Consider the following 62,741-nt stretch of genomic DNA (forward strand, 5'->3'; position numbering starts at 1 on the left):
GTTCAGTGATACTTGATTACTCTTTTGTACAAGTTTCATGAATCAGATCCATAAACTTTCAAAGTTATGATGGTAATTCAACAGATAACCCAATTCGGCCAAAGTTCATTGACCTTTGACCTAGGTCATGTGACCTGAAACACGCACAGGATGTTCAGTGATACTTGATTACTTTAATGTCCAAGTTTAATGAACTAGATCAATAAACTTTCAAAGTTATGATGGTAATTCAACAGATACCGACAATTCGGCCAAAGTTCATTGACCCTAAATGACCTTTGACCTTAGTCATGAGACCTGAAACTTGCACAAAATGTTCAGTGATGCTTGGTTACTATTATGTCCAAGTTTCATGAATCAGATCCATAAACTTTCAAAGTTATGATGGGAATTCAACAGATATCCCCAATTCGGCCAAAGTTCATTGACCCTAAATGACCTTTGACCTTGGTCATGTGACGTGAAACTCATGCAGGATGTTCAGTGATACTTGATTAACCTTATGTCCAAGTTTCATGAACTAGGTCCATATATTTTCTAAGTTATGATGACATTTCAAAAACTTAACCTCAGGTTAAGATTTCGATGTTGATTCCTCCAACATGGTCTAAGTTCATTGATCCTAAATGACCTTTGACCTTGGTCATGTGACATGAAACTCTAATAGGATGTTCAGTAATACTTGATTAACCTTATGGCCAAGTTTCATGAACTAGGTCCATATACTTTTTAAGTTATGATGTCATTTCAAAAACTTAACCTCAGGTTAAGATTTGATGTTGACGCCGCCGCCGCCGTCGCCGTCGGAAAAGCGGCGCCTATAGTCTCACTCTGCTATGCAGGTGAGACAAAAAACCGCGATTTTACAGAAAAAAGAAGATTTTGCAGTATGCAATAATTCAGAAAACAGGAATTTTAACAGAACAGGTCTGTTTAAAAAGGGGGAAAGGGTGTTTTATTTAAGGATGTTTGTAAGATTACATACACCAAACACCAATTTTCTGTAAGATTACGCAATCTGGTAAGATTTCAGGTGTTCTCGAGACTCTGCTGCAGGAACTTCTTTTATTTTAAGGATAAATTTTCTAACAGTGTACGAATTTTACCAACCACAACTTTTTATGGATGTCAAAGTTATTCAATGGTATTGCTAGTCTTTGCCCGGGGGATTCAAGTCCATCTGGGTCGATAGTTGTTGTTCTTATTTAAGCATGTCACTTAACAGTGAATTCAAATCAATAGTATTTTGTCCATTCGCAATTATTACATTTGCAATTATTGTGGAGTGTGTCAGTCATTCAAACCAACAAAATTGTGACAATGAAAATTAACATTTCCATTAATGTGTGCAAATCTATTTTTAAATGGGTTCAGGATCATTATATACATAGAGTCGATTTTTAGATGATTATTACGACCAATTATAGTAATCTCTTGTGTTATGCTATTTTTACTCTTACTGATTTGTTGTGATTGTGATGATAATGAAGATAAAGAAGAAGAAAATGATGATGATAATGATGATGATGATGATGATGATGATAATGATGATGATGATGATAATGATGATGATGACGATTATGATGATAATGATAATGATGCTGCTGATGATGGTGATGATGATGATGATAAAGATGAAGTTCATGATGATTATGATTGTGAAGAATAGATAGTGAAAGTGAATGAAGTGATGATGGTGGTGGTGGCGGTGGTGGTGGTGATGATGATGATTATGACTGATTAACCTAGACGTAAAATGTTTCATAGGTAATTGGTTATATACCAGCTTGGCGTTAACCAGCAAAATGCTGCATGTCCTGCCGAGTTCCTACGGGGGTTACCACAAACAGAACAGAACAGATGATGACAATAGTGCTGATGATGATGATGATGATGATGATGGTGATGGTGATGGTGCTGATGGTGATGATGATGATGATGATGATGATGATGATAATAGTGATGATGATGGTGGTGGTGGTGATGATGATGATGATGATGATGGTGGTGGTGATGATGATGATGATGATGATGGTGGTGGTGGTGGTGATGATGATGATGATGATGACTGCTGCTGTCAATGACGATGATAAGAGGGATAATGGGGATCAAGGAGGGGTATACAATTTATTCATTCTTCTTCTCATTATGATGATGGTGATGACAATGATGCTGCTGAAGACATTTGACATTAAGCTCCTCGTTATTAGCATATCCAGTCACACTTATGATTATTATACTACTACTGGTTACCAATACCAGAGCGCATATACCTTAAGACATGTAAGACAAAAATAAATCAGGGGTAATAACTATTTCCTAGGAGTCGAATTGTCAGCTGTTGGGTCCCCATCGCATGTCGTGATTAATGTAAACGAATGTAGGTTTTGCACGGAGCTGACAGAAAAACGACGTGTGTTTGCGCTTCGTATCAGTTGCCATGACAACCCATATCAGTTATTTTGTACTTGAACTCGCTTGACAGATTTCGGACGGATGTTCAGTGTCCAGCATTATACATTTCCGAAAACACATCGTTGAAAACAAATAGTTTGAATTTTCCGAAGATTAAAATAACCTTACATTTAATGAAATATATAGAAATAGAGCATGTACATACTTTGTGCATATACATATAGTGACCAATTTTGTGAATTACCACTCGCATTGCTCTGAAGTTCATGGCAACAAATTAATGTTTGTTGTTGTTGCTGTTGTTGTTGTTGTAAAAATGCTTGTAGGGGAGAATTTTAAGCTCCGGAATCCGATAAATTCGACTCCAAATTGTTGTTTTATAGATCGTTCCATGATCGTAAATAAATCAGCAGGAACGATAGCGCGCAACTGTATGTACTTTGCAATTTAAGGAAGGTCATTGTTCAACCCTATCCTCTGCACCATGTATCGTCAAGAGGGCGACATTCTTCAGGTCTAGCTGGAACCCAACTGAGGATAACATTGAAGGGGATAGAAAGTAATAAGAACATTTGAGAATACGGGGGTAAAGTTCAAAGTATTCGAGAGATAAATAAAGACAATTAAAGGAATTCTCCGGACTAAAAATATATATAATTATGTAAATAAATAGATTAAAATTCACAGAGCAAATGATGAAAGTTGAATTAAACTCTGAAGACAAAAAGCGAAGATATTGAATTTTAAAGTTTAGAGATGTATTGTGAAAACAGTTATATGCACGTCATCATGAATATTCATTAGATTGGCTAATGATGGCATATCCCCATTTTCCTTATTTTCTGTTTTTACATGAAATCATAATTGTTTCATTTTTCATACATGTGTGAATGACATGTCTCCCTTAAAATGAAATAAGTTGCAGTAATGAATATCTAATGCACTTAATCAGTTGTTCCAATATTTTTTGTTCTTGAAGGACAACAATTGAATAACCTAATTTCATATAATAAAATAATAAAGAACGAGTGGGGATATGACATCACCAACTTGCTCATTGAATATTCACGAAGACATGCCTAGAACTGTTTCACCAGAATAATGCAAATCATTAAGATGCCATTACTTTGTTATTCCTTGCTCGATTTTGATCAAATTTCTGGTGTTTTTATTTTGTCTGATCTGTCTTAAGCTGTTTAAATTATATTATTTTCAGCCTGGAGTACCCCTTTAAGATCTATAGGGATTTAAAATAAGTCCACATGGACTGTAGTTAGGGACCAATCGAATTCCGGATTTAGTTTGAATCCTTAAGATTCATTTTTAAATCTCGAAAGATTTAAATTTAAATCATTTGAGATTTAAATTTAAATTTTTTTGGATTAAAACTAAATCCAGAAATCGATTGGTCCCTAACTACAGTCCATCTTGACTTATTTTAAATCCCTGTAATTTAGAGTGTATAAGAAAGATAGACTATAGGGGGTTAATGGAGGTTTTGGGGGAAGAAGAGGTTGGGGTGGAGGTATTAAATAGGCCTGTACGAGGAAAGAGAGTAAAACGAAAGTAAGAGGAAGACCCGGGAGGGAAATCATGTCGGACCGTGTTGATAAACTTTTGAAAGAAACTTATCTTCTCTAGAAAAAGATATATAAAATTGCTCAAAAAACGAAGCCTTGATTTATAGGGATTAGGTCTTCTCAATAGTTGCATCAGCTAGCAGCAGACCTGATATAAGAATTTATGAAAACAGGAAAACAGATTATGAAGAAGATTGATTGATCAGGATACTTGTGTGAATATATTGCGTTCACCACGTTCATGGGAGACTGAGGCTTGTCCGCATACCGACCTCCCATTGGAGCGGAACGCTAAAAGGCTAGGACGGGGTCCCGCCGGCGAAGGATGTTGACTTTCCCGCTCAACCCTGGCCGTTCTACCTTTCTAAATGGACCGGTTTTTGGCTTGTTGTATTTTCTCCCCTGCGGCCCCGTGGCAGCACTAATATTGGTGAAATTGCATGACTGCTAAAAAGGTAGAGTCGAAGGTTCAATGGGGCTCGATCCCACCCCCTTCAGTTACTTGCACGACTGCTAAAAGGGTAGAGTAGAGGGACCAAGGGGTTCACCCGCACTCCTCTCAAACTTGCATGACTACTAAAAAGGTAGAGTACGGAGGGACCAAGGGGATTCACCCCCACCCCTCTCGAACTTGCATGAATAGAGTAGAGAGGGGATCACCCCCCCCCCCCTTCCAACCGGCATGACCGCGTAAATGGCCGGTACTGAAAGGTAGTCGTAGAGAGTTCACAAGGCCTCGCTGTCACCCCTTTTTATCTTGCCCGACTGCTAAAATGACTGCTAAGAATGCTCAAGGACCTAACCCCTACCCCTTTTGAACTTGCATGATTGCTAAAAAGGTAGAGTAGAGGGGCCAAGGGGACTCACCCCACCCCCTTCGAACTTGCATGCATGGCTGCTAAAAAGTTAGAGTATGGAGGAGCCAAGGGGCTCACCCCCACCCCTCTCGAACTTGCATGACTGCTAAAAAGGTAGAGTAAAGGCGCCAAGGGGACTCACCCCACCCCTTCGAACTTGCATGACTGCTAAAAGGTAGAGTAGAGGGGGTCAAGTGGCTCACCCGCACCCCTCTCGATTTTGCATGATTGCTATAAAAGGTAGAGTAGAGTGGCCAAAGAGACTCACCCCCACCCCTCTCGATCTTGCATGATTGCTATAAAAGGTAGAGTAGAGGGCCAAGGGGCTCACCCCCCCCCCCTCTCGAACTTGCATGACTGCTAAAAAGGTAGTCGTAGAGGGGCCAACGTGGCTCAACCCACCCCTCTCAAACTTGCATGACTGCTAAGAAAGTAGAGTAGAGACTTAATTAAGAGGGCTCGCTCTCACCCATTTCTAACTTTGACGACAGCGATTTCTAAAGGTTCATTTCAGTTCTAAAGGTATAATTTTGAGAACAATCCAACATGTTTGTGATTATAATCAATAAATTTTGAATTTGAATTTGAATTTGAATTTGACTGCTAAGAATGCTCAGGGGTCTCACCCCCCCCCCCCTCCGCTCTCTCGTAAAACAACATGATATAGGAAGAAAACAAATAATGCCCCCCCCCCTCTTCTCCTCATCTCTCTCGCTCTCTTTCTTTCTCTCTCTTCCACTCCCACTCACTCTTCTCTTTTTCACTCTCTCACATCTTACTCTATTTTTGTATATTCTCCATTCTCCAACCCTAAAATCTAAAAACATTATATACTGGCACATTGGTGTCCCTTGCAGACCACATGTTAAGGTGTTAGAATTGCATCCTAGAGATTGAACATACATCACAGAGTGTAAAAGTTACAACCAAGCAACACCCAAAGGTGTTGAAATAACACCGAAACTTTAACATCGGTCTAAAATGACTGACATTGTCTTCTGTGAGTATAGGCATGTACCAATTGACACAATGGTTTTTGCTGTATTGTGTACAGGCTTCCAATTCATAGAAGTTCCTCTATACGCGATCTATTCCATCTGTGTAGGTCCATGACTCAACTAACTTTTCTGTCTAATTCTGATATTCCAAGTAATGTATTTCTAGAATCATCATCAACATTATAATTAAAGAATTTCAAAGGTTTGGCATAATCTTAATCACGGTATAGCTTGAAAATGACGATTAAGTCATTTAATCAAAAGCCTTTCGATAATTTACAAACATGTATTATGTTGTGGTGGATGGAAATTGAACGATAAAGAACAAGAGGGGGAGGAGGCGGGAAATTTCAAAGAATAATTATAATAAATATAAAAGCAACAACAACATTGGCAAGGAAATACACATCTGATGGATGCTATCAAACTCTCATCCTCATCTCATTACACCTGTTAAATCAACTCATTACGATGTCTCTCTCAGTCTCATCCCTCTGCCTCTTCGTGCAATACCATCCCGAGATCGCATCAGTATAGCCTTCACGAGGAGAATGCCAGACCTATATATTGGCTCTAATTGATAATTTCTCGATCCTATAATGGTTTATACAGCCATGGTCGGGCACCGTCATAACGTCTCAATTTTCTCCAGATCAGTTTTTAAAGGGCGAAGTCTCTTCAACTGACTTTGGAGTGACAGTCGCCTGGAATGACGAACTATATACCTTTTCGTGACGCTCCTTCAGGGATTGTTGACTTTTCGAATTTCAGCCCCCCCAAAAAAAAAAATCAGAAAGGGCAGGTATAATAATTCAGATACCTGATTTCCTGCCATCAACGCTGCAGACCTATATACATTTTCTCTCCATAATTTGCAATTTCAGTGTTGTGCTTGTTGAATTTTTCTCTTTTTATTCAAATCAAGTTTTTGTTGGGGTGAACTTGTCCTTTAAGATGTCTGAATGACTCTGGGGAAGTGGGTAGGTAAAAGGGAATTTCAAAGAAGTTGGTGACGAAATCAGTGAAATTTTCAAAACATTTATCGTCGTATAAAATACAGCTTGTATTCTGAAAAGTTTCATTCAGTACGATTCTGATTTTGGGAATACAGAACAATCTATATAGATCCACCAAGGTACAAATGGAGGAAACTCACATCTCGCTGATACCAACACCCATAGGATAAATAGTTTTATACATTAGAGCATGCAACTTTAAAGATGTCTTGTAGAACACTCCTCATTGCCACGTCCAAGTCCAAGATTTATTAACCAAGACTAATCGGTCAGTATTTCTTTGGTCCGAGTTCCCCGGTTGAGTTTTCAAACGGATAAATCTTCCCATGTTTGAAAGAATCCGCGTAAATATTTACCAAAGTTATTCGATTATACATATTGGCTTGAAGAAAGAAAAAGAAATTTGGGCGTATACTACATCATACTACATCACGTGACCTAAATTGTCTTTGTGAGCTACATCGTTGTTGTGATACTTTATCTCCAAATAAATCTTTCTCCTTTCCTTTCTTCCTCTTTGCTTATCATAATTCAGTTTCTAAATGATGAAAGTGCCACATTTATTTCAGATTTATGAAGGATGGCGTACATCTTATCACAGAAAATATGCAATATTTTGTGCGAAAGCTGTGTGCAGTGCAAGATTGTAATCCGTATGTCCATAAGGTGTCACGTGGTGTAGTTTTTTAAAGAGCTCTACCGATTTATTTAGGGGGAGGGGGAAAGAGTCCATTTGTTCATAATGAAGAAAATCGAGGGAACAAGGCGATCGAAATGAATAAATAGAACATGTACCCTTCATCTCCCTTCTCTCTCTCCCCCACTCTCCCTCTTCTATTATCTTTCTCTCTCCATCCCTCTCCCCATCTATCAATCTCTCTTTCCCACTCTCTGTCTTTCTCTCCCTCTCTTATACGCTCTTCTCACCCCTCTCTTTCCCCTCTCCCCCTCTTTCCCTCTTCCACTCTCTGTCTGTATCTATCCTTTCCCCTTTTCTTACATTTCTCTTGATATTTTTTTTCCAATAGCGATTAAGTTTAATACACTGATTCATGCACAGGATGGAATACACAAGGTTAAAGTGAATCCAAATAGCTGTCACAAAGCAAATAATACGCAATAAAATAACAATAATGGAAAAGCCGTCTCTTTCACCATTCTTTTCAAGTTCACATCACATACCTAAGCGAACTGCCAGTCATCCATCCTACAATGGTTCATAAAAGAATAATTCAATTCTTGCAGACTTCTCATTAAATAGCATTGACAGGTGTAATAGCCATATCAGCACGTTGACTTTTTTCCCCTCGTTACAAACGGTCCAATTTCAAAGTGCTAAGAACGGCAATACCAATAAGAATAACTTTACAGCCATGTCACATCATTTTACACAGCCCCCCCCCCCCCCCCTCCTCGTAAAATCACAATCCTCTGTATTTCAGTTTTCAGACAAACATGTTAAAAGTCAACCAGATCCTTCGAAATCATGTTTTCAACCATCACTCAGCTCGGTTGCTTCGCTCCATCTCTCTTGTATGATTTTTTTTTAGTTTGCCGTATTCTTGCCCCCCCCCCCCCGAATAAAAAACGTTCTGCGTACAGCCATGATCATGGGCATGACAAATGGAAAAGTGTAAATTGTCTAACAATGTGTTACCTTGTATGAATTTAATTTCATATAATTTTTTTCTATCCGATAAGAAATAATCGAATTCGCGTGAAGAATTCTCTTTTGCATCAATGATACACGTACTTTGTTTTGTAGTTTAGTTTCCAACCATATCTCTTATCTGTTATTAAGAATATACACAAATTCTTCCTAATCAGTTCGCCCAAAGCTTCCTTGCCAGAGGATTCCCCGCACTGACATAGCACTCTTTATCACGTCATCTTCAAATGCTTACTGTTCGTCATGAATTGGAAGACAATAAAACAGTCATCCAATTTCGAGATTATTAAAGTATTACGTACCCTTGATGAGAAACCATGGTCAATTACAGAATGGATATACAGGAATGTCCATTGCGTATTCACTTTTATTGTTACAGTTGCATCCAATGTCATCCTCTGTTCATGGTGACAGCTGGCTTAGCAACGGAGATTTACATCATACCTCCTTAGAATGTGACGGATTATTCGACCTTTGACCTCGTCCCTGACCCGGGGTCATGCGCAGAATGCTCCAATGAAAGTTTGAATGCAAACTTGACATCGAATACCACCCGCATCTACATTGTTTGTTTTCGAATATTTTCGAATATGCTCGTCGCATCTTATGTCTGAATATATGAAAGATATTCACTTGAAAACTTATCAACATGTCCAATTGTTCCAATGTAATGTTATTAAGATTCATGCCTCTCTAGGGCCCTATAAAATAAAGCTTTAATGATCGAAGGACGATTGATTGTACATTGACCGCAATGCGCAATCTCTTGTAATTGCACTCGATCGCTAAGCCTTGTGTAATACCTTGGTCACATTTGCTCTACGGCGGCCGTACGGCGAGTCGAAAACAGACGTTTTATTCATTTTTATTCAAACCACCTATACATGCTATATGTAGCTGGTACAAAAAAAATGTTAAAACGGTTTTCGACTCGCCGTACGGCTGGCGTAGAACAAATGTGACTAAGGTATAAGGGACCCTGATTCGGAAAATATCTTCTAGTTGTCATCCCAAGATTTAAATTATTTTGTAATGATCATTTGTTTCCATCATTGCTCCGTACTCTCTTAAAATGTTACATACGGTCCACACAACAAAAATCATCCAAGTTTGGGTAGCTTTCAACCAAAACTGGAGTTTTCACCCAAAGCACACATTATTCGTTAAAACTACCCAGAATTGGATGAATTTTTAACCGATTGTTGTGTGGACAGTATGTTGCCCAACATTTTTAAGAGTGCAAGAAGTCATTATTTTGTTTTTATTTTTATGTAAAAAGGTAATTTTCATAATCCCTTTACATACACTGACCACAAACCTGTTTATAATTCTTTCATAAGAAGACATCGGGGATCGCATCCTTTCGGCTTCTTTTGATTTACTGACATTAATTCATACGATTGATTATAATCAAAATCCTCCAATTTCTCTCTGTAGTCTGGGGACTGCAGCCTTTTATGAAGACAGTCCGTCTCCTCCCATGAAACCAAAGACTTGATGAAGATGAAACCGTGTTTAATGAGCTCGTCTCGAGCTGGAAGGGAGTAGATAGTACTTGAAGAACCAATCTTTGTCGGTGATTTTGATTGAGGTCAAGATGTGGACATCTAAAGCAAGCATGGTAATTATGTAGAGATACCATTCTAGCTTTCCAATGCTAGATTTATGTCTGATTATTAATTGAAGAGACTTTTATTCATCTTGAAGGCCTGTACACAAAGAGTATAAAGCAAGCGATTGCAAAGTGCGAAAGAAAACAAAGAATTGAATATTTGCATGTTCAGTCAGCACGACTCTGGTTTGGGGCCTTTTCACACGTGAATCTTGAATTATCATTGTAATGATGAATGCTGTTGTAATCGTGACTGTGATTAGCGTTCGTGATTCCAATCATGTACTAGTTTGGTTTCACACGTGCTAAATATCCATCATTAGCCTCATCTTTCACTGGAATAATGGAAATCATCATTCAAATTACGATTTTTTTTACCGTGTGAAAGGGAGGGTGATTTCTCCCCGAAATTATCAAAATAGCCATGGAAATTAGCAAAAAAAGACCTCATGGAATCCTCATCCAACGAGACAGACTAGCCGCCCTTTCACAAGATAAAAAAATAAAATCGTAATTATTTTGAATGATGATTCCAGTGAAAAATACGGCTAATGATGAATATTTAGCACGTGTGAAACCAAAGTTGAACATGTTTAGAATGACGAACGCTAATCACATTCACGATAACAATAGCAATTGCCATTACAATGATGATTTAAGATTCACGTGTGAACAGGCCCTTAGGCAGTAGATTGTGAAAAGTCAACCCCGATTTTTTTTTTGCCTGATCGAGAATCGAAGTGACATTCGGGGCTTCAAAACAGTATTTGAATGGAACTTGACATTTCTCCTCTTTTTTTACCACACGGAGTTTTAAGGGTCTGACGAATTCATCACAAACTCAAAAAGATTTCTCACAAACTGCAGCGCTTGCCTTGACCAACATGATCAAGGACGGTAAAGCAATTTGACCAGGCAATTTGCTTTTCAGACTTATGAGGAATACACATGCAGTTTAGCATTTAGCTCTCTGACGTAGCCATGGTAATACTAAAGTGATGTCCGAGGATATTGAATTTGTTTTTCCTAAACAATAAGGAAAATCAGGTTATCCTTTTCACTCACTAATGCAGACGGATCCAATATAGCCCATCCATCTCGAATAGATTTTGTATATTTGCTTTTAGGCATCCATAGATTTATTGGAGTCATCCTCGATGCACTTAGCCATTTGTTTTTATCATCCTCGTATGAAGATAACATGTGGTTTTTAAGTTCATTTGATCTGAAAGCATCTTCATTTGTATGCATTTGTGCTGCTTATGTGTTAGAGTACACGCTTTCGGTGACATGGTTACGCCAATTTGAACGGATGGGGATGAAGTAAATGCCAAAGTGAATTTCTTCTGTATTTGATTTTATAAAACATTTCTCACGGATGGATCCAATCTGACATGCTACATGCAATGTTCTGTGGTAGCACGAATATGCAAAAATATTCATAAAGGAACATGTGGAAGATTTAATATCATCATCATTGTTATTAAAAAAAACTAAAGAGAACGTACCAGGTTTAAAATAAAAAGGGTGATTTTGGTTATAATTTTGTAAAAATCATTCTGGTTGGGAGCAGGTTAAGAGATTACATATTGAAGGGGTACCCCGTGCTGAAAATATCTGTATCCGCACAGATAATATGGATAAAGTAAAATTCACAGAGCAAAATAATGAAAATTTCATCAAAATCTGATAACAAATTGCTAAGTTTAGGCATTATTGCGAAAACAGTTATATACATCTCATCATGAATATTATGTGGGCTGATGATGTCACATTCCCACTTTCCCTTTTCTTATGTTCTCACATGAAATCATAATTGTTTCATTTTTTTCATATGTGTGTGGACGAATGTCTCCCTGGTAATGAAACAAGTTGCAGCAATCAATATCTAATGTAATAATTCAGTTGTCATTTCAATTTTTTAAGTTCTTGAAGGGAGAAATTTGAATAAACCTAATTTCGTATAATAACATACAAAAGAACAAGTGGGGATATGACTTCATCAGTTTGCTCGCAGCTATTACTTATGTATTCATTTATTCATTAATCTATTTATCTATTTATTCATTCATTTATTTATTTATTTATTTATTTATTCATTCATTCATTATTCATTTCACATCTTTATACATGGTAGCCTATCCAGCTGAACATGAAACATATTCATGAAGACTGTATGCCTGAGCTGTTTCATCGGAATAATGCAAATTCTTCAAAATGCCAAGTTTGTTATTCCTCGTCCGATACTGATCAAGTTTTAACAGCGTTTTGTTTGTCTGATTCTTTCTTTATCTGATTGAATCGTATTATTTTCTGCCCGGACTACCCTCTTAACGAAATAAACTCTTTTCAATTCAATTCAATTCTTTTATTTTTCATTTCCATTCAAAACATAATACAAAGTAATATAAAACAATACAAATCAAGTACAATTTTACAGAAGCGCATTCTTACTTCGTAAAACAGACCCCCAAAAATACAGTATAATATAGAGCATAAATGGAAATGAGGGAGGTCCACTAAAAAGCAAAGCTTGTAAAGTGTGGATCCCCTTGGAAATGAAGAAATTATAGTAAATTATTGAAAACTCTACTTCAGCCTTGTCCATGAATAACCGTATACGCAGTGATTAAAATTTTTAATTTTCCAAAATGAAATCATATATTGCAAATTATAATTGTATGATGCGAAACAAGATAGGAAACAGCTTTGAATATTTTTTTTTTGTAAAATGAAATCTTATCTTAAAGAGGAATGGGTAAATTTCGACTGGATTCGATTCCTCGGTGACCCCTTGCTCTATCCCCTCTCGACCGAGTCATCTCTTTCGTACATCCAGTCTGTCGCCAGTTCGACCCGTGAATCATCGTCGCATTCATCATAGTCTAATCCAGACGGATAGCGACCCATCTTCGTAGCCCTTTGAATACTTAATGAGACGGTCGTCGACGCCGGGTTGGTGCGATCCCGTCCCTTGACCACTTAAGCATCAGTCACACCCGTGAAACCGAAACCAGACCGATCAATGATAATACGTTATTACGAATGGCGTATAGTCGGTCGGTTTGGAGTCGGTTTCATTGAGATGGCTGGTTGAGTGTATAGCATTAAGCTTAGGTATATAGGTTATTCATAGTGTTTAGGCTCTGCTTTGGAGAGGTTTTAAATCAAAGTTGATTGCTAGATGAGGGCAATATTGGAAAGTGACCGGGGTAGGCGTTTAATCAAATCGTGCTGTTGATATATGAAGTGAGAGAACGAAGATGAAAGGGAAAATAAATAGGGATAAGGAAGAAAGACAGGAAAGAGATGGTTTTATAAGAAAATGAGAGAACGGGTGTGACTGTTGTCTTTAAGGATAAAGAATAAGGAGAATAAAGAAAAGAAGAAGATAGAATAAGGAGAAGGAGAAGAAGAAGAAGAAGAGGGGCAAGAAGATGAAGTAGATGAAGAAAAAGAAGACATGCAATAAGTACTATGTATAGGTGTAAGAGCTCAAATGTGACTTTACTATTAATGAATATGCTTATCAAATATGAATGATACACGGATCTATTAATAAACAATTTCCATTTAGGATAAATGAGGGGAATTTTTTATACCATCTAGAACCTCGCATATAACATGGGTAACCCGAGGATGAAGGGGGATACATTAATTTTATATGAGCAGATGATCGAGGGTGGGCTGTTCTTGTTGCACTGCCATTTCCCTGCCCAAGTAGTGTGTACAATATGAAGAGAAATTTCACTTTGAAATAATCTACTATAATATACCTCCCCAGAAAGACACCAAAACAACAACTAAAAATACTAGTTTAATTCTCTAGTAAAAATGGAAACATCCTTTTAAAAAAAAATCCCTACAGCATTTATGCCATCACACATTTAGAAGAAGTATTTGAAAATAATATGGTATCTATACAGATAATAAGACAGTGATTACTATCGACAAATTACGTGTCCTTTTATTTTTTTGGGGGTGCGAGTGAAAATGCATTTGAAGGCCTAAACATTACGAACCTATTCAATTTTTAGTTGATTGTGTACACAGAGGGGGGTGTTTTATTTTTTAAGGGGGTGAATCCCCTCTTCTTCCTTCTAACGTCTGTCTTCCTGTCTAAAAAAAAATATGATAATTTTCACAACAATATTCTACCTACCAGATATATATATATACATATATGTATGTATGTAAATTTTACATGTACAACAGCTTTGGCAACTCTTTTATTTAAATATTGTGTGAAAGAAATGGATGAAGAGAACAATGGTATAGGTGTAGCGTAAATCAAGGTTCCCCAGAGCTATCTACCCTTTGAAAAAATTGGTGATGCCGAAAAAATATATATATATAATAATTATATAAAGCAAGTTACGATGGACACTTGAATTCAAATGACTATCACAATGACTATTACTCCTGGGGTCCGTTGCAGAAAGAGTTTCGTTCAAACGCAAGTCCCAAATGCGCGCTGTTGATTGGTTAAAAAATCAAGTTACGCAAGATTTTTTAGTTACGATTGATTGCAACTGTTTCTGCAACGGCCCCTGTACCATCCAAACTCGTCATCTATGATTATTTCTCTGTTCATCATACACTTTACCATTACCAGTGTCATGAGAAGCACATTATGACTGATTTATCACGCCTTCTTAACGACCTATCTCACAAACAATGCCTGACGAAAAACACCCATTCTTCAGCTAGTTTATTGATTCTAATCCATCATTTACTTTCGTAAATGAAGCGGGGTTGAATGGAGAATATTTTGCCACCATTCACTTACTTGGCCTGAATGATTACCATGTTTATGAGTACAACTCGTCATCGTTTCCCCGTGCTTTGCTCTGGTTTCTTGAAGAAAAAAAAAGGCTGTGAAGACCATTCAGTGGGTTAATAATAAGGCATCAAACAAAGAAAGAAAGAGGAAGGTGAGTTTCGAAGAAGTAGCCCTCACAGAAATTTCAAGCAGGCGGATAACTGGTAACTGGTGATTAGCTATAGTGACTGACGGTTTATTTTCATTCGGTCGAATGCAAATTCGTCCAATTGCCAACTCATCTACTATCATTTGGTCTACCATCAGTTCATCCAATATCCACATTGTCTGATTTCCATTCTGTCCACTCACCATTTCGTCTGATAACCAATTGGTCCAATAGCCACTCACCATTTGGTCTAATTGGACTAAGTGTTAAATTGTGCGAAATGGATGAAACTGAAATGGATATTAGACCAACTGGTGATTAGGCGAAGTGATGATTGGACCAAATGGTTTTTGGACGGAATGGCATTAGAAGAAATGGGGATAAACCATGTGGTGAGTGGACTCGTTGGCAAGAGACGAATTGATAATTTACCGTGACCGACTATAGCTTGAAGCTTGTAACAGGCTTGCATAGGGATGTACTGTTTGCTATAGCTGCAAACACTATACTAAAGTAAGCCAATAGCTATATACAGCACGCTTAAATTTATGAAGGAGAGGTGCACTATTTTTCGTCACGCAGTAAAAAATAAGGAACACATGATTCAGATAACTGTGGGGTGCCCTCTCCTATGTCATGTGCCATTGATTTTAGTCGTGACGTAACGTAAAGAAGGAAGTTGCGATATCTTGATTAGATGTGAACATGATGTTATTTTTTTTCAAACCTCTTGAATATATTTTGTTTGACACTTGTGTCCATCTAGGAACAAAAAAAATCTTCCTGAAACTGTTCTCCAATTTCGTCAAAGCAGACGATTCGTTGTTTGTACGATATTTTTAATATATCAGGTCTTGCGAGATATCGAGCATATTGCCTTTAAATCTTGAACAGGGGGCCGTTTCATAAAGCTGTTCGTAAGATAAGAGCGACTTTAAGAACGACTGGTGAACCTTTCTTACGCGCTTAACCATCGCCAATGTACCATTTATCACAAGAAAGGATCACCAGTCGTTCTTAAAGTCGTTCTTATCTTACGAACAGCTTTATGAAACACCCACCGGGTATGTAGGAAAGACTTCTCTGATTGCATGCATGGACCGTACTTTGTAGCTTCCCTTTCCATCTGTTTTGAGGCCGAATTCTATGATGTAGGGCTAAAATGACAAATGACGGGATAAACAAGGTCAATGGTGACTTTCACTAATCAGTTTTCGGCAAAGCGACTTCTAAAGGAAGGAAAGCTAGGAAACATTCTTCCTGGTCATTAACATTGGAGGATGTTTAGAATATTTCATGGGAGACCTGACAGTTATTACTCAAACCCTTGTCAGATTGGTAATCCAATTCATCAAGGGGTTATCGTCAAGAGTTCAAAGAGGAGGAGTAGGAGATCGATCCCGTGAATGACCTCACTTGACATAAATCTCTCAAGGCCTCTTCAACCCGAAATTTCATTAATAGGAACTCGTATACACACAGTGCGTGATGCATTGACTTGCTTTTTTAAACAAGCTAAAAATTCATTCCTCCCGGAGGCTCCCGCGACTCCACCAAAGGGCGGCATTAAAGAAAAAGGGGGGGGGAAGAAAAGACGGATAAAACGAATAAAGAACACCAGAAAGAAGGATCTTGGACTTGAAACTCTATGCCATCACTATTATTCGATTGAGAAGACCTCCCCCCTCCCTTTAAAATATACGTCCGTCGCGTCGCCATTGCTCCACGGTGTCCAACATTCTTTGTTAGATCAGATTTAGTTAAGGCCTATGCATCTCCACTTTATCGACAAGTTCGAAATTTTCACTTTTTCCACAACTCTGCATATTTTTCAATTCGGTTCTTTACCAGTTAAGATGGGTAAGATCACATTTTATGAATCATCTGACAATAAGAGGACGTGATATTATATAGGCCCTATATAATATAAAATAATCGTGCACGTTTTGGTCGTCATCAGATAAATCTTGCGCTGTTGTGCATAACTCTCACTTTTCATTAATTTCCTCCAATTCTTGTAACGAATGTTAGCGAAATCTTTATGAAAGTATCATCCACATTTTTTAAACATAACTCAATGAGTGAAACACACTTTCATCAATACAATATCAAATATATTCTAGACAGGTGTCAGAGATTTAAAACTTGGCCTTTATTTGCTTTTGTTGTCAATATTTTTCCCCTGTAATCCTTTAAAACCGTCTAGAAGAGAGATGTCACGCGTTTTCTGTCATCTCAGCTTCAAATTGGAGCCGACAGAGAGCCCAGCGTCTTGAACAAACCCAACAAATTGGAATCATTAGGAGTCTTGCCGATCTCAAAAGTTCAACAAGCAATTGACCCCACGTGACCCGGAAACTAAAAGCCGATTTAAGTAAGTAATATGTCTGCATGTTGAAGGTCAATCATTGGTTTAACCTTGTTCAATAAACATTCGTTAGGCTCTGACAGGAGCACAGTTGGTTCCACACGGGATAGCAAAATGAGAGGTGTTGGATGAGGACGTGTTGGATATCAAACTTGACATTCTGACTTACCAAATATGATTTGATTTGTTTTTATTGAGTTATGAATTAAATTGGTGTAAGGGATGAAAGAAAGTAAGACCCCCCCGCGAGTAAACGTGGGCGAGAACGTTTTTTTTTAATGATTAAAAATATCACTACCATATTTGGAATATTATACCATTATGAGGAGGGTTGTGTCACCGAAAAAAAATATTCATTTTCTTGCTGTTTGTGTAAAAAATATTCATTTTCTTGCTGTTTGTGTTAATATGAACTCATTTCATAGTTTTTGACAGGCATGATGATCGCATGCAGCAAGAGTGGTGCTCTAGCCATGTTGCCAAAAGTTCAGTCCTCCATTTTTGTATTACAATTTTTTTGCGAAATTCCTTTCTCATCCACCAGCATTTTATATTAGCTTATAATTTAAGAAATACGATGTCTATCTAGTAATGAGCTTGGTCGCTTTGCTCCGTCGCTTTTGTATATTTCCCTTTAAAAAACATTTTATATATTCTTCCACCGCTAGGAAAAGTTCCTTGGAATATTGAGGCAAGGCACCCCCCCACCCCCTCCAGCCCGTTCCCGTCACATCTTGAAACCGTTATGGTTCCATTTCAAACGAAACATCCGTTAAAAGTCAAGGCTTCAAGCATAATTTTGTCATCGAAATTTGAAAAATGATATGTTTTATGTAAACGGATCGACACAACTGACTGGCCTGGATATAAATATGTCTTTTGGTTTTGGGACACGATATCCTGTTTGTTAGTAATCTTTCATCAAAAGAGAAAGATCGCCTTCAAGGGACCTCAACGTCAATGCCATGGGAAAATAAGGCTGATATTTTTTTAGTAAAAGAAAAAGGGAAGAACGCATTTCTTATAAGGGGTTTGAGTGGAAAGTTACTTCGAATCAACAAAGACATAAGAAATGAGCTTATAAAATTACCAGATAAAAGGTCTGGTGAGTGGGACATTCGACTTGGGCCTAAATACAGATATATGACTATTTTCAAATCGTTGCTTTTTTGGGGGGAGGGCATTTTCAACGGGAATTCGGTAAGACGTACGACGAGGTAAATCAGTGGCAAATATTCATTTTTTTTGGATAAAATCTTAAGATGTACTAACAGTCCCGAGCATTCATGCGTTCTCCTTTCCTTGGTTTGATTTGCCGGGTCCCATTGTTATAGAGTCGTTTTATGCGTATTTGTGATTAGAATATGACCCTTTTGAAGCTACTTGAAATTACTGTGTTGTATGTGAATTATTACATAAAATCAGATTTTTTTCGACTTTGAACAAAATGCATCATGAAAGAATGTGTTCAGGACCTATCCCCGGTAACCTTTCTTCACTTAAGTTCGTCCTCTTTGAATGTACAACCTTCAAAGTAAATCATAGAAGGTGGTACACCAAATATACTTCAAATTTTCTGAAAACGGAAATACTAATAAAGTATGATATTTTAATGAGCAATTGTTGTTCAATACATAGGCCTAAAGGGAAGGCTAGAAATTTACCGTTGGCGTTTAAAATCATTCGAAGCCCATGGACAATGACGAAGGAGAAATTCTCATTTTTTTCTCTCTCTTTCTCTGCTGTGCTGATTTTATTTGTCCTATTTTACACAATCGTGCCAATTTATTGAATTTCAGCCGGCGAGTTTATACACCAAAGTCACGCGTGTATATTATTGTAGCAGGGGTAAACAGCAGTGATTGGCCACACGTTTTGGCGGGCGAAGAGAGACACACAATCCCAAATGAGCCTCGTCTCAGACGATATTCACCATATTTATTGCCCCCGAATGCTTCCCAGGTGAATAACTTGATGACATTTAATCCGGCCCGATCTTAATGATTATCAAGTTTGAAAATGATGTATATGCTCGTTCTTTGTCATCCGAAGGCCTGGGTATGTCATACGCTACCTCTCAATGAATGAATCCTGTGCTGAAACTTTGATTTTTTATGTTACTCATTGGAATAAATCCTTAATTTCTCAGTTTTTCATATTGATTGGGTCATAAATGCAGCAAGTCTCTATGATGTCCCCCCCCCCCCCTTTCCCTCACTCTCTTTTCCATTTGCTCCCACCCCTTACATGGTGAGATCTGCTATGTCAGGGACATATACACAGTGGTTCCTGATTCCTCATTATTTCTTGACAAGCCCCCCCCCCCCCCCGCACACACACACACACTCAAACACCCACCCATAGAGAACCTCACTCCTCCAAAAATGAGTTGTAATTTCTCATGTAAATGGGAAGATACATTACAAATTTGGGGCAAGGAATGCATGCTCCAATTCCCCCCCCCCCCCACCCTCTCCCATCCCAGCCCGACCCACACCTCCTCCATATGGGTGACATATCAATCTAGGCCAATCATGTATGTCCAACCCAATTACATGTATATGCTCAAACATCTTCCAACAAAGAATAGCACATTTATGCATGATCCATCGGGGGTCTAATAGAAATTGATTTAAAAGCTCTCATTCGCAAAGGAAATTTGTTAAAACATTCGGGGTAGAGACAAAGTCAATTGGGTTGATTAGAGAAAATAATGTTTATGTTTGCATACTGTATTACGCGCTCCCTGTGGGTATGGCTTTTGATCTGTGTTGGACCAGGGAAAGGTCCCCACACTGTAAAAATTGTGGTGTTAAAACTGACACCAATTGGTGTTAATAGAGGACCACACCCTGAGGTGTTAAAATAACACCCTAGAGATTGAACATAACACAAAGAGTGGAAATGTAACAACCATAGGTGTTGCAATAACACCTATAGGTTTAAAACTAACACCACCAATAAAACACCGGTATAAAATAACTGGTGTGGTCCTCTATGTACCGGTTAACACCACAGTTTTTGCTGTGCATAAGGAAGAGAAATAGGAAACAAGAAATCAGAATACGACGCAGTAGTAAAGGAAACATCAATGTAAAAATCAATCAATTAATATATTTTCCAAACAAAATATGAATACAAATTTGGCGCCCAATGCAAAATTAAGACACTGGGTGTTGTGGGGTGTGACCCCTTATTGTGATCGTATTTCAATGGATAATGTGTGTAGGCCTACTCTCTGTTAATAGGGATAATCTATACAACCTCCACCCCCCCCCATTTCTTCTACCCCCCCCCCCCCCGTCTTTCTTTACTCATCCCAACTTTTTCTAATGAAATACAAAGTTTGACAGTTCGTGAAAATACAGCAAACCCATCAGCAGTTGCCATGACAACCAGCCTCTAACATCATCATAATCTCGTCTTATCGCCTAACGAGGAACATGGAAAAGTTTAATTTACACCGGCGACAGCTTTCCCTTGCATTAATGCGTTCCACATATGTCCGCTTTGATTAAGTCACTTAAAACATGGTATAAAGATCTGATGTCATCGAAAGCCAAGACATTGAACGTGTAGAAGGGTATGGATGGAGAGTGATGAATACAGCGTATGTCGACGGCCTGACAGCGCCGAATCTCCCCGAGAGCAATCGTAAGTTTGATGGCGAGACGGGGTCGACAAGGAGATTTTTCAAGGTACCATTGTAGAAATTGATAATTTCATGATAACATATTATTGTGAGACAAAATAAGCCATCATGCTCACGTGAACGAGTAATTATAATTCCAAACTGTGTCACCATGAACACTTTTCCCGCTTATTTTTTTCTGACCATTTCAAATAGTGCATGGCAAATTTCCATGCGTGAAAATGATAAAAGATGAATATTCATAACAATAACAAGTCTCTCTAGCCTTACTATATTCGGGCACAGTTGGTAGTTTTGTTGATTCCAAACTATCATCATCAACATCACCACCACCTGGCAATAACATCATCGCCACCACTACCACCACCATCACCACCGCTCCTTCCTCTTATAATAATGATAATAAATTAATTTGTATAGCGCAGCTTTTATATGGATATATTCAGCTGCGCTTGTTCAGAGCTCTTTTTACTTATATCTACACAGCATATTTTCTTAGCTAAAGAGATATGTTTTTAATTTTGATTTGAAGAGAGCCAAGGATGGAGAGCTTCTTATATCAATTTGCAGGCTATTCCATAGTTTGGGGGCAGCAAGTGCGAATGCACGATCACCAAGTGTGACTTCCAATTATTTCAACGTCACCCCACCGCCATCATCCGCACCACCACCATCCACTACCACCGCTTCAACTCCTAATAATAATCGCCACCACCACCATCGCCGCCATCAACATCAACCACCACCACCGCTACAGTAATCACGTTCGGTCACTATACACCATTGTTAATTGTGTACCGCGACAATCAATAATTACTATCAAAATTCGCTGATGAATATCAATGATTACATAGGATATTGAGGGGGAAACATCATTTAAAGGAAACCAAAACCCAAGAAGAGAAACAATCTTATTGCAAAGAGTAAAATGAGAGGAACAATTTAAAACAAGTTTCATCAAAATCAGTCATGAAATAAGCAAGTTATGGGAGATTAAAGACTCTTGTTGTACTTTCTATTGGGATCCTCAAATTGGCAAACGTGCTTCAAAATGGCTGATTTTGTGGACAACTCTCCATTTGTTTTGTACACAAATTTTCAGATTTTCCCCTTTATTTTACATATTTCACATTATCTCCTCCTGACCTTGACATATGTGGTGTGAATTATGTTTTTCCATGAAATATGTCGTGCTCAGAAGAAGACAAGATGCAATTTGAAAGATAATGAGGAAAATCTGAAAAATTGTGTACAAAACAAATGGACAGTTGTCCACAAAATCAGCCATTTTGAAGCACGTTTGCCAATTTGAGGATCCCCATAGAAAGTACAACAAGAGTTTTCAAACTCCCATAACTTGCTTATTTCATAACCGATTTTGATGAAACTTGTTTTAAATTGTTCCTCTCATTTTACTCTTTGCTATAAGATTGCTTCTCTTCTTGGGTTTTGGTTCCCTTTAAGAAATACATGATTTATCTTCTTATTCTGTAAAATTATAATTTTGTTTATGGCGTATTGATACCCCCCCCCACACACACACTCCCTGGCATGAAGGGCAAGGTTTTTTTTTATAACTTCATTGACATGTGTCGTTGCTTAAATGATGACGTAAACATAAAGGTGTTGACGTTTGTATAATCAAGTGTTGATGTATCAATACGAGATTAATAAAACGTTATCGTGAAACGGGTGGATAAAAATAACGCCCATTTTATTCGTAATCTAAACATCAGACATTTTGTGGGAGGAAATCAGAGGGTCGACCGTCTGGTTTTGTCGTCACCAAGTCGTGAGGCTCTCGCAGTGGCTCAGTGGTTGGGGTCATGGCGTCGAAGCGAGGATATCTTGGGTTGAGTCCAATATCAAGACCTTTTAAAAGTTTTAATCACCTTATATCCCCAAGTACTGAGATTTAGAAACAATCATAAAAATAAAAATTGTTAATTTTGAAATATAACTCTCAAGCGTTTTATCCTCGGAAGGGTATATTTTTAGAGTGTAGGCCTATACTATGTACATGCTAGACCTAATTTCTAATGTTATTTGTAGTTTAATGGAATTTGTCTTAACTCTCACGATCTTTACGTTGTTGTGTTCCTTTACCGAACCTCCCAATTATTGTCACACCTCATTTTCCATATACCTTATTCATCTTCGCATCCCATCTCCTAGCGAATCGGAGAATGTTACACCTCCCTCGTCGACAAAAAGGGTCTCTCCTCAAACTGATATCTAGGAAAAGTGTACGATTATACATTTTCAGTTATATACGAATCCCTTATATAGATATGACCTTTTCGTTCTTCATCAGTCACTTACGACATCATGTGACTACATATGGCGTCTTTACTCTTAATCATGTAAATAATTAATGCAGTTTTTCTTCACTGCATCATTCTTGCCTCCCTAGGCCCCTCCCACCAGTTTATCTGGTTTTATCAAATTTAATTTTCCCTCCACTCGAACTTTTAACGAATTTCAACACGACCGAATGAAGTCCAAGTGTAGTCCCTTGGTCCCCAGATGTTAGAGATATCGAGCAATATTTTCCTTTCTGATTTCATGTATAGAAAGCGGAAAAAATAACCTTGGCTCCTCCAGAGGTCACTCGAGGTCACGACTCGTCACGTGAAAGGGTCATCCTGCTGCAGGGCATTGTGGGTAACAACTGAATGACGTCGAATCTGGTTATTTTTATTGATGGAACATTCAAGGGCAAGAAAATATGGGATATAGGGGAAAATAGCCTGCATATGTCGCTCTACCGGCCACTAAAGAGGAGACATTGATTTAGAAAAAGTCTGTTGCAACGTGGCTTCCGAGGGCTTCCAAGCAGTGGAATCTGAAAAAATTCTATCTTTAAAGTGTGCCTTTCGGTGTCAAAAACGGTAAACTAACATTCATAGTAAGGGTTCTTACTTCCTAATTTCAATAAATCAAACACTGAAACTTTAAAAAAATGAGTTGGTTTCTTATTTCCTTTGTTGCAATTTCATTCACCCTGTTTAGACTATTTTGAAGAAGTAATCAAAATACATATTATTAGTTAAGTCGATAATGCATGACAACATCAATACAATATAACACAATTTCAAGAAATAAAGTATAGGGTGTATTAGCAATATGCCATTCATGATGGAGGAAATGTGTTGTAATATAAATCAAGTCGTTCCATGCAGAGAGCGTCACATCCGAACAAAATATAGGCCTACTATGAAAATCAATTGCCATTTATACAGGCCTAATTAGATAATTGGGGAATTGAAACCGTTTTAGGCCACAGCCTTGTAATTGGAAATGTTTTAATCACAAATCAATCTTTCATTCATAGGGTATATACATTCAAAGTTCTGATTCTGATATTTAACTCTGATATTCAACAATGAATGCGTCTGTTTCATTGCGCACGCCAGATTGATTTTTCGGAATGAGGTTTCCGCGGTTTCAGAGCACCGTCACTGACATGTGTATACATTACGACGCCGACGGTGATGGTGACGATGACGAGGGCGATGACGGCTGCTGTCCGGAGGCGATGATCATCAGGATTAGAAAATGGAAACATGTAAAGCTGAGGATTGTTGCCGGGAGGGTGATGGAGCATGCAGATATGTGAAGGATGTGTTCGATGTTTATCTGTTCCAAATCGTCGACAACAGGCATTTGAAAAAGATGAAGATGAAAGCCGGTCTCAAGCAAGTTTTAGGGGGTAACCGACAAAGGGGGGGGGGGGGTGGTGCCCACCACTTAAAGAAGAATGTGATTCTGTTTTGAAAAGAAAATTGTTTTTAAAAAAAATCGTTGCCCCACTACCCCCCCCCTCCGGCGTCAAAGAGAGAGGGGCGGTGTAAATGGAGTCTGTGAACATTTTGAAAAACATTTTGAAAAGAATGGGCCCTTTTGGAACCCCCTCCCCTAAGAAAGCCTGGATCCGCCACCGGCTATAGTGATCATTACCATGATTACAACGATGGGAATCACAGTGACATAGGATTCCAGTCAGGCCCACATCTCCAACCTGACAAATATAATTAATTATCTTTCGCCTTCATGCAATATAAACAAGAAATTAAGGAATATTGAACGGATTGAAATAAAAAGACACCAGTCAATTATTTATTTTTTTCTCGAAAAGTTACATTGAGTTTGGATTTTAGTTCATCGCATGCCCAGTGATAACGGTTAAAGTTTAAAATATTCCAACCACAAGCTGGTGGAGAATAAAAAAAAAAGGAAATTCAAACCGGCGTCTACAAATATTATACCCGCGTCTTTTTACTGCAGTTATTTTTTTTCCGGATTCCGCATTGATTGATCATTGTCTATGTATTAAAATGGGACTATTTTTTCTTTGACAAGTTAGGCTTGCGAACATTTCAGCATATCTTAATCTGACTTATTGTATGATGCCAATATAAAACGATGTTGAATTATTGACAGCCTTGAAGCCCGGATAAACTTCTAATACAGCTGATTAATATGCTATTGTACAATCCTGCCATCAGCATTCAACGAGGTTGTGGTCTCGTTAACATGACCATTCTAAAGAGTTCCTTGACCATGGTCATCTCTCATCGAGTTCACAACTGCCCTTTGACTTGACTGACCGACGAGTGGACGAGTTGTCTGGAATACTGACCGGTTTATTTTCATTCGGTCAAATGCCAATTCGTCCAATTGCCAACTCGTCTACTACCATTTGGTATACCATCAGTTCGTCCAATATCCACATGGTCCAATTGCCATTTCGTCGATTCACCATTTCGTCTGGCTGGTCCAATAGCCATTTAGTCCACATACCATTTGGTTAAATTAGACTGATTTTAATTGGGCAAAATGAATGAAAATGAAACGAGTATTACACAACTGTTTATGAGACGAAATAGTCAAAGACGATCCGGGGATTAGACGAAGTGATGATTGGATCAAATGGTTATTGGACCAAATGTTTGTTAGATGAAATGTTGATGGACGGAATGGCATTAGACTTAATGAAAGTAGACCATGTGGTGAGTGGACGGTTGGTAATTTACTTACTAAATACTAAGGCCAGTATTCTCAAGTCGGGTTTAACTTAGACTCAGGTTTAAAGTTGTGGTTTAAGTATGGGAGCCAATTGTTACATAAATCACTTACAGTATAGAGATATCATACTTCAGCTCATTCATTGTCTAGGAAGTATAAATGGATGATTGTCTTCACCATCGATAAATCAGGAAAGAGCACAGTAAACATAAGAAACGTACAACTTAATACAAATTTTGATACTTTTGGTTCCCATACTTAAACTACAACTTTAAACCTGAGTTTAAGTTAAACGCGACTTCGGAATACGGGCCTAAGTATGTAATACTGCAGTCACATCAATGACACCGATTCCAAACCGATCAATGGTATGTCATTGGAAATAACGCTATGATTTTGATTGTGCTGGAGTAGTTTTGGCCAGTGTGACTGTGACCCTCTTTATGAGAGAGGTATGCGTTGTTCCAAAACGAATAATGCACAAATTGAGATAAATATTGCATTCGTTTATTGTTATTCTGGAATCTGTCAGTTGGAACATTAAAGTTTTTTCTTATTTTTGTTGGTGGTGGGGCGGTGTGTAATGGCATGTTATGTGTTTACCATCTCTTTAACTTATGCATAGGGCCTACAGTTAATTTGAAGTTTGAAAAAAAATAGGGCAAATATAGAAGTACTTTGTACATTTTTTTACTTATAGATTCTCGGGTAATAAATGCCGTAATCTGCTCTACCTACATACGAAGCAAAACACCACACATGCACCCTTCCTACTACGCCCCAATTGAGATACATCAATTACAATCAGTTCATCATCAGTAGGCGATGCTTAGGCGGTGCTAAAGTATGGACGAGCTTCCACCCAGTCTCCAAAATGCAACATCATTCGATAATTTTAAATTTAAATACAATAAATTAATTCCCAAACCTGATGTGCAATTCATACGTACTACATTACCTGAGAGCTTTAATTATTAAGGAATGGATTTGTAGCCCAAAACCCGATATACAGTTTCATGTACTTTTAACCTACCATTTTTTTCTAATACACTTCGATCCATACCTTGTTTTCTTTTTCTTTTAGTACCTATATCTTTGTCGTAATTCGTTACAATTTTTTATGTATTATTATTTTTTTTTATAATTCAATTTGCTTCATATAAATACATGGAACACAAGTGTTATGTATTCTCATACTTTAATGTAAATTATACCACTTTTTTTATTCCTATTACATATCAATGTTCAACTTGTGAATATGTTTTATTAGCCTGAGTTTTACCGATTTTTATATAGTTCTATAATCATTAATTCATACATTTCGTCCATGAATCGTGTACTTTTTTGGTTATTTAATACTTAAATTTATTACATTTACTTTATTTCTTTGTATAACATATTGTAAATGCTCTTGTATTGCATTGTATCATTTCAAACACAATCTTTGAGATATTACTCTGATTTTTATCTCACTATAATATATTATTGATTTACATGTATTTATGTTTTTAATGTCAGGACCATGATGTAAAACAGTTTTTAACTGATCTTGTCATCCTGTATAAATATATTTGAATAAGATACGGTCTAAATCAACTCATATGCGTCTTGAGCGCATGCGTGAAGATATGACGTCATCAGTTAAACCCAGGGGACTCCCCCATGCCCTACAGCTCTTCATCGATCTGAATTTAACTGCATATTATATGCAATCGCAGCGAATAATAATAAAATACAAGCACTTAAACACACTTTAAAACTGCTAGTTATCAGGAGATAAATGTTATCCTAATAGAGCAACCGAATTGTTTGAACGATGTCAACGGAACGTCGTAATGTCACGGTTAAACAACGATTGGGTCGTAAAAGGCGAGTGGATGTCGTAAAACGCCATATAAAAGTCACCGATAAAGTCAGCTAGTATTTCATCTTTCTGTTGTGTCGTGAATGACAACGCCTGTATATAGCATGGACCTATAGGTCCATGGTAAAAGAAAGGACCATGGACCCTACCAACGGACTACCTCCTTTTTCAAGGAAAGAACTCGAGGGGGAGGGGGGGGGGGTACTGATCTGGAAAAACGCAATTCTAGTTCATTTGGAGGGGCATGAATAATAATAATATACAGTTCTTGTATAGTGCATATCACAATTATGAATAATGTCTCTATGCGCTTCCAAAGGACTTGGATATAATTATTACCCTAGCTGTAGCTTGGCAGCCGTAATTACTAAGATTACAGCACACACGCATTTCAAGAATAAATTCCTACTAGGTAACCATTCACCTCACCGGGTTGAGTGCAGCACAATGTGGATAAATTTCTTGCCGAAGGAATTTACGCCATGGCTGGGATTCGAACCCACGACCTCTGTTTCAAAGTAGAATGGAAAAAAATGCAATGAATACTCCCAGAATTTAACCATCTATCATTTGACTTCGTAGTTATTTAGCTCCTCGACGACAGAGGCGGTCCTACATTGGGGGCAATGGATTGTCGCCCCATGATTTTTTCAAGTAGTGCCGATCATTGAAACAAAAATAAAAAGGAGAAAGAAAATGAAAGAGAAGAGAACGAAGAGCTTGGAAATGTCAATATTGGTCCTTTAGCGTTAAATAAATTGAGAGGAAAAATAAGTTGCCCCCCCCCCCTCTGGGCCGCCGATCAATTCAAAACCCGTTACGCCGCCCCTACTTGATGAAAAGATGGGTAGGTGTAATACCCACTCATTTTGTATAACAATGATGACATATCTTTTTCATCTTGAAACGTGATATTATACCACAGAAGTGGTAAAATCAGCTGTTTCTCCTATTTCTGTGGTATATCCCTGTGAATAAAGATTAAAACAACGTTTGATTCTGATTCGTGGTGAAAAAGAATGTATGGAAGGGAGGGGTTGTTCATTGTGGAGGTATATTTATAGACATCGGCCCAGAAGCGAAGGGATTAGTGTGCGTTCCCTTTCCAACTCCTGTATCATTCATCAATGTCGAATTCGGTAAAAGATGATTTCAAACTTTGCTCTTACTTCGGCTTTACATATGGAGGAAAAAACAACCGGACAAAAAGAATCATGAGAATGCCGAGTATGGGATGCCAATGGGGGGATGTCCTGTTCACAGTAGGCTGTTGTTGAGCATATGGGGTATATGAAAAGAACAATGCAGCATTTTCATACGCTATCAATAAATCTATTAATGGAAACAGAGAGTTGACAACACGGAGTTGGAATAATTTACCATTGGACAATTGCTTGGATTTAAGAGGGAAAATAAAACAATAAAAATGCTGAAAAGTTCAATAAATTCTCATTGAAAATATAACGAATTTATTGAACTTAAAATTTTGGCATTAGTGAGATATGCACACGATGAGGAATAGACATTAAGTGCGCTTATGACGTTATGTCTCCATTTTCCTTTTAAAATTATGTCATATTTTCATGCGTGTGCATCGGATGTCTCCGTCGTATAACAAAATAAGTTGCAGCAGGGAATAGCTTACGCATTTACTTAGCTGTCCATCAACGTTTTCCTCATTCTGCAAGTTGGTGCACAAAAATAGAATAGATATAATTACATAAAAGGAAATATAAACAAACGAATAAGTGGGAATTATAACATCATCGGCTTGCCCATGCATTGTATGTTCATGAAGATGATGAAGACAATCACGTATAGAATTGCATAATATTGTTCTTCCTTGTCAGATTTTTAAGGAATATTTAAAATGTTTTTTTTTGGTCTGATTTTGCTCTATTTGTTCATATCATAATATCTTCAGCCTGGTGTACCCGTTCAAAACTGCAAGGTGGCGCTGTGGCTTAGCGGTTAAAGCGCCTGTCTAGTAAACAGGAGATCCCCGGTTCAAATCCGGGCAGTGCCTTTTTGTTCTATTTTGTCATTCTCTCTTAATTATTTTCTTTCGCTTACTCTCACCCCTCCCCCTCTGTCAGAGAGAAAATTTATGTAATTCCTCTTAATTCGATTAACCAAATTTCAATTTTCATATAATAAAATATATAGATTTTTTGCTACGTATTTACTTAATGGAATGAAAACTGAATAATACCATATACGAGGGCTTAGGACAGGTAGGCAAATTAAAATGAATATTCATAAAGTGGACGGATAAAGACAATCAAATTTCAACAACCCGGGTTTTATAAATGTATAAAACATTGGATAAGCCCATCATTGTCAAGATCAAACTCTCATAAAGAAATAAAATTGTCTTCAATATGATTATAAAGTAATGTGTCAAATTTGACAAACCACATTCAATCTGTTTTAGATTCAATGATTTTATTAATTATTAGTGTTCACAAGCGCAGCGGCGTTGTGGCTTAGCGGTTAAAGCGCCTGTCTTGTAAACAGGAGATCCCCGGTTCAAATCCGGGCAGCGCTTCTTATTTTTTAATTTTCTCTAGTCTCTCTCTATCTCTCTCAGGGCCCTGGGAACATTTTTTTTCCGGAGGGTCCTGAATAAATTTGAAAATCAAAAAGAAAAGAAAGAAAAAAAAGGTTTTCACAACAAAATGGAGGTCAAATTGGTACCCGAGGAAAAAAGAAAAAAAATAAATAAAACGATATCACTACAAAATCACGGTCATTTTGGTTCCGTTTTTCATTTTTTTTTTTTATACATCTTCCAGAATACCTGGTGGTGCTGCTTATGGAGAATAATGCACGCAGCACTCACAATGAAATTCATTTGTTTCAATTTCTCGTGTTTGTTATTTGAAAATTGACTCCTAATTTTGGGAAAGCTAAATTGGAAGATAGGAAGATTTTATGCATTGATGTTATATTATGTCAATCGTCAATTTTATTCACAGCGGCGCTGTGGCTTAGCGTTTAAAGCGCCTGTCTTGTAAACAGGAGATCCCCGGTTCAAATCCGGGCAGTGCCTTTTTTTTCTGTTTCGTTCCCCCATCTCTCTCTTCTCTTAAGGACCCCATTGGAAATAAGCCATCTCGGCTTTCATGGGCAATCCTGTCAAGGTATACACTACTGTTCATATTTTCATGTACTTCCTGCAGCCCAACTATAGATGACATTCCGATGGAAAAAAATAAATCTATTCATCTGGTCTTACTTTGATTGAAACAGAGGACAGTTTCACGTCCGATCCGGGGCGCTTCTTCAGCTCTTCTGAAGAAGAGCTGAAGATGACAGATGACATTGTTTCAAACTCTTTGTGAATATTTATCACTGACTTTGGGAGGAATTAATATTAAATATTTACTTACTTTGGGAGGAATAAATCGGAATCTTTGAAGGATGTAGTATACATGATTATATAGTAAAGAATTTAATTTGATTCATCTTAATTTGATTAATTCAATTTCCCTTTTGCACAGAAAATATAGGCATATAATTTTGTATTTTATGTGATACAGTGGTAGAATAAAAAAAAATAAAATAAAAACAATATGCAACAAAGCCTACAGTATATAGGCAAACAGACACAATCATGATCAATTAGGTGAGTAATGAAGCCGCCTGATTGTATCAAACTTCCGTCGGATAAGCCATTGAATGGTCATGATCGAAATTTCATCAAGAAGTTAAATTAACGTCTGCTTATTCATCAGTATGGATATAAAGAAATGATTTCAAAATTTGAAATCCACATCAAACCCTCCTTTGATTCAATCATTTCAGCAATATTATCGTCGGTTTCAATCGCAGCGGCGCTGTGGCTTAGCGGTTAAAGCGCCTGTCTAGTAAACAGGAGATCCCCGGTTCAAATCCGGGCAGTGCCTCTATATCTTAAATTTGTCATTCTCTCTCTTTATTTTCTCCCCCCCCCCCCCTCTTTCTCTCTCTTCCTCCCTCTCTCGTTTCCTCTAAGATTGATTTGATGTCCATAGATAATATCGTTTTCAACTGCTTGTTTTATTTTTCAACGACTTGTTTTGGGGAGTAACTCAGAAGTCATGGATAGTACACTTGCTATAGTCATGACAGTAAAAATTTAATTGTTCTTAATTTTATAGTTTCTAAATTCGAAAGGTTCAACCTCAATTTGCGAAGAAAATGTAAGGCTATATTGTACATGTTGTATATTTAAAATGTTTGATCCTCGTTCAAATCCGGCAGTGCCTCTTTATACTTTTTGTATTTTGTGGTCTCTCTCTCTCTCTCTTTCCTCTATAACTTCTAAGCTTGATGTCCATGTAGATAATATTTTTTTCATATGCTTGTTAGTTCATTTTAATTTTGAATATTCAAACGACTTGTTTTGGGGAGGAGTAACTCATCATGAAAATTTCAATAAAAATCATATAATTTATAGCTTTTGTTAATATGAAAATTAAGCAGAGAGTTCATATTTGAAAATCTAAGTTCAACCCGTGTTAAATTCTTTAATCTAATTTTTAAACATTCGCAAACGAAGTGGCGCTGTGGCTTAGCGGTTAAAGCGCCTGTCTAGTAAACAGGAGATCCCCGGTTCAAATCCGGCAGTGCCTCTTTATTTTGTTTTTCGATCTCATTTTCTTAAATTTTAACTAGAATATTTAAGCGACTCGTTTTGGGGAGGAGTAAATCATCATGAAAAATTTCATTAAAAATGATATAAATTATAGTATTTGCTAATACATGTAATATGAAAATGAAGCAAGGATTTCATATTAGAAAATCTAAGTTCATTAATTTCATTAAGTGATTTTAAATGTAAACAGTTGAAGTGGCGCTGTGGCTTAGCGGTTAAAGCGCCTGTCTAGTAAACAGAGATCCCCGGTTCAAGTCCGGGCAGTGCCTTTTTATTCTTATTTTAGACTTCGACCACTCCCCCTTCTCTTCCTTTCTCTCTCTTTTCCCCTCAGCTTAATATCCACGTAGATACTATTGTTTTTCAACTGCTTGTTTATTTATCTTAATTTTGAATATTTAAGTGACTTGTTTGGGAAGAGTAATTATGTGCACTACAGTCAACAAAATTAATTGCTCTTGATTTCAGAGTTCTCATTTCGATTGGTTTAATCTCCATTTTTCACAGAAAATATAAGCCTATATATATCTATGGCAGATCCAGGATTTTCAACGAAAAAAATGGAGGGCGTTTTTGTACAGGAACGTTTTGACAAGCGCACAAAAAAATCACTACTGAATCTAGATCATTTTGTTCGAAGCAAAAAAAAATGGTTCACTTGCGATTTTGTAGTGCCTCTCAAAGGGGTGGTTGGGGGACACGGAGCGATGCACCCCTTCCTGGATACGCCACTGGTCCTACATACTTTTATCAAATCTAAATATTGGATAAAGAAAAATGAAAAATATCACATGCAATTAAGACAACAGGTACAAGGTCAATCTAGGAATAATCAAGTGAACGAAACCATGGAAAGTGAAATTGCTTGTATCAAGTCGGATATAAGCCCATAACTTGTCATGATCATTTTTTTTTAAGAAATTATAAATTGAATTTCTAGTTATCTTATCAATATGGAATTGAAGAAATGAATTTCAAATTTGAAAATCCTCAGCTGGATTCAATGGGTTTTTGAGTAATGATTAAAGTTCTTAGTCGCAGTGGCGCGTGGCTTAGCGGTTAAAGCGCCTGTCTTGTAAACAGGAGATCCCCGGTTCAAATCCGGGCAGTGCCTCTTTATTCTGTTTTTTCTCTCTTCCTCTCTCTCTTTCCTCTAAGCTTTGTGTCCATGTAGATAATAATGTTTGCAATGCTCGTTAATTCATTTTAATTTTGAATATTTAAACGACTTGTGAGGAGGAGTAACTCATCATGAAAATTTCAATATAGAAATCAATATAATTTATAGCTTTTGTTTATATGAAAATAAAGCAGAGAGTTCATATTTGAAAATCTAAGTTCAACCCGTGTTAAATTCTTTGATCTAATTAAGTATAATTTTAAACTTTCGAAGTGGCGCTGTTGTTTAGCGGTTAACTTCAAAAAAAAATTAATCTAATTTCTAGCTTTGACGGTCAATATGAAGATAAAGCAATTTCTAGCTTTTGTCAATATGAAAATAAAGCAAAGGGTTCATATAAAAAAATATCTAAGTTCAACCCGTATTAAATTCATTAAACTAATTAAGTAAATATGAACTTACACAAATGAAGTGGCGCTGCGGCTTAGCGGTAAAAGCGCCTGTCTTGTAAACAGGAGATCCCCGGTTCAAATCCGGGCAGTGCCTTTTTTAATTTCACCCCCCTCTCTCTCTCTCTTTATTTATCTTCTCCTTCACTTTTTCTCTCACCCCCTCTCTCTCCGAGCCCCCTCCCTCCCCTCTCTGCGGAATATGCATATTATTTTTTTAAACTTCTTATTTGTTGATGTTTGAATATTTGACAACTAATTTTTGGAGGAGTAAAATATAAGTGATAAAGTTTACATGATATATAGGGAAATTGATCTCACTTATTTCATTTCATTGAATTTCCGTTTTTCCATTTACTAAAAAACATAAAGTACTTAATGACGTAAAATGAGAAAATATATCACATGTATATAATCGCCAATTTCAGGCAGCAACATTGATCAAGTGAACTGTTTTTAAATAAAGACTTCACAAATAGAAAGTGCCCCTAAGCATGCTCAGTGTTAATAAATCATTACAAAATTGTCATGATCAAAAGTTCATTAAAATGAATCCGTATAATTTCTAATTTTTGTTGATTTGGAAATTAATCAAAGAGTTCATATTTGAAAAATCAACGTTCAACCCGTCTTAAATTCATCAATTTAACTAAATAATTATGAGCATTTCCAATCGCATCGGCGCTGTGGCTTAGCGGTTAAAGCGCCTGTCTTGTAAACAGGAGATCCCTGGTTCAAATCCGGGCAGCGCCTCTTTATTCTTGTTTTGTCTTTGATCTCATTGTTTTAAATGCCTGTTAATTCATTTCAACTTTGAATATTTAAACGACTTGTTTTGGGGAGGAATAACTCATCATGAATATTTCATCAAAAATTAATATAATTTCTAGCTTTTGTCAATGAAAATAAATGAAAATGATGCAAAGGGTTCATATTTGAAAATCTAATTAAGTAAATAGGAACTTACACAAACGAATTGGCGCTGTGGCTTAGCGGTTAAAGCGCCTGTCTAGTAAACAGGAGATCCCCGGTTCAAATCCGGGCAGTGCCTTTTTAATTCTTATTTTGTCTTTTGATCTCATTGTTTTAAATGCCTGTTAATTCATTCTAACTTTGAATATTTAAACGACATGTTTTGGGGAGGAGTAACTCATCATGAATATTTCATCAAAAATTAATATAATTTCTAGCTTTTGTCAATGAAAATAAATGAAAATGATGCAAAGGGTTCATCTTTGAAAATCTAATTAAGTAAATAGGAACTTACACAAACGAATTGGCGCTGTGGCTTAGCGGTTAAAGCGCCTGTCTAGTAAACAGGAGATCCCCGGTTCAAATCCGGGCAGTGCCTTTTTTATTCTTATTTTGTCCTTCGACCCCACCCCCTTCTCTTCATTTCTCTCTCTCTTTTTCTCTCAGCTTAGTATCCATATAGATACTATTTGGGTTTTTTTTTCAACTGCTTGTTTATTCATCTTAATTTTGAATATTAAATGACTTGTTGGGGGGAAGAGTAATTTGCGCTACAGTCAAGACAACAAAATTAATTGTTCTTAATTTCATAGTTCTCATTTCGATTAGTTTAATCTCTATTTTTTCACAGAAAATATAAGCCTATATATCCATGGCGGATCCAGTATTTTAACGAAAAATGGAGGGGGGCGTTTTTGTACAGGAACATTTTGACAAGCACACAAAAAAGTTTTTACTACTGAATCTAGGTAGTTTTGTTCCAAGCAAAATTTGACAAGCAAAAAAAGGTTCACTTGCGATTTCTTTTTTTTTGGTGCCTCCCAAGGGGGTTGGGAGGCCACGGACCAATGTGCCCCTTCCTGGATACGCCACTGGTCCTACATACTTTTATCATATCTAAAATGGTTGATAATGAAAATTGATAAAATATCACATGCAATTAATACAACAGGTACAAGGTCAATCTAATAAATATTCAAGTGGACTGCTTGTATCGAACTGAAACCATGGAAACTGAAACTGATTGAATCAAGTCGGATATAAGCCCATAACCTGTCATGATCATTTTTTTAGAAAGAAATTAGATATTAATTTCTAATTATTTATCAATATGGAAATGAAGAAATTATTTCAAATTTAAAAATCCTCAGCTGGATTCAATATTTTTTTTAAGTAATAATTACAATTCATAGTCGAAGTGGCGCTGTGGCTTAGCGGTTAAAGCGCCTGTCTTGTAAACAGGAGATCCCCGGTTCAAATCCGGGCAGTGCCTTTTTTTATCTTCTCCTTCACTTTTTATCTCACCCCCCTCTGTCTCTCCGAATCCCCTCCCTCCCCTTTCAGCGGAATAAGCATGTATATATTTTTTCAACTTCTTTTTTTTCTGTTTGAATATTTGACAACTATTTTTTGGAGGAGTAAAATAAAAGTAATGAAGTTCACATGTGATGCAATGGGGAATTCAATTGATTTCTCTTATTTCATTTGATTGAATTTCCGTTTTTCCATTTATTAAGAAAAATTATAAAGTACTTAATGATGTAAAATGAGAAAAGAAATCACATGTATATAATCGCCAATTTCAGGCAGTAACATTGGTCAAGTGGACTGTTTTTTAAATAAAGACTTCACAAATAGAAAGTGCCCCTAAGGCATGTTCAGTATTAATAAATTATTACAAAATTGTCATGATCAAAAGTTCATTAAAATGAATCCGTATAATTTCTATTTTTTGTCGATTTAGAAATTAAAAAAAGAGTTCATATTTGAAAAATCAACGTTCAACTCGTGTTAAATATATTAATTTGATTGAATAATTATTAGCATTTCCAATCGCACCGGCGCTGTGGCTTAGCGGTTAAAGCGCCTGTCTTGTAAACAGGAGATCCCTGGTTCAAATCCGGGCAGTGCCTCTTTATTCTTATTTTGTCTTTTGATCTCATTGTTTTAAATGCTTGTTAATTCAATTTAACTTTGAATATTTAAACGACTTGTTTTGGGGAGGAGTAACTCATCATGAAAATTTCTTTAAAAATTAATATAATTTCTAGCTTTTGTCAATGAAAATGAATGAAAATGAAGCAAAGGGTTCATATTTGAAAATCTAAGTTCAACCCGTGTTAAATTCATTAATCTAATTAAGTAAATATGAACTTACACAAACGAAGTGGTGCTGTGGCTTAGCGGTTAAAGCGCCTGTCTAGTAAACAGGAGATCCCCGGTTCAAATCCGGGCAGTGCCTTTTTATTCTTATTTTGTCCTTCAACATGTTCAACCCCCCCCCCCCTTCTTCTCCTTTCTCCCTCTTTTCCTCCCAGCCTGATATCCATATTAATACTATTGCTTTACAATTGCTTGTTTATTCGTTTTAATTTTGAATATCTAAACGACTTCTTTTGGGAGGAGCAACTCAGAAGTTATAAAGGATATACATGTAATGCGCAACATTCAAGACAATTTCGATTATAGTTCAATCTCCATTTCTTCCAAAGAAAATTTAAGCCTATATCCATGGCGGATCCAGGATTTTCAACGAAAAAATGGAGGGGCGTTTTTGTACAGGAACGTTTTGACAAGCAAAAAAAAATGTTTTCACTACCGAATCTAGGTCATTTTGTTCGAAGCAAAATTTGACAAGCAAAAAAGGGGGTTCACTTGCGAGTTTGTAGTGCCTCTCAAGGGTGGGGGGGGACACGAGCCGAATGTGCCCCCACCTGGATCCACCACTGGTCTTATATATTTTTTCGTATTTGGAATTTTTGACAATGAAAAGTGATAAAATATCACATGCAATTAATACAACATGTACAAGGTCAATCAGGTGAATAATCAAGTGGACTTCTTGCATCGAACTGAAACCATGGATGGAAACTGAACTGCTTGTATCAAGTTGGATATTAAGTCCATGGATCGTCATAGTCGAAATTTCAAAAAGAAATTAAATTGATTTCTAGTAATTTATCAATATGGAAATGAAGAAAATAATGATTTCAAATGTGAAAATCCTCAGCGGGATTCAATGGGTTTTTTATTAAGTAATAATTAAAGTTCATAGTCGCGGCGGCGCTGTGGCTTAGCGGTTAAAGCGCCTGTCTTGTAAACAGGAGATCCCTGGTTCAAATCCGGGCAGTGCCTTTTTTAATGTCGTCTTCTCTCTCTCTTTATTTATCTTCTCCTTCACTTTTTCTCTCACCCCCTCCTCTTTCTCCGAGCCCCCTCCCTCCCCTCTCTGCGGAATATGCATATTATTTTTTTCAACTTCTTATTTGTTGATGTTTGAATATTTGACAACTAATTTTTGGAGGAGTAAAATATAAGTGATAAAGTTTACATGATATATAGGGAAATTGATCTCACTTATTTCATTTCATTGAATTTCCGTTTTTCCATTTACTAAAAAACATAAAGTACTTAATGACGTAAAATGGGAAAATATATCACATGTATATAATCGCCAATTTCAGGCAGTAACATTGATCAAGTGGACTGTTTTTAAAAAAAAGACTTCACAAATAGAAAGTGCCCCTATAAGCATGTTCAATGTTAATAAATCATTACAAAATTGTCATGTTCAAAAGTTCATTCAAATGAATCCGTATAATTTCTGATTTTTATCGATTTGAAAATTAATCAAATAGTTCATATTTGAAAATTAACGTTCAACCCGTGTTAAATTCATTAATTTAACTAACTAATTATGAGCTTTTCCAAGCGCATCGGCGCTGTGGCTTAGCGGTTAAAGCGGTTGTCTTGTAAACAGGAGATCCCCGGTTCAAATCCGGGCAGTGCCTTTTCATTTATTTTAGACTTCGACCCCCTCCCCTTCTCTTCCTTTTTCTCTCTTTTCCCTCAGCTTAATATACACGTAGACACTACTGTTTTTTAACTGCTCATTTATTCATCTTAATTTGGAATAGTTAAATGCTTGTTTGGGGAAGAGTAATCATGGTAATTATGTGCACTACAGTCAAGACAGCAAAATTAATTGTTCTTAATTTCATAGTTCTCATTCCGATTAGTTTAATCTCCATTTTTTTCACAGAAAATATAAGCTATATCCATGGCGGATCCAGGATTTTCAACGAAAAAGTGGAGGGGGGTATACAGGACATTTTGACAAGCACACACACAAAAAATCACGACCTAATCTAGGTCATTTTGTTCCAAGCAAAAAAAAGGGTCCACTTGCTGTTTGTTTGTGCCTCTCAAAGGGCGGGGGGGAACGGGCCAGATGTCCCCCTTCCTAGATACGCCACTGGCCCTACATACTTTTATCGTATTTAAAATGTTGGATAATGAAAAATGATAAAATATGACTGTGTGCAATTAATACAACAGGTACAAGGTCAACCTGGTGAATAATAAAATGGACTTCTTGCATCGAACTGAAACCACGGATGGAAACTGAATTGCTTGTATCAAGTTGGATAAGTCCATGGGTTGTCATTATCGAAATTTCAAAAAGAAATTAAATTGATTTCTAGTTATTTATCAGTATGGAAATGAAGAAATGATTTCAAACTTGACAAAAAATCCTGTTCCATTCAATGTTATTTTTTTAAGTAATAACTTACGTTCATAGTCGCAGCGGCGCTGTGGCTTAGGGGTTAAAGCGCCTGTCTCGTAAACAGGAGATCCCCGGTTCAAATCCGGGCAGTGCCTTTTTTATTTCGTCCTCTCCCCCACTCTCTCTCTCTCTCTCTCTCTCTATCTTTCCTTCACTTTTTTTCTCACCCCCCTCTCTTTCCGAGTCCCCTCCCTCCCCTTTCAGCGGAATAAGCATATTGTATTTTTTTCTGTTTGAATATTTGACAACTATTTTTTGGAGGAGTAAAATAAAAGTAATAAAATTCACGTGATGCAATGGGAAATTCAATTGATTTCCCTTATTTCATTCGATTGAATTCCGTTTTCCATTTATTAAAAAAAAACCATATAAAGTGTTTATTGATGTAAAATGAGGAAAGAAATCACATGTAAATAATAGCCAGTTTCAGGCAGTAACATTGATCAAGTGAACTGTTTTTAAATAAAGACTTCAAAAATAGAAAGTGCCCCTAAGAAAGTTCAGTATAAATAGATTATTACAAAATTGTCATGATCAAAAGTTCATTAAAATGAATCCGTATAATTTCTATTTTTTGTAGATTTGGAAATTAATCAAAGAGTACATGTTTGAAAAATGAACGTTCAACCCGTGTTAAATTCATTAATCTAAGTAAATATGCACTTACATGAACGAAGTGGCGCTGTGGCTTAGCGGTTAAAGCGCCTGTCTTGTAAACAGGAGATCCCCGGTTCAAATCCGGGCAGTGCCTTTCTTTTTTCCTCCTCTCTTTCTCCCTCTCTTTCTCTTCCACTTTTTCTTTCACCACCCCCCTTCTCTCTCCCCGTTCCCTCCTGTTCCCTCAGCGCAATGTAATTTTTTTTTAAGGCTTAAGTTTTATTATTGACAACCGTTTGGAGAAATTCATTTGAAATAAACGTGATGCGGTGAGGAGTTTATTTCTCTCTCTCTCCCTCTCTTGATTAACTTTCGTTTTGTCCATTAAAAACATATGGTAAAATTGATAAAATATGAAATGAAAAAAGTATCACATGTAATCGCCAACATCAGGTAGTAACATTGATCACATGGACTGTTAGAAAAAGACTTCACAATTTATGTTCCTGAGTATATGTTTTGTATTCATAGATTATTGCTAACTTGGGTTAGAAAAGCCCATAACTGTCATGATCGAAAATTTCGTTAGAATGAATCTAAATTCTACTTTTTTGTCGAAATGGAAATAAAGGAAACAAAAAAGTTCAACCGTCTTTAAAGTCATTAATTCAATTAAGTTATTTCCAACTTACTAAAAGAAGTGGCGCTGTGGCTTAGCGGTTAAAGCGCCTGTCTTGTAAACAGGAGATCCCCGGTTCAAATCCGGGCAGTGCCTTCTTTTTTGTTTCGGGGTAGTTCATTTTCTTTCATTTTCATGAAAAAAATATGGATTTGAATTGTACCTGATGATTTTTTTTTTTAATCCTGGTTCCGCCCCTGGGTAAGCCCATAAATTGTTGGTTTGCATTCGTTTATCAACAAGCAGTTGGTCTGCTATTCAGATACTGACTCTATACCATAATGGGCTTAACTCATTTGGTCTATCATCGATTTGGTCTAATTGCCGTTTGATCTTCACTAGACTCGGTCTAATAACCACCAAATCTAGTTTCACCTCGTCAATTTTGTTCATAAACAGTTTTTATTTTACCACAAGACTAGACGGTGCACTGTAAAAACTGTGGTGTTAAAACTGACACCAATTGGTGTTAATAGAGGACAACACCCTGAGGTGTTGAAATTACACCCTAAGGCAGGGGTTCTCAAACTTGTTCTTTGAAGGGCCAGATTAGACTCCAAGTAAACCTGAAAGGGCCAGGGTGAAGTGGATACTTAAAAAAAAATGTGCGCGAAGTGCAAAGATCCTTCCGGTCGGGGTCCTAGATGCTCTCTTGTGCAATCTTGCCCTTATTTTTGGAGCATTCAATCCAACAAATTTGTAACAGTTTCATATGTTTTGACTGTCATTACTTTTATTATGGTTAGGTCTAACATGGATACCCAATGTAATATTTCATATTGTGACTTAAAAATTATTTTGAAAAACCCAGAAGGGTATCGCGGGCCGGATTGAGGAGCTCCAAGGGCCGGATCCGGCCCGCGGGCCGTAGTTTGAGAACCTCTGCCCTAAGGATTGAACATAGCACCAAAGAGTGTAAATGTAACAACCAAGGGTGTTTAAATAACACCTATAGGTGTAAAACTAACACCACCAATTTAACACCGGTGTTAAATAATTGGTGTGGTCCTCTATGTACACCGGTTAACACCACAGTTTTTGCTGTGTATTATTAAGTTGACATTAGACCAAAGGGTAAGTAGACGAAATGGTTGTATAAGTATATGAATAAGGATTGCACCGTGTGGGATGAGTCCAAATGGTAATTAAGTGACAATTTACTAAATTTTCATGATCGAAATTTCATTCATTCATTCATTCATACCTTCGTTCATTCATTCATTCTTACCTTCATTCATTCACAGATACAATTATTACTTCCGTTTCACAACATTAAATATGAATTCATACAACATCAACTTGTCATAAATGATCATAGATGTACGAAAATGGAAATGAAATAATATTTAAAAATGATTTTTTTTTTCACAATTTACAGTCCCAATAGTCCCAATTCATTTCATGTTTACTGCTGGCACTGATTTAGTTTATTATCAACGCTTACATTCGTAGCGGCGCTGTGGCTTAGCGGTTAAAGCGCCTGTCTAGTAAACAGGAGATCCCCGGTTCAAATCCGGGCAGTGCCTATTTTATTTGGTGATGCCGCTTTTTGTATTTGTTTTGAAGCTTAATGAAATATTAGTCTCCAATAATGATCATCATCTCTTTCTCAATTTTTTTTTACTCCGATTCTTCCTTTTTAGAAGAGGAATTACAAAGATGCGCGGAATGTGATTATTTCAAAGCTGAATTATTGAATGTTAGAGATCATTATTACTCCAAGTTATTCTAAACCAACAAATATAATAACCGGAATTTCTAATCCTTTTGCCCTCACTGAAATGACTTTTGGGTGTACGTGCGATATAACCATTTCCCAGATGACAAAAAAAAAATTGTTGTCATTATTTTCATCTTTTTCAAGTCTAATATTTTCATTCTAACTTTGTGCTCCTCTTAAGTTGTATGCGTCCGTGTGAAAATCGCCGTCGATCTCCCATTCAAAGCATCGCCTGTAATAGCAGGCTTCCGTCGCTCTGTTATCTCAAGATGGGAAAACTAATAATGGCGCTCACATATCCTTGTTTATGTGTAAAGAATGGAAGTAATGAAAATGTTTATGCACACCCTCGGGGAGTTATTTTGAATGACAGGGCAAACAAAGGCGCTCTGTGCGTGCGCGTTCGCGCGAGATAAATAGCGCATTCACGATCAACGGATCGAGTAATATCGCAAGCGACGCGCACAAGGGGGAGTTAAAGAGGGGGGCTTTAAGCTCGTAAAGTCAACAACAAATTGTAAGCTGGGTTTCTTTCCCGCCCTTTTTTTAAGTGGAAGTTTCATTTGGGGAGGTGAATGGAGATGGAAGGTTGGCTATAAATGGAGAAGGATGTTTAGTTTGACAAAGCGTGCGACCGGGCAGGTTCCATGTACTATGCTAGTTCTTTCATCCGAGATATGTTATTTATCATGCTCAAGTAGATAGCATAGAAATAACATGGACCGACGTGGTATGTCAGTGCGATTGGCTGCCAATCAAATAATAAAAATTGATCTATTTATGAAAGAGATTTAATCATAACGTATTGAGAGGGTATATATGGACATATGGGATGGTAATTTAACAGTAGAAATGTGGAATCAAGGGATACTAGTAGAAGGGAATAGACAGCATCACGTCCATTCTCCCAACATCTTAATATGGATAAACGAACAAATATCATCTTATTTGTTTTGTCATACTTAGGCCTACCTTACACTCGTTGTCTTTTTGCATCAAATACATGTAATATCTTATGAGAGTCTAAGACTGAAAATTGTGTGCATATAAGATATATAATAGAAAGTATTTGGGACACTGCAGTGGCCTAATGAGCAAAAAAAAATTGAGGGGACTTAATACAGCGTAACGCGTAAAATTTTGATGTAAAAAAGTTGCAAGCGAGCGAAATGACTGAGCAAAATTTCTGACACCTTTTAGTACAAAAATCCAAGTTTGTGATAGATTTTGACATAGAATTCAGAAAATGATATATTTCATCATTATCCCTGGCAAGAGCCAGTGGCCACTGTTTATCAAAGCTGTTAACCGTCTTGAGACATCAGCAAATGTAGAAAACCATAATCACGTGATTCCTTTTCACCAATCACACAACAATAATAAGATATAATTCCATTCTGTTCTTTGAAATAGCATTCTAGAAATGCTTTTATCTGTTTATAAACGCACATCAAGTGGTACTAATTTGTATAAAGTAATGAGATGTAATTTCAGTTGACCGGAAATGATGGCGATGTTTGGATAAGTTTGCTCGAGTAGGCCCACATTAAGAGTTGTACCGAAAAGCTGTCATTTGGGGGAAAGATCAACAATATCTATTTGGGTTAATACGAACCGTCAACAAAATGTAAAATAATGGGTTTCTGCGAGAATAAGAAAAATATGACTCATCCTTGTACTGTGTGCGATCTGTTCATGAGACCTGTTGGGTGTAATTCTCCATGCTGTGATCGGGCGAAGCGCCCCTGGGTGGGGACCCTGGATCATATAGGTGATGCCGTCTACAAAATGTTTGGCCAACAATTGGTTAAAAAATCTATCCAACAATCTATCCAAAATCTATCCAAAAATCAATCTATCCAAAAATCTGTCCACACAACAATTGGTTAGAAAATCTATACAACTCTGACTACCCAGAATTGGATAAAGTTTTAACCAGTTGTTGTGTGGACGCCAAGATATTAATCGATCTACATTACCCTAGCATCTTAACAGTTCCTCGATCACAAAATATTATCATATTGGTATGGGAATAGATAAAGCTGGGAGGGGGCATCAAACAACCGAATAATCGGGTCTGAAAATATTGATGAAAGATTGCTGATTAGGTAACATGTTTTGATAAAATTTCAAGCGGAATGCATTCCATTTTTAAACATCAAGTCGATTTTTTTCTATATAATGTATAAACAAAATCTTATAATGACGAGAAGACAATAGACTGCGAACTCCCCCTTTGCACCCTTTTGCTAATAATTATTTTTTCTATCTCTTCCTTAAAATAAACATAATATTGAAGTTTGAGTACCATAATAACTGGACTTTTAATTTGTAATACTAGCATGTCAACCAGAGTAAAAACAATACATACAAATGGTGGGAGTGACATATTTCAAATTTGAAATCGCAGAAACAGTGCATCCCGACCTTCCTCCGTGCTACACGTCAAAAACTGTTTGGTCATATCCGATGAGGGTTTAACAGCAGAGGACCACTTCGGTCGTCTTACACCGGTGGTAAATTCGTGGTGTTCGTTCAACACTCGATGGTAATATTACACCATCTCGATTGGTCTTTTAATACTGATTGATCTGTTAACACTCTATGGTGTAATCTTAACACCTTGTGGCCTTACAGTCTTCAACGGATAACAACTGGTGCACTGCAAAAACGCCGGTGTTAATTTAACACCAGCCTGGTATCTATATCGGTCCACACAAGAGAGGTGTGAAACAACACCAGTTTGGCGTTAGGCTAACACAAATTTGGCATTTAAGAAACACTGGTTAGTCAATATCGGTTAGATTCTTAACTGGTGTTGTTTCAACGCCTCTCTGGTGTAGACCGATAATAGATACCAAGCTGGTGTTGAACTAACACCGATGTTTTTTTAAGTGTGTCCGTTTAACATCAAAGTTTTTCGAGTGTAGGCCTATAAGTAAGCAGGAGACCTAAGATAGGCGAAGTGCATTCCATGGTAAAGCAGGTCAAAGTCAAAGACCAATGGCCTCCTATCCCAATTTCGACCTGAGTTTGAAACAAGAACTTTCACCATGGTAATCACGGTATAAATCATCGCATAGTGCTCGTTAGAGGTCCGCATCTCGTGTCCATGGATGCACGTCGTTAGGCGCTACGTCATCAATCGCATACGGGTTATTTCTTACCTGGAATGTTATCTCGGCAATCTCCAGTGCGTCCCATGGCGTATTATAGATTCAAAGACGGACATTAGACTTCATCGTGGTCGTCATATTAAAAGAAGATTAATCTTCTTTTGGAATAATCACCGATGACGGCTTGTTGAAATATATCGGTAATTTGATCCTCACGCCACACAAGATTGTGATTTATCATGTTCGTCTCTTTTAGAAAATTCAATTCTAAAGAAATAATCAATAATTCTTTCCTCTGTATATAGCCAGTGAACCTGCAAATTGATTTGCCCCCAAAAGGAAAAATATAGAAATCAGAAGGAGGGGGATAAAACTTCTTACTCTATATATCCCTACAAAACTTACAACACTGAGATAAGCTTATTCAGGATTCGTCTTCCATTACATCCCCACACCGATAATCAACTCTGTTCATCAGTTCATGCTGATGTTCCGTCGGTTTTGAAGACCCCCCCTAAAAACGATATAGAGTAACAGGAATATATATCTATCTATCTATCTATATATATATTTTTTTTTTGGGGGGGGGGCATAATTTGCAAAATCCTCCTTTTATATCAATTTCCAAGGCCGTATTTTGGAATAAGGGTTAACTTAGGCCGTGGTCCAACTCCCTATTCTAACTCTGTGCTAAAATTATGGGAATCCGAAAATGTTAGTTAACTGCTCTTTCACCAGCAGTTCATGTTGAAGAAAACTGATTCAGTTGTTATTCCCAGGTAGTTATAGGAAAGACCTGAGTAACAGATGGGCTGGTAAATCGAGAATGTTTTTCGTCAAAAAAGTGCCACGATTTGCAAGGCCATAGTTAAACCACAACTTTAAACCAGAGTTAAATTTAATCCCGAGTTCATATTACAGACCCAAGGATTTTTTTTCGTCATTATATTCTGGCTTTCTTCCTTCATGCTTGTTGGATGCCATCTCTATAGCATCTCCTCGCCAAACGAACGAGTTTCCAAACCCTTTTTCTCCCTCCGATTTTGTACATCACTCAGCCTTGCCTGTACTGCATGCCCATTTATTATTCCATTTTCTCATTGTATTTGATAAATCATATCATTCACTGCATACTTCGCTACCTCCCTGTCTGTTTAATCAAATTTGTTTTTCGAATGTGGTGTTGAAAAATTGGCTAGAGAGATACGATCGGAAAAATCTTTCGTTAACTCCAGAAGCCCCCTCCGTGACTTGAGAATATTTGAGATTCCGGGGAATGCTACTTCGGTTTATTGTTTAAAAGGTATTGAATAAAGCGGTGACGAAAAATAAAACTTTTACTCTGACCTAAGAAATTATTAAAAAAAAACTAGAAATAAAAAAATACATGGTCAGTGTCATTATATAGCAAACAAAACTTCATTCTGTGTACGGGGGGGGGGGGGGCGGGGGTTCAGAGAGAGTTTATATCTTAATGATAATTTTTTTTATTTAATTCGGATGCGATTCACAACTCAAATTTTTAAATAAGATTTACATTTTATGCTTTTCACACCATTTTAGCTGTGGTAGGAAATGTATGGTTTTATTTAATTTGACGACGACGATGATGATCTATCTCCTTTGTCCGGTATGTTTAATACACCTAAATAGTTCGGTAGCCATTAGCCAACTCAACGATTGTCATCGCTGAATCTGTCCGAATCAGAGTAATGACCATTTTTGGGGTCAGAGGTCAGGTTTGCTGTCAGGTCAAATTGATGTCCTCGAAGTCTTCATCATCATCTTCTTCTTGACTCTGTTCATACGTTCTGTCCTCTTCTCTGAATGGGTTTCATTGAAAGATCGATTTATAATTATCTTTTGATTCGACATTTCAAAGTGACTCTTGTGTATCGGTAATACTTTGGTCATATTTGTTCTACGGCGGCAGTAAGGCGAGTCGAAAACAGCCGTTTTCTTCATTTTTATTCAAGCCACCTTATGTAGCTGGTACAAAAAAATGTTTAAAACGGTTTTTTTCGACTCGCCGTACGGCCGCCGTAGAACAAATGTGACCAAGGTATAAGACTTACATGTATTTTTTTTCATAGTTATTAGCAAACATGATTATCAGCCCCCTCCCCTTCTCGTGAGTTCTAGCTTTACATAAACGGCCGTTTTTTCCTATTGATTCATTTTTATACATCGCGCTAGTAGTACTTGACAAATTCTTTCTTTTTTGTTGTTGATAATTTCGATGTACGATAAAGCTACCGCATCGACGAACTTTCTTGCTCAAGGGAAAAATTGGTGTGCTGTCCAGAATCGAACCCCGGACTTTCATAAGGAGAGTCAAGCGACCCAAGTGGCCACGGTGCATCCACCTGACCATTAATTTGCGATGTAAACGCCCTCTTGTGAAATTCGCTACAGATAGAACAAAATTGACCGCAATATCATGAGGATAAGACATAATCAATTCATTGTGTTGAAATTTATTTTCAAACCAAATTTTCATTTGACATGCATTATAGTCTATTAAAAAGGAAGGGAGTAGTTCAAAACCAAGTGATGCTTTTGAAAAGAGACTCAACTTGGTTTAGCAGCCTTGATGGTGTTAGACGAATTGAGAATGAGATCATAATCATCTGCCTTGCAAACAGACCACTACATATCGTGTTATACCGTACAACGGCTCGGCCGGCTGACGAAAACTTCGAAATACATGTAGTTACCAGCGTGACTCCTAATGAAAAATCGATGCCTATTTTCCTTGATTTTAATTTAGAGGCTTTAAAAGAAAACGGTTCGGGGATTCGTCTTAAATGTTAGCCTCGGATACCTCCCTGTGGATTTCATTCTTCATTAGATCGAAGAAGGATTAGGGTAATGTTTACAATCAATTTCCTATGAGTTAGCCACATGAATGTTAAATAGAGCTTCAAAAATCAATCATCTTTGTAGACTTAAAAAATCTAGCTCTTTCAGTCAGATTCAGAACATGTTTCGTGAAGGATAATTCTAAATTACTTGGCAGATTTAATAGAATTTCTTTTGGTTACTATGAGGTACGTAAGAGACTAATGAAAAACATGGAAATGTTTATTTACTTATGTTATTTTGATATTTTATTCATGTTATGTATATAGTCCTATTATGATTACATGACTTTTTATATAGAACTATTGAGAAATACAATAAATATTACAAAATTATTATGATTACATGAATGAACAAAGTCCCTCTATTAAAGAAATTAAAGAGAAAAGGCTGTTTCATTATTGATTCCTTTGAACTTTTTAACCCATTTCAAGATTTAAAAATGTTCTTCCGAGGTTGTTCGAGGATTCTAATCAATTTAAGCTATTTTTGTGAGTGACTTTCCTTTAAATAACATGGTAACGTAAGTAGATTATTGTTGATAGTTTTTCTCAGAAAGAAAAGCGTCAGAAAATAATAGATGGGGATTTCTGGTAAGAGAAAGAGAGGGGGCGTGGTGATTAAGGAAAGAGAAAAAAACTAACTGCATGATGAGATAACGAAATGAGAAATAGAGTTTCATCATCGGTGTAATAATCTGCTCCGACCTCGAAGTGATCGGTTCGAATCCATTTAATAGTTGTTCATCGAATGAAAGCGTCTTCTAATAATAATTGGTTTGGATTTATTTTGAATAGATAGGCTACATAAGATGCTTTGAAAACAAACGGTAAACACGGACGGGTCTCTACAAACACTCTCCAACAATGGACCACATTTTTGCCGCCGGAGGCAATAGAGATTTTGACACCATATTCCGATCCAATTTCTCTTCAGCGCCCAGCACATGGGGATACCAGATCCCCTTTTTTTTCCCGAACGGAGGGGGTCAATGGAAATCCTGAGAAGTGGTACCCATTCATTCTCCGGCGCCCCCATCAAAAACACTCACCAGCAATTACTTCTGATCGTGCTCCGCCACACAAAACTGCTTTAAAAGCAGAAAGGGAAAAGAAAAGGTGGAATAAAACCTTCTCAATACCTCCAGAATCCCCTCACGAATATCAAACGCTTTTATTGTTCGAAGAATTCGTATTGTGCTTCTTCTGAACACAAGCGATGGAAAGGTTTTAACGCGCTTTGCGCATTCACTTCGTTCGAAACAGATGAGTTTGAATAAAAATCGCCAACATATACAATGAATTCAATAGGTCGGACTACACAAAAGGGCAAATGATGAAACGGACTTAGCGCGCTGTATGTCCATCAAATACTAGTCAAATCGATAAAAGAAGGAGGGAGGTGAAAGATCGCTCCACAAAAGTACAATTAATCCAATCAAAGAAATACTATTGAGAAAAGAGATAACTTTGATAGGTATTTAGGCGATCGACGAGACTCCGTCGATAATGATTATTGTAAGCGACTTTATTTTGCAAGCCAGATCACGGGAGAGTAGAGAAAAGTTGATCTAGCTGTGTATTTAAAGCCAAGGTACCATTAAACCAAACCACTGTTTAATTGTAATAATTTTTTTGTAGTGGGTAGAATGAAAATGATATACGATCTCGGGTAGAAAGGTGTGTAAATAGCACCGAAGGTGTGAAATATTCTGGCTATAATAGCATGTGAGAAGTCATAAGAGATTAGTGCACGACTTCTTTTAAAAGTGAAAAGAATATCATTATCTTTATCTCATTTCCACTACTCTAATGCTACTTTGGACAGATTCTTCACGTATGCAGGTGTATATTAGAGGATGAAAGGAATCGAATTTGGAACGGAATGGGAGCGGGGTGATAAGAGGATACAAACGTCCTTTGGATGGGGGAGGGGACAAGAAAGGGAGAGAGAGTGAGAGACTTGCACACACATGGAGACAGATAATATAGACAAAATACGAGGCATAGATGGAAGAAGAGACCGGGGTTGGACAAAAAGAAAGAGACATAAAAAATATTGATAAAAATAACAATAAAAGAAATAAAGGGATCAACGACTGCTACATTATTTATGGTTATTGTTCAACTTGAGAAACTGTAATGAAATTGATTTTTAATCGAGTCATTGTTCATGAGAGGATTTTCCACACCTTGGTATGTTCAGTGTTTCCACTTTGATGGAAATTTCCCGAATTCCCCAGAAATCCGGATCATTTCCAGGTAATTTTCGGGAAATAAAAAACCCAGGAAATTCCGGGTAATCCGAAACCGTTAAACAATTAAACGTAGTAACTTTCAATATTCATGTTATATTTAAAGAATTGTTTGCCTCATAATTATGTAGCTCAAAATCTTCTGCTAGCGCTCCGAGCTCAAATTTCGTTCATAACAAAAAGACTAAATTTCTTGAGTATATATGATTTGGGATTCAGTTTTGGAAAAAATGGTTTTGATCTGTGGAAACACTGGGTAGGTCGTTTGATGTTATTCCTTTCATTTTTTTACGAGGGTTGGATGATATTCTTTAATTCTTATTAATATCAAAGTGGTTTCAAAATTCGTCAAATAAAATTTTAAGGTGACATAGGCCTACGGGAATATGCTCTCTAAGTATTGACTTTGCATTAATTTTCAAGACCGCAATTTCTTTGTTAATTGTTTCCAACAATTTACTGAGATATTAATGACTATTCTTCATGCAAACAAAAAAACTCCGTCTAATTAATACATATCACAATTCCGTAACATCTTGTGTAAAACACCGTCCTGAGTAATTGGATATGACTCATGCACTCGACTCAAGAGGCCGGTTTCAAAAGACATTTTGTTCAGACTCCCCGACTGTAATCAGCCGAAAGAAACAATCGGCATTATGTTACTTTTATCTCCCCCAATATCTGAAATTCAAGAATGTTAAAAACCTTGGAAATTTTTTAATCTAATGAAACATCGGGTGAGTTGATCCAATGGGCAATCTTCCGTGATCCGTATGTTTCGTCTGTGCTTGTCAATGTATGAAGAATTCTGTTTATTCTGAACAAAGTGGCGCTCCCCGCGAGACCACCGCTCGTGCTGAGGTTATCCAAGGTCACATTGCGTAATGGATTGACGTTGCCATGGCGACGATTGTTCCAATATATTGCTTCTGATATCTGTTTGATAGCACGTCACAAAGAAAAGTTGATAGAATCTAAATCTGTTTTCCCCAGAGGGACAAAGAAATAATTGGACTACTCTTTAGCAGATTGGGGCGAGGAAGGACAACCTTCTTCGGCGTCGTGTTGTCCTTGTTTGGTATTTAGATTCTCATTGGAATTGTTTCCGAAAACATGGCCGAACAGAGCGGCAAGAATTAATTTGCGAATAAATGACATTAAGTAAACCCAGAAATACCCTATGGACCTGAATTCAAATTGAATTCCGATCCTTTTGAAGGTTGTGAATGATAATATTCTCTATTAACTTCATTTCTGTTTCGTTTGTCAGAGAAAATGTGTTGCGTGGAATTATGTTAGTGCTGAAGAAGAAATTTGTATTTTGTTTGTCAAAAAAGATGTGTTGTGTTAGTGATGATGATGAAGAAGAAGAAGAGGAGGAGAAGAAGAAGAAGAAGAGGAGGAGGAAGAGAAGAAGAAAGAGAAAGAAGAAGAATAAAGAAAAAGAAGGAGATGGAAGATGTTGATGGTGGTGATCAACGCGTGATGATGGCGTGGTCTTACGCTGTGACGTGAAGTCCCCTCCCGAAATTTTGAAAATTTTCATTTTTTACAGAAATTTTTAATAAAAATGGCATGACAAGCTCGGTCGCTTCGCTCCTTCGCTTTCGAGTTTCTTCGAGAAAAATATTTGTGTCCCCCAAACCCAGAAGAAAAAATCTGCGTACGGTCATTGATAATACTGATGAATAGGATGATGACATTTTTATAATGAGGAAAATATGTAGGACAAGCTGTGAGCTGTAATATCGAGGATGATGATACTTAATGATTATGTCATATGCAATACATCATTGTTTTAGGTTTTTTTCTGTTGGAAATTAATTTGATGTTATTGCTAATTTCGACTGTGTGGTTGTTATGATGTTGTCGATGATTGTTGACGCTGTTGCGGCTGCTGCTGCTACTGCTGATGATGATTATGATTAGTATGGTGTGTATAACATCTGATAACCAGCTGTCGATCCCCAAGAAATTCAACTGTTGATCTCTGTCTCTCTCTGTCTCTAATCATGATAATGATGCTTAATTTCGTCAATAATTGATAATTGATCATAATTTTCATAATGCCAGAACCAGTGCCCTGTAGTATTGACGCATCTAACAATTGGCGAAATAATGAGCATTTTCCCAACAATAATTAGTGGCGATTGTGATAGATGTGAAAGAAAGGAAATCAAATTTCAGATGAGTTGACGCCTTTGAAGGCCTGCCGCGCGCTGGAAAATTTTAGGGGCTATTTGAGAACTGAGGCTCATTAAAATCAAGAAATGATAATAAAAGAAAGATTGTAAGGGAAGGTATAGGACAAAAAAAAGATGGAGGGAAAGGAAACGGATCATTCAAAGAGGGAAAGGGATATAACAGAGACGGTTATAAGAAAAAGTTAAGAAATGGAAATATGTTTATTCATGTCATTGGATGAGAAGAAGAGCAAAGTTTAATGATAGAGGCAAAATATATATTTTTAGTGCAAGAAGAGGGAGGGATGAAAGAAAGGGGAAGGGTGTGAAATAGGAATTTGGAAAATCGGGTAAATTGCGGGTTGGTCATATTGGATCTTTGGACTTCTTTTCCTCGCCGAACTGGACCACAAGTAATTTATGCTAAAATAGACTTTATGTATTTCCTTCTTCTTAATTTGCTCCACAAGGACGTGGAATCACATAAGCTGGAAGATTAAAACCCGCCTTCTTTAAAGCTAAACAAATTATTTATGTTCCCCAGGCTGCCAATTTATTTCCTTGAATAGAGAATGAGCAAGAAGGAATCCCCCAAATCTCGCAATCAAAGCACTGTCGCGCGAAATGGGATGCTTGGTGTGGTCTATTTGGGGCTGTAACAATTGCAAACTGTTTTGATCTGGGTTTATTTCATTAATATCGAATTTTACGATGACTGATCTTTACGTGCGGCATCCTGCCGAGCTTCTTAAAAACATTATTCATTTCATCGATTTCATTTTCACACTTGCACAGCGTGTGGAAGGATTACTCCCTCCTTTTCCATAGCAAATGGCAGTAATTGCTAATGAACTTTTCAAATATGCCATTTATACCGTATATTCTTTTTAAATGTTAATAATTTGATAAAAATGTGGAGAAATCATATTTTCAGAGTTACTTGAAATATACTGAAGATCGGATTATGTGCATGCGTGGGGGAGAAACACCCCTAGATATCATGTAAACATTAATTGCGGGGACATTTTAAATGGCGAAGAAATGAACACGAAAAAGGAGAAGAAAAATTACGAGAAGGGAAAGAGGAAAAGGGAAGAATGCAAAGCAAAACACATGATAACCAAGAAGTACGAGGAGGAAGAGGAGGAGGAGAAAGAAGAGAGCTGGGATGAAAGAAAAGAATTGTTATTATCGAGAGATTTTCACCGTTTTCACAAACAAGAAGCACCCTCTTCTCTGCTCTACATACATGACATAATGATTCTCTCTGCTCTACATAATAATTGCCCCTCATTACATCACATCAATTTTTTAAACTGGTGCCCGTATAGATCCCCCATCAAAATATAATTACGTTGATAAGTACTTCTAAAATTTTGAAAATACTTAATTTCGGGGTCATTTGGGTGGTTAACATTTGGTCAGACTCCCCTACCCTTCGCGGTCCCCCATTCGATGTTGGTCAGGTGACACCCTGTTTTCGTAGCTCATTCTTTTCCTTTTGAACGCGGAAAATAGTTGATCTGGGCTTTTTCACACCTCTTTGTGAATAGAAAGGGGAAGGTGTTAAAGAAATTATCATAAGAACCCTTTCTTTGGGCTCTCTTCTCACTCTCCCGACAACAAAACATTTTATTATTGCTATCACCGATCGAGACACACACGCTATGTAATTGCTGAAGCACTTAAGGGGCCTAGCCAGAATCATGGAATAGGTCCATGCTAGAATTAAGGGGGACCCTTTTCATTGTGAAAATGAAATAAAATGCATCAAATACTGAGAGATTGTGTACACGTCACATATACCTGGGCAAACATTTTGCATCCTGCTTGCAAAATTATGATTTAAAGGGGAAGTTTACCCTGACAAAAAGTTTATTGTAAAAATAGCAGAAAAACTAATAAAAAATATTGCCGAAGGTTTGAGAAAAATTCATCAAATAATTAAAAAGTTATTAGAATTTCAATTATTTGATTTGTGACGTCATATGCGAGCAGCATTCTACATAGCGAATGGTAAAAAATAAAAGAAATTTCATTTTCTCAGAAAATTAAAAATGGTTTTCATTGTACCTTTTATATATCAATAGACAAATCATTTCACACCCGGTTATGAATAGAAAACAAAATTAAGTCATCAGGAACCATAAAAAATTTGAAATTCATGCATTTTATATTACATAATACATCGGGCAACTGCTCGTTTATGACGTCACAAATCAAAAACTTTGAACTCTAATAACTTTCTTACTTTTTAACGGATTTTCCTCAAACCTTCACCAATATTTTTTACTAATTTTTCTGCTATTTTTACAACAAAGTTTTTTTCAGGGTGAACTTCCCCTTTAAGACATTCTATTCATTAAATTTTCGAATTCGAACGATTTCACGCAAATTAAGAATATTGTTATTCTAAATTCGATAGTTTTAACTGAATTGGTGCAGAAAAAATTAAAACGAAACGAACAAGCTTTGAAGCCGAGTGTTTGAAGTATTATAAATCTGATACGATAGAAGCCGGTTGTATCTGTGCTCCAGCTCAGCCTCCAGACTGTCAAGAGGAGTCCTGAAGATCATGGTTGAGACTGTATCTGATACTCGTTCGGCGAACTCTGTATAGTTGATCATTGATTACATTTAATTGATTGTCTGTTGTTGATATATCTTGAACTGTGAGTGAAAAAAAATTAGGTTTGAATTAATGACCTCGGAGCTATAAACATATCTAAAAAACAACCCCCCCCCCCCCGATTATCACTCCTAAGACCGCCATAACACCATACGTCCCCTCCCGATGAATCTCAAAATGAAAAAAAATAACAAAAGGATTTTTAAAATTCCAAAAGGCAAAAGTATAGATGACCCCACTCCCCCCAAAAGTGTCTATATCATCTTCACTTCCAGAAAAAGGGCGGAACACAGCTACTTGTAGAGCGGTTGCTTCTCATTAACGTATTCACATTTGGGTCATAATTAGGTGGGCATACCTCCCGATCTCCTTGATCCACGACTACATGTCAGTATATGGTGACTATCATGATTATTTTTTATATTAAACTTTATATGGATTCCAATGTTTTATCGAATAAATAATCTGCTTGACGTCATCAAGTCACAGGATGTATGGTTTCACTTGGATTTTAATAGCTCGATGAAATACTTTCTTTAAAATGAAATTTTAAAAATGTAAAGAGAGAGGGGGGATCTCCAATCGGGTTTCCCTGACTCGGTTCGACAGTTCGAAAATATGCCTCCCTTCACAATTACCTCACAACAATAGACGACAAAGGCGATTCAGCAATGTAATTATATGGATGAAAACAGGCTATCGGGTTTTTCTATGGACTGAAGTCGGCTTTGCGTAAGAAGTTTTCTGTTTTCCGTTATGTTGAAAAGCTCGTCCGTCGATATAAAAGCCCTCATGGAGTGTTCATGTGGATGATCAGGGTTTTTTTACACGATATAACTTCTGATCGTTTGGAATGCCCGTTGCGTCATCAGCCATTTATTTTCAACGAAGGTGGGGGAGGTGAGGGACTAAATCATCTGTCCGGGAAAAAGAAGAAAATACATATATATATCTATATATTTATTTATTGAAAATCTATTTATGTTTTAAGTGCATGAATTTTGAATTTCGGCACACTAAAATGCGAAGTGAGGGCTCAGGAAGACGTAAACGGGAACTAGAAGGCTGTTTAGAACGGTATCCGAGAGAACAAAATCGTAGCGATCGAGCACAGATAATGTTTTTTTTATCAGGGAAACCAGGGTTTAAGTTTCTTTACTGCAATAAGGCATTTTTTACGAGGGAGTGAACCGAACGAACAAGAATGCCCCCGTTTTCTTGATTCCAAAATCTGACCCCCTTCGTCTTTCGGCTGATCCCCTTCTTTGTCCCTTTGGGACCCCCTTCTCCCCCCTTCCCCTCATTATCTCCTTCTCTCTCCCTCTCCCTCACCCTCACACACACACACTTACACTCTCACGCACTCTTGCCCCATCCCCTCATCTTCTTATCGATTTTCAGGGTATCAATTATTACTTTTAAAAATACTACTTAAAAAAAATCAATAACTCTCAAATATAGCGATTTTAGTAATAGACCATTTTTTAAATAATATGTTTAACCATGAATCATCATACCAAGCGTTCTTTAATAATTTACCCTTTTTTATGTAAATATATTTTCAGTGAATAGTCTTATGCCTATGCAGAGTAACAAAATATGGAATATTGTGCCCCCGGACTGTGCCCTCCTTTTTTCTTAGCGAAGCTCTATCAGTCTCAGAGCCATGATGACATGGCCCTGCCATGACTTTGTCAATATTGTCTTGTTAACCAATGTTTGTCATGAAAAGAAAACGTTTTTCTTTCCATTGAATACTAACGAGAAAACAATGGGTACGTGGTCAGATCGTAGGCTTGAGAATAAAGACCATCTTCTTGTTGAGATATTGAGAGACAACCCATAAAAATAGACATGATCTCTAGAGTCTAAAAGATGACATTACGTGACTGAAAATGAGGTCGAGCAAGCAAGAAGAATTAGGTAAAGCTAAAACATGGTCCAGATATGTGACTTAAGACAATGACAAGCAATGGGTCAGTGTTTAAGACTACGAACCAGTCAGTTTCTTATCACGTTTTCAACTTTGCCCCCCCCCCCCCGATGAAAATGGAATGGAAAAAAAAATTAAAAGAAAGCCGCCAAAAATTAAAATAACAAAAAGGTTATACAGTGCGTATCAAAAAAAAGTTTACACTTTGAAAAAGCCCTGGGAATTGAAAAATATACAACGTGTGGGTAATATTTTCACATATAATCTTGGGTTTGGGTCTCATCTATCCAATGAAAGTAAAAGTTTTGACAGAATGTTACACTTGAGTGAGCACTGTCCATTTTGTAAAGTTCGCTGAAATCTGTTTGCGCAAAAATGCTCGTTTTCACGCTGTGTCAAGGGGAAAGGGCGAAATCAAACTTACCCTGCGAAACATTTCTCATACATTTCCCATTGCACTTTTTGTCAATTGTAATAAATGGATACATTCAAGCATTTTGTAACAATTTTGCCCCCCAAATTGAAATTTCAACACTAAGTAAGCACAACCTTTACCCTTTTTGTGCCAGCTGAATCTTAGGATATAACTGAATCTAAACAAAAGTTTATATCAGACATCTCCAGCATTTTTTCACAAAGTTTTTATCATTTAAAGGGGGTTTACATTTCATTTTTCATGTAATACTTGTTTTTCCACACTTTTCCAAGCTTGACAATGATTAACAAAAGGAAAATCAAGCCTAAGCCATTTCATGTAAATCATGGCTCAGTGTAAAGTGAATATCGTCACGATGGCCTTGGTGTGTGGGGGAGTGGGGTAGGGCGCAATGCACTCTTCGAAGTGTTTTGGGCAAGGAAACAAGTTAAAAAGGTAAAAGATATCTTCAAATCAATTTAACTAGCTAAATTCAACGTGTTCTTCATTTCAACTATTTCAAAGTTCTGCGCAAATCATTTTTCACTAACTTTTCAAAAGTAAGCGGTGCTCACTCAAGCGGAAATATTTTTCGACAGTTACATCGTTATTTGCTTAAATGGATCTGTACCAATGTTAAAATGTCTAAAATTCTTCAGGATATTACAAATATATAATTTTATAGGATTTTTTTCCAAGTGTAAACTTTTTTTTGATACGCACTGTATATCCATAATTACGGTGTTTGATTATTTGATTTGATTTGATTTGATTTATTGTTTTCTTCTGCATCCATAACATTTGTATAATACATTTTTCATAACATAATAAACATAATATGTTAGCATTTTTGGCATAAATTGTAAATAAAGATTACTAAAAAGATAATTCCAGACAAAAATGATTAACTATATGATGTTCACAATTTGCAGGAGAAGGATTGTCATCATAAGCAGATTATGAGAGGCTAAATCGAATAGGACCCCCCCCCCCCGTCTTACAAAGAGTTTACGTTTGATCTGATCAATCAAAACTATGGAAAGCCACCAAAGTCAACATCCAAAATGCATTTTTGTTCAAAATATTTTCTTGATATGATGTTAAGTCATACAATCATCGTTTTCTTGAAAATTCAGAGTGCTTTTTTGTGCTCACAAAGGACATTGTGCAAATTTCCTGGATAAAAAATGTGACATTGTTGGTTTTCCCATATAGTTTAGGTTGATCGGATAAATCGTAACTCTTTGTAAGACGGGGCCATGGTACACAGATGGTACGAAGTTACCCTCAATTCCCTACCACTGACTTGTATTATGTATGGTAAAGATGCATGTGTGTTTAAAGTGAACGAAGTGGTACGCCGTATACATTCAGATGTAGTTAACAATTCTTTAAAAAAGAACAAAACAATTGTTAGTACCAACTAGATTACTTCGTGTTCATTATTATGCTGAGGATATCACCAATTTCACGAGGATGATGACAGATTTATTAGCGAAATATTGGAAACGGCTTGAAGCATAATGAGGAAATACATGGAGAACGTTTACATGATTCTGATGATGGAGAAATCACTAGAAAATGATTGTCATTGTGACAAACAAGTAGAATTATAAACAAAAAATTCAGAAAAAGATGTTCAAAATCTCATGTTCGTTGAGTAAACTGTCACCATCATGTTCACAAACTGTACAGTCACCGATCTGCTGATTACAAAATAATACCCAAAAGGTCCTTTTGCAACGAAAACAATTTGAAGTGTCTACAAACCTTGGTGTAGATCTGAAAATCATAAACAATTGCCTTATAATGACCGGGAATACATAATCTGGTACCAATCAGTGGAGTAAATTAGTGAACAAACATACAAATATTGACATGGCGCGTTCTCCATGGACTTTGCAATTTGGTTATTTTGGGTCGCGATGAAAATAGCACTAACAGATGAGGAGAGGGGTGGGGATGTGTATATATACTTGTTTTCTATTTTAGTCTTGAATTTTCCACCCTTTGACCGGGGAATTAATTAAATTTGACAGGTTTAAACAAATACTTGAGAACGACGAGAGCTCCGAAGCAGATGGAGGTGATACCGTTGGCATTCGTATTAAAGCTGTGTTTGCTCTCATCGACACATGGAAAAGAATATAATGATGAGCCCAAAAATAAATTGAATGATTTTTGTTCCCATCTCTTGTTCATGTTGTTGGTCATTGTAAGAATGAAATTTATAATGGTCATTGCTACTTTTTGTACGTTTGACATGTTTGATACAGAGCGAACATCGAATATGACTATTTACATCCCTCTTTCACAAGTCAAGCTCCATATAGTCTTATTTAAATCTATATCCTATTAATTCAATCATTTTTTAAATTTTTCATCTACCGCCTCATCTCTCCGAAATCTCTCCTCGTATTTTTTTCTTCTCTTTTTTCCTGCTTCATTCTTTATCTTTAGTACATTTTTTTTTTCCCTTCCCGCAATGCCACACTGCAAAAAACTCCGGTGTTGATTTAACACCAGCCCGGAATCTATATATGTCCACACCAGAGAAGTATTCAAACAGCACCAGTTTGGAATCAAACCGATGCTGTTTTGATACTAATTGGTGTTGTATAAACACCTATCTGGTGTTAGACCATAAGGAAACTGGTGTTGTCTTACACTTCTCTGGTGTGGACATATGTGAATTCAGGGCTGGTGTTAAATCAACACCAGAGTTTTTGCAGTGCATTTTTCCTTACATTTCCCTTGCGCAGCTACCCATGTAACATCCATTCCCAAACATACTTTAATCCTTTCCTTCTCTACCCCTACAATCATAACAATCCTCATTATCATTTCGAACGAATGTGATGACTTATGGTTATGGAATCAACATGAACATGTCGTGTCCTTGAACCGTTATCCATATACAAACCCTATTGATTCACACGCTCCTAAAAAGTCCAGTTTAGTTAAGATGTGACGAATTGTTGACTCGCCTTTCCCCACATTTGTTTGATATCGGGTGAGATCGTGTCAGGGCTTATGGATTCAATCTTCACAGTTTACACGAGTGATGGACACTTTTTTCCCCAATGTTTACCGGGTTCAGTCACACCAGTAAACACGATCACAAACCGATCAAATCTATAACGTTAGTTTAAATGGCATATCATTGGTAGGTTTGCATAATTGTGTTGTTGTGACTGTGTGCATAACACAATCTGGGAAATAACGTTAGCTCCTATCAAGCAAATAACGAAAAAAACCTCACAAATGTGTATTTTTAATATGGTAATTAACGATAATGTAGCAATTCTGAGGTGTAACAATATTTTATTTTGAGGCAGAAGGGAGTTCCCTACATTTTCCCAAAGTGGTATGATTTTCAAACATTCATAACGCACTCAAAGCCTAAATTTCCATTTTAAGTTTTCTTGAGGCAAAAAAGGAATACAAAGTTGAAACGTATACAGCAATTGACGTGGTCTGTATTCAGATCAATGAACAGATTAGGTAAGAAATAGTTTACTTTCAAGAAATTACTAGGTTGAAGGGGTATTCCAGGTAGAAAATAAAACAATAAATAGACAAACAAACACTCAAAATTTCGTCAATATCGGACAAAGAATAACAAAGAATATGACAAGTAAATTTTGCATTATTTCGATTAAACGCTGTATGCGTATCTTTATGAATATGAAACGAACAAGCTGATGTCATATCTCCATTCATTATTTTGTATATTTCATCTTAATGCATTATCATGATTATGGAACATGTATATATTTTGTGATGAGCTGCTCTACATTATGTGCAAGCGCCGTGGTGTGGGCAGTTCTGACTCTCGCCTTGTAATCAGAGGGTTCGAATCCCACCATGGCCTAGCGTCCTTTGGTAAGGCGTCAATCCACAATTTGCCACTCTCCACCCAGGTGTTAAATGGGTACCCGGTAGGATGCGAAAGCCTATGTAGTATGCCTAGCAATTGAGTCTTGGAACTCTTGTTGGAATGCTCCCCAGGGAGTGGAGAAGGTGCATACATTGTATACAGGCATGCAAGGATCCGATGACCGGGGTAATAATATGTCTGTAAAGCGCTTATAGAGACGTCGTTCCGATGTGATTGGCGCCATATAAATGCAGAATATTGTTATTATTATATGTTATCTTTGAACGGTTTATACTGTATTCATGTTTTTTTTAAGAGCCTTTTAGTCGGCTTGTGAATTAAAGATGAATTGAATACTATTGCATGAAATTACATTTATTCCAATTTTGTCTCCTGAATTAATGCGTAAGATAATCACTGCTGTAACTATATTTGTTACAAGAGAGCCAAATCATAAACCCCAGCGTGGAAATATGAAAAAAAAAATCATCTGGGGTCGATCAATGACGTCATACTATTCAAATGGGGGATGAAACAATAGATCACCCCCCCCCCCTTGAACAATAGATTCACAGCATAAATCGACACCCATGGAAACAATCATGATTTACGAAAGGGAAAGCGAGGGCATGACGTCATCAGCCCAACTATTGCATATTCATGAGGGTGTGCATATAAATGTTTCAAACAGATCTCGCCAAACTTTGAATTCAATACCTTCATTATTTTCATA

General features: G+C 36.9%; 20 non-coding genes across 20 annotated transcripts; all 20 read left to right on the forward strand.

Moving 5' to 3' along the window:
• The first annotated feature begins 29,943 nt into the window (after positions 1-29,943).
• Positions 29,944-30,016, forward strand: TRNAT-AGU. Its single transcript has one exon. It is a non-coding gene; the product is annotated as a tRNA-Thr (tRNA).
• Positions 30,017-30,465: 449 nt separating this feature from the next.
• On the forward strand, positions 30,466-30,538 carry TRNAT-UGU. The gene has a single exon. It is a non-coding gene; the product is annotated as a tRNA-Thr (tRNA).
• Positions 30,539-30,969: 431 nt separating this feature from the next.
• On the forward strand, positions 30,970-31,042 carry TRNAT-UGU. The gene has a single exon. It is a non-coding gene; the product is annotated as a tRNA-Thr (tRNA).
• A 783-nt stretch (positions 31,043-31,825) lies between these two features.
• On the forward strand, positions 31,826-31,898 carry TRNAT-AGU. The gene has a single exon. It is a non-coding gene; the product is annotated as a tRNA-Thr (tRNA).
• A 636-nt stretch (positions 31,899-32,534) lies between these two features.
• TRNAT-AGU lies at positions 32,535-32,606 on the forward strand. Its single transcript has one exon. It is a non-coding gene; the product is annotated as a tRNA-Thr (tRNA).
• Positions 32,607-32,826: 220 nt separating this feature from the next.
• On the forward strand, positions 32,827-32,898 carry TRNAT-AGU. Its single transcript has one exon. It is a non-coding gene; the product is annotated as a tRNA-Thr (tRNA).
• Positions 32,899-33,671: 773 nt separating this feature from the next.
• TRNAT-UGU lies at positions 33,672-33,743 on the forward strand. Its single transcript has one exon. It is a non-coding gene; the product is annotated as a tRNA-Thr (tRNA).
• A 479-nt stretch (positions 33,744-34,222) lies between these two features.
• TRNAT-UGU lies at positions 34,223-34,295 on the forward strand. The gene has a single exon. It is a non-coding gene; the product is annotated as a tRNA-Thr (tRNA).
• Positions 34,296-34,878: 583 nt separating this feature from the next.
• TRNAT-UGU lies at positions 34,879-34,951 on the forward strand. Its single transcript has one exon. It is a non-coding gene; the product is annotated as a tRNA-Thr (tRNA).
• Positions 34,952-35,176: 225 nt separating this feature from the next.
• Positions 35,177-35,249, forward strand: TRNAT-AGU. The gene has a single exon. It is a non-coding gene; the product is annotated as a tRNA-Thr (tRNA).
• Positions 35,250-35,476: 227 nt separating this feature from the next.
• TRNAT-AGU lies at positions 35,477-35,549 on the forward strand. The gene has a single exon. It is a non-coding gene; the product is annotated as a tRNA-Thr (tRNA).
• Positions 35,550-36,370: 821 nt separating this feature from the next.
• On the forward strand, positions 36,371-36,443 carry TRNAT-UGU. Its single transcript has one exon. It is a non-coding gene; the product is annotated as a tRNA-Thr (tRNA).
• Positions 36,444-37,010: 567 nt separating this feature from the next.
• Positions 37,011-37,083, forward strand: TRNAT-UGU. Its single transcript has one exon. It is a non-coding gene; the product is annotated as a tRNA-Thr (tRNA).
• A 256-nt stretch (positions 37,084-37,339) lies between these two features.
• On the forward strand, positions 37,340-37,412 carry TRNAT-AGU. The gene has a single exon. It is a non-coding gene; the product is annotated as a tRNA-Thr (tRNA).
• Positions 37,413-38,232: 820 nt separating this feature from the next.
• On the forward strand, positions 38,233-38,305 carry TRNAT-UGU. The gene has a single exon. It is a non-coding gene; the product is annotated as a tRNA-Thr (tRNA).
• A 583-nt stretch (positions 38,306-38,888) lies between these two features.
• TRNAT-UGU lies at positions 38,889-38,961 on the forward strand. The gene has a single exon. It is a non-coding gene; the product is annotated as a tRNA-Thr (tRNA).
• A 798-nt stretch (positions 38,962-39,759) lies between these two features.
• TRNAT-CGU lies at positions 39,760-39,832 on the forward strand. Its single transcript has one exon. It is a non-coding gene; the product is annotated as a tRNA-Thr (tRNA).
• Positions 39,833-40,415: 583 nt separating this feature from the next.
• TRNAT-UGU lies at positions 40,416-40,488 on the forward strand. Its single transcript has one exon. It is a non-coding gene; the product is annotated as a tRNA-Thr (tRNA).
• Positions 40,489-41,036: 548 nt separating this feature from the next.
• TRNAT-UGU lies at positions 41,037-41,109 on the forward strand. The gene has a single exon. It is a non-coding gene; the product is annotated as a tRNA-Thr (tRNA).
• A 1,357-nt stretch (positions 41,110-42,466) lies between these two features.
• Positions 42,467-42,539, forward strand: TRNAT-AGU. Its single transcript has one exon. It is a non-coding gene; the product is annotated as a tRNA-Thr (tRNA).
• Positions 42,540-62,741: the final 20,202 nt, after the last annotated feature.

The sequence above is a fragment of the Lytechinus variegatus genome, chromosome 4 (assembly GCF_018143015.1).
Source record: "Lytechinus variegatus isolate NC3 chromosome 4, Lvar_3.0, whole genome shotgun sequence".
NCBI lineage: Eukaryota > Metazoa > Echinodermata > Echinoidea > Temnopleuroida > Toxopneustidae > Lytechinus > Lytechinus variegatus.